The sequence below is a fragment of the Oncorhynchus mykiss genome, chromosome Y, assembly GCF_013265735.2.
Source record: "Oncorhynchus mykiss isolate Arlee chromosome Y, USDA_OmykA_1.1, whole genome shotgun sequence".
NCBI lineage: Eukaryota > Metazoa > Chordata > Actinopteri > Salmoniformes > Salmonidae > Oncorhynchus > Oncorhynchus mykiss.
In genome coordinates, this window is record NC_048593.1 from 11,241,453 (window position 1) to 11,313,541 (window position 72,089).

Sequence of the window (72,089 nt, forward strand, 5' to 3'; positions counted from 1 at the left end):
TGATTTAACCAGTTTTATAAACTTCAGAGTGTTTTCTATCCACACATACTAATCATATGCATATACTATATTCCTGGCATGAGTAGCAGGACGCTGAAAAGTTGCGCGATTTTTAACAGAATTTTCAAAAAAGGGGGGGGTAGACCTAGACAGGTTAACCTGCCTAGGCACTGAATAGCTATTATAGTACTGTGAAAACATGTTTCCAGGTTTAATGTAAACTAATCTTTAATTTTGAATGATTGTACAAGTACAAGTGGTAGTTGTAAGGTGCCAATTACCTCCATAGGTATTTACAGACATCCCTTGACTGCAATGTCTTATGTACATCCATTACTGTGACCAGCCCATCTATTTACAATGAAGTACCTCCAACTTCACAGATAACTTCAGAGGTTGAAATTAGTTATTGAATATAGTACTGAACTCACACCTCTAAAAGCATGAGGCATTTCATTAGGTTTAACATTGAAACATACCCCAAAATAGAACTTCCTTCAAGGATTTGTACTTCAAATATTTCACTTCAAAGACAATGATATCAGGAATGCTTGAACTTTATTGAAATTTAAAGGAATGAAGAGCTGGGATGTGAGGTTAGGGGAGAGGGGAAAGTCAGAGGGTGGGGTTAGAGGGAAGAAGCGGTCAATGGGTGGGATTGAGATTAAGATGGGGGTTAAGATGAGACATCGTTAAGAGCAGAGGAGAAGCTGCTTAGTTGCCACCACGGAGACGCAGGACCAGGTGAAGAGTGGACTCCTTCTGGATGTTGTAGTCAGAGAGCGTGCGACCATCTTCCAGCTGCTTACCAGCGAAGATCAAGCGCTGCTGGTCTGGGGGGATGCCCTCCTTGTCCTGGATCTTGGCCTTGACGTTCTCGATGGTGTCACTGGGCTCGACCTCCAGGGTGATGGTCTTGCCGGTAAGGGTCTTCACGAAGATCTGCATACCTCCCCTCAGACGGAGCACAAGATGGAGGGTGGACTCCTTCTGGATGTTGTAGTCGGAGAGAGTGCGACCATCTTCCAGCTGCTTGCCGGCAAAGATCAAGCGCTGCTGGTCTGGGGGGATGCCCTCCTTGTCCTGGATCTTGGCCTTCACATTCTCAATGGTGTCACTGGGCTCAACCTCCAGGGTGATGGTCTTGCCGGTAAGGGTCTTCACGAAGATCTGCATACCTCCCCTCAGACGGAGCACAAGATGGAGGGTGGACTCCTTCTGGATGTTGTAGTCGGAGAGAGTGCGACCATCTTCCAGCTGCTTGCCGGCAAAGATCAAGCGCTGCTGGTCTGGGGGGATGCCCTCCTTGTCCTGGATCTTGGCCTTCACATTCTCAATGGTGTCACTGGGCTCAACCTCCAGGGTGATGGTCTTGCCGGTAAGGGTCTTCACGAAGATCTGCATACCACCCCTCAGACGGAGCACAAGATGGAGGGTGGACTCCTTCTGGATGTTATAGTCGGAGAGAGTGCGACCATCTTCCAGCTGCTTACCGGCGAAGATCAAGCGCTGCTGGTCTGGGGGGATGCCCTCCTTGTCCTGGATCTTGGCCTTCACATTCTCGATGGTGTCACTGGGCTCGACCTCCAGGGTGATGGTCTTGCCGGTAAGTGTCTTCACAAAGATCTGCATCTTGACACTAAGATAGATAAAATAAATATATTAGAATAAACTGCTCCCAAGAAAAAAGCAATTTCTGATTAAAATTAAACAGGCTATACATGATTCAAACTGTAGGTGTCAATCTAGTGTTCATATCAATTTCGTGGGCGAATTTCTAAATAGGGCAGCGCAGAGCCTCCCATTGGGGGCAGTACTCGGCTGACGTTTACATCAGCAGGCTCCAGGTGCCACCATTTTAGAACCATCTTGGGTCGTCACTTGTTAACACGCCACATAGCCCTAAACCCCGCCTATTTCTAAAATGTATTTTATAATCTGATAGTCCTCAAGTACAGACAAGCTGGTTGAACATTTTGAAATTCTATGGAGCAGCCATTTCATTTTGTCGACACGTATTTAACGTTCTCCTGTTAATAACACATCAAGTTCAGAATCTTAACATTAGGCCTAACTGAAATTAAGTACATAATTTAATGCCCGTTCAGGCAAATATGAGATCTTAGCAAGTTGGGTTTAGTTCACGAGCTGTGTTTCACATTAAGTCAGTCACTATTTGAATTGCGGCTCAAATAAACGTTAGCTATTTAGCTAAGTCGAATAAAGGTGAAGGCTATCAATAGTAAATAATCATACTGTTGCACACCTTTTTTAACTAGTCAACTAAACACCATACAGTCAGCTATATTTCTCCTTAAACAAGCTAGTTGCAGTAGCTAACGTAACCTAGAAAATTAGCTGGTCTGACTGGCTAACGTCGACGTATGCTTGTACAAACACAATACGAATGGAAAAGCACTAAGTTCGAAATATACATCAAGCTGAATTAAATGTCTGAGAAATGTTTAGTCATTCGTGCTTATTTTGGATAATACCCTACTTACAGAATAAATGAGCCACCGGCGTTCTTGAATATTCTAGCTTCTGCTTCTGTCTTCAGGAAACGACTCTGTTCTCGCAAACAAAGGGCTGTGGTATTTATACCTTACAGTCACGTATCCTTCCGCCGTTACACCCATATCGAACTATAAACTGCGGATTCGATAAATATCCGTTATCATATGGATTATTTTGGATGAAGGGACAAAATCTACGACATACCAGAGTAAACACGTTTTATATCAAAGTTATTTTTTTAACTCGAAGTATCTGTGTAAGAATGGACGGTCGGATAAAAGAAGTCGATCGTTGGCGGAGATAGAAATTAGCAAAAATAGTGATTCGTCGTTCTCTAGCAACAAGCTGCTCAGTCAACACGAAACTAGTCGGCTTCGGACAGTATGAACCTTGCCAGCTAACTAGTCAAATCGGTATATGCGTTGGCTATGTCAGTAAAGTCTCAAACTTTACAATTTTGAGTAAACATAGTTTTGATACATTTACATGCATCAACATATTAGGAGCTCTCCCAGAGAACAGTTTTTTGGTGCATAGAATACTGTATTGCTTAATTTCATGCAACACAGATGTGGACTGTTTATTTCAGGGCATCAAAGTGATTTTATAGAAATTGCATTAACAGCATGGATCAACATTTTCATTCTACACAAACAGGAAAGGCCTTTTCCCTCCAAGCCAGACTCCTTCCTAAGCTCTACCAGCAGATCTGGCACTTATTCAGATCCATTAGGTCTAGAGAACAAACACGGGCCTCCCTTTTGACTTCAGCCTGACTGTGCTGAGTCAGCAGACTTTTGGTTGATGTTGTTGTCTTTCCTGAGAGAGGTCATACTGACCATTGTTCCAGGCGCTGACACTTTCTATCTGTCTTTCTATTCATGGACGTCTAAATAAGGAAGTGGACAGAACCAACGTTGATTCGTTCTGTAGTAGAAACAGTCAATCAACAGTAATCTAGACATTGAGGATTGGTGGCTCTTCTGCTAGACTAACCAGGGCTGTCCTTTCATATGTAGGCCTGTTACAGGAGTTTTAAAGTCTCCCCCTTGATCGAAACTCATCAGAGAGAGGACATTAGATTTACATCAGCAAAACCGTGTGTGTGTGTGTGACCTTACCCTCTGTGTGTTGTTGAGGACCTGTGGGTCAGGCTGTCCATAGCTACAGTGCCTTGCGAAAGTATTCGGCCCCCTTGAACTTTGCGACCTTTTGCCACATTTCAGGCTTCAAACATAAAGATAAAACTGTATTTTTTTGTGAAGAATCAACAACAAGTGGGACACAATCATGAAGTGGAACGACATTTATTGGATATTTCAAACTTTTTTAACAAATCAAAAAGTGAAAAATTGGGCGTGCAAAATTATTCAGCCCCTTTACTTTCAGTGCAGCAAACTCTCTCCAGAAGTTCAGTGAGGATCTCTGAATGATCCAATGTTGACCTAAATGACTAATGATGATAAATTACAATCCACCTGTGTGTAATCAAGTCTCCGTATAAATGCACCTGCACTGTGATAGTCTCAGAGGTCCGTTAAAAGCGCAGAGAGCATCATGAAGAACAAGGAACACACCAGGCAGGTCCGAGATACTGTTGTGAAGAAGTTTAAAGCCGGATTTGGATACAAAAAGATTTCCCAAGCTTTAAACATCCCAAGGAGCACTGTGCAAGCGATAATATTGAAATGGAAGGAGTATCAGACCACTGCAAATCTACCAAGACCTGGCCGTCCCTCTAAACTTTCAGCTCATACAAGGAGAAGACTGATCAGAGATGCAGCCAAGAGGCCCATGATCACTCTGGATGAACTGCAGAGATCTACAGCTGAGGTGGGAGACTCTGTACATAGGACAACAATCAGTCGTATATTGCACAAATCTGGCCTTTATGGAAGAGTGGCAAGAAGAAAGCCATTTCTTAAAGATATCCATAAAAAGTGTCGTTTAAAGTTTGCCACAAGCCACCTGGGAGACACACCAAACATGTGGAAGAAGGTGCTCTGGTCAGATGAAACCAAAATTGAACTTTTTGGCAACAATGCAAAACGTTATGTTTGGCGTAAAAGCAACACAGCTGAACACACCATCCCCACTGTCAAACATGGTGGTGGCAGCATCATGGTTTGGGCCTGCTTTTCTTCAGCAGGGACAGGGAAGATGGTTCAAATTGATGGGAAGATGGATGGAGCCAAATACAGGACCATTCTGGAAGAAAACCTGATGGAGTCTGCAAAAGACCTGAGACTGGGACGGAGATTTGTCTTCCAACAAGACAATGATCCAAAACATAAAGCAAAATCTACAATGGAATGGTTCAAAAATAAACATATCCAGGTGTTAGAATGGCCAAGTCAAAGTCCAGACCTGAATCCAATCGAGAATCTGTGGAAAGAACTGAAAACTGCTGTTCACAAATGCTCTCCATCCAACCTCACTGAGCTCGAGCTGTTTTGCAAGGAGGAATGGGAAAAAATGTCAGTCTCTCGATGTGCAAAACTGATAGACATACCCCAAGCGACTTACAGCTGTAATCGCAGCAAAAGGTGGCGCTACAAAGTATTAACTAAAGGGGGCTGAATAATTTTGCACGCCCAATTTTTCAGTTTTTGATTTGTTAAAAAAGTTTGAAATATCCAATAAATGTCGTTCCACTTCATGATTGTGTCCCACTTGTTGTTGATGCTTCACAAAAAAATCCAGTTTTATATCTTTATGTTTGAAGCCTGAAATATGGCAAAAGGTTGCAAAGTTCAAGGGGGCCGAATACTTTCGCAAGGCACTGTAGGTGGCTTGGCTCTGGGGTGGCAGCCTTGTGTCCCCAGTATGGGGACAATGGCATCCGTGTCTGCCACTAAGTCTGGGGGGATGTGACCTGCCCACCGAGTCATAGCCTTCACGCTCACTGGCCTCATCACCTGGTCTGTGGACCACTCCATGCTGACACACACACACACACACACACACATCATGCAGTTTACATGCATACTGACCCTAACAAAAAATTGTAACCCTAAACCTAACCCCTAAGCTTAAAATAGCCTTTGGAGAATTTTCCTTGTTTTACAATCCTTGTGATGAATTTGGGGGATTTTAGGTCCACACAAGGATTAAAGGACCGCCCCCACACACACACCTTAGTGCATTGTGCCACATGGCCTGTGTGGCTGGGCTCCACTTGGCCAGGCAGTCCTTGTAGCTAGAGAGGTCAAATCCACCGGTGTCTTGTGGTGTCTGTTACTCTTGTGGTGTCTTGTGGTGTCTTGTGGTTGTCTGTATGGCTGATATGGGGCAGCATGGGATCACAGCAGTGTTTGTAGTGACAGAGGCTTTTTGGTTCAGTAAGGTCAGCGTATATATGTGTCTTCTGGACGGAGGTATGTGTATCTGTGTAGCAAAGTACACCAGGCTTACTTGGGGAAGAGCTAAGCGAGATGAAGGAAGGATAGAGGTAGGAAAGGAGTATGGTATGGATTTGTACACATCAATATCATAGGGATGTTACTAGATGACATCACATGCATAGATGAATATTAACAATTTACCTTACTGAAAATTGAGCGTACTTAGCGTTCTTCAGAGTGAAAGGGTCTTTATTGCAGAGTACAGGAGCTGGCCCCCTGTGTCAAACTATGATATCAAGAAGGAAGGCAGTGACCACTCGGTCCAGGACCTCGGTGCTGTCCCCCTCCTCCTCATTAGCCCAACCTCAGACCCAGCAGTCTGGCCACTACCCTTGTCTCCTCTCCACACCACACAGCAGGGTGGGCACCCAGTACGGCTCTGCACACGGTGGGAAATAAGACATAGATCAAAATGACAGGGTACAGAGGTAAATACATATATAGGGGGTTATAATAATACAAGTACGTGGGTAAGTACAAGTAAATAAATACTCTCCCCCTCCTCTCTCTTGATGTACCTCATCACGGTGGCTTCCTGGTGTGAGGCACCCCTCCCACAAACACCAGAAGAGCATCAGCACTGACCCTCCACCTGCCCTGGACCGGCACGGTCACAGGTCTACCACCACCCTGGAATGGCCGCCGGCAGGGCAGACAGAAAATGCCGGAACTGGGTCAGGGTATAGAGTTCACCCAAGATCAGGACCCCTGTTAATCCCATCCGTGCTGTCACACTCATCACCGATGGAGATGGTGGTGCTTGGTCATGGTCTCTTGGTCACAAGTAGTAGGCCGCCTGTGTGTGCGCTGCTTTTTTTAAAACGAGGTCTTTCTTGTAAAAGAGACGTTTTAGTTTCAGTGAGACTAACCTTGGTGAAGTGTACAGAGAGAGGTACTTTCTGGATAGAGGGAGGGAAACAAGACCGAGGGAGATTTTACGTCTCATATTCATACAGAAACAAACTGTCTCTCTTCTGTCAACACTGCAGAACACGAGTGTTTATCTGCGATGAAACTATTATGGCAGGTCCCTCCGAGTGTCCACTTCCCTCTCCTCGTAGCACCGCAAAAACAAAAAAAAAGCCTGGAAATGTTTTTTTGTTTCACAACATAAATGTCACAACACACCTAGACCTATTCCTGCAGAGGGGAGAATCTTTTCATGGCATAGATGGAAAAGTTGTGTTTAAATGTCTGCAAATATTGTCTCTATTTTGGTTTGGTCGGGGTGTGAGTTGGGGTGGGCATTCTATGTTGTTTTTCTATGTTTTCTATGCGTTTGGCCTGGTATGGTTCCCAATCAGAGGCAGCTGTCTATCGTTGTCTCTGATTGAGAACCATACTTAGGTAGCCTTTTCCCACCTGGTGTTTGTGGGTAGTTGTTTCCTGTTTTGTGTTTTCAGGACTGTTTTGGAGTTTCATTTCGTCCATTCACTTTGTTATTTTCGTGGTCTGTGATAATAAATAATCATGGACACTTACCACGCTGCGTTTTGGTCCGATCCTTCCTACTCCTCATCCAATGAAGACGAAGATCGTTACAAATATAAAAGACAATGGTGATACAGCAAATTCAAACAAGCCTCTCGCCCTGACCCTTTCTGTGTTGCATTAGAGTTGATCCTATATTATTATTCATTGAGTCAGTGCCTGTCAGTAACTATGAAACACACACTTCACACCGTCTTATCAGGCATTCTAGAACCTTCGCTGTTACTCCAGTGACCAAGGTCAGAATCAGAACAGATATGCAGCTCGACAAACCAACTGAGTGATAAAGAGAGAGAGAGAGAGGGATTACAAGTGAAAGGGATACCAACGAGCAAGAAAAAAGTCATGGAGGAAAAGAAAGTCGACAACATGCTATAAAACATTGACATGAGAGACATGTTTGCTGCGCCTTAACGGACGGAAGAGGAAGTTGAACTGTGGTTGAACTAGTTTGACGGTGAAGACTGGCGCGGAACAGAGTGACTTAAAGGACATTAGATTGTGATTAGAGAAGAGAGGAGCGGTTGAAGCCTTTTTCAGGACTGATTTCTCTGACCCACATGGCCTTATCCTGTCTTATGTGTACACTATAGGACAGAAGTCACCGTGGCAACTTCCATATGGATTTAAATGTATTTGAAGAAAAATCTCCCCAGACCCAACATTAAAAACACATACAGTAGCTCATATACTTGCTCCACTGTTCTGAGGCTGTTTTTTTTTTTTTTTGACGCTCGACCATCATGTCGACTTTGTTGCACGACTCAGTCAAGCCTGCCTTTACATCCCGAGGGCTTTGTATGTATCTGACACCCGCTCTATTCAGCTGTTTTGTTGGGTAATTACACATATGCCCTCACAGACAGACAAATACACACACAATTTTCACAACTGTTTAGTGTTTAGTAGCTGCTTTCGCAAAAGTAACTTTTCATTTGTGAATAGCAGCAATCGGCATTGAAGCAGAAAGCAACTTTGTTCTTGAGGCTGTTGTGTACGGAGGGGGAACGAAGCTGATGGGTCTGAAAGTAAACCAGTTCCAACAGCTGTCACCTCTGGTGTGTGAGAGATTGTGGTATAGGATCTCCACACAGGAACGTGACAAATAACACAGCTCCTAGTCTCCTTCCTGTGCCATGAAGTGACTGGAAGTGCACACAGAAAAAGTCCAGTGTGTGGAATGGATTCATTTATTTTACCTACCAGACTGTGTCCTTGAAGGAAAGGAGACTAGGAGCTGTGAAGGAGTATTGAGACACAGCCTGTGTGTGCGTGCGTGGATATACTGTTACATTAGCAGGACAACACTGCACAGTGTCAGAGGAGAGAATGTTCACTTCTTCACATTCCCTGTTCTGCCCTGTGACAAAGGGAGGGACACTCAAATAAATAACTGACAACAAAGACAAGTGCGTGTGTTTTATTTTGATAGAAAGATTCTTTCATACTTTTTTTGGACCATTTATTTAGGGAAGTCAGTAGCATGGTACGTCTTTTCTTTTTGTATTCTCAAAATGAAAATGTACATTCATTAATCCGCATAAAACGTCACATATACATCAAAATAAATACATCTTATGGTGGCCTCTTCTGGTGTTATGGGTTGGTTGAGATTGTACAGGTCAGTTACTACGGTAAAACCAGTACTATAAAACAGGTCTAAAACCAGGCCTTAGAAATGACTGCAGGCAGGAAGATGGGGCACAACCAGGAAGAGATAATGACCTCACGTCCTGTGAGGTCACTTCCTTCTATCTTTCACTCCTCTTTCTCACTCCACTTCTCTCCCTCACCTCTCTCCCACTCTCTCTCTCCTTCACATATTCCCTCCCTGTCTCTGTATTTGTTCTCTAATGGTAGACACGAGTAAATGGACAACTTGTCACAAGTGCTTCAGTCTCTTTATCCCCCCAAAATCCTGCAGCCCCCTTTCACAGTATCTCCTGTCCTCCCCTTTCTCCTCTCCCCCATTGCCTCTCTGACTCATCTTCCCTCTCTCTCATTCCTCTCTTTGTGATTGGAGGACAGGGTCACGGGGGTCATGGGATCATGGGGGAAAGGGGCAAGACTATAGTCAGTCTGTATTTACATAACTTCCACCTGGGCCGGTCTAAGGAGGAGGAGGAAGGGTAGGGGGATGGGTTGGTGGGGTGGATGCTTCATTTTGGGATTCCAACAGTGGAGATGGTCCTCATATTGATACCTCATATTCACGGTTGTCCTGAGAGAGAGGGAAGAAAGAGAGAGAAATGTTAAAGACCAGTAGTAAGGACCCTCCTGTCTCATACAATGACTAGGTTCGTGTGTGTGTTTTCAGCACGTGTGTGTGTTTGTGCGTGTTCTTCCTCACCCCTCCTGTCTCGTAGAGTGGGTTGTCAAACTCGCTCTCCACGGTGATCTGACTGTAAGGGTGTGGGTAGATGAGCGGCAGCCGCAGGTTGGAGTGGTAGCGACACCTGGTGGCCAAGAGAGGAACAGCATGGTGTCAGGAATCTAAAAACACCCAGAACCTTCAGGACACCACCACTATTTCCATGAGCAGAGAGAGAGAGAGAGTATGACATCACATCTGATTCATTTGAGTCTATACATTGAGGTGAAACGTTAAGCACGTGGCAGATAGAATTGTGGCATGTAGAGCAGCTGACATTATAATATCATATGACAGAGAATAATATCTGTTCTACACAATACATTCCTATCTGAATGTTCTGTAACGTTGCAGCCTCCTGTTATTCAACCATGTCAAATAGGAAGGTAGCCAGGGCAGTTTGTGTTTATTCAATCGTCATAGAGTTTCCATATGACCGTGGACAATATACAGTGCCTTGCGAAAGTATTCGGCCCCCTTGAACTTTGCGACCTTTTGCCACATTTCAGGCTTCAAACATAAAGATATAAAACTTTATTTTTTTGTGAAGAATCAACAACAAGTGGGACACAATCATGAAGTGGAACGACATTTATTGGATATTTCAAACTTTTTTAACAAATCAAAAACTGAAAAATTGGGCGTGCAAAATTATTCAGCCCCTTTACTTTCAGTGCAGCAAACTCTCTCCAGAAGTTCAGTGAGGATCTCTGAATGATCCAATGTTGACCTAAATGACTAATGATGATAAATACAATCCACCTGTGTGTAATCAAGTCTCCGTATAAATGCACCTGCACTGTGATAGTCTCAGAGGTCCGTTAAAAGCGCAGAGAGCATCATGAAGAACAAGGAACACACCAGGCAGGTCTGAGATACTGTTGTGAAGAAGTTTAAAGCCGGATTTGGATACAAAAAGATTTCCCAAGCTTTAAACATCCCAAGGAGCACTGTGCAAGCGATAATATTGAAATGGAAGGAGTATCAGACCACTGCAAATCTACCAAGACCTGGCCGTCCCTCTAAACTTTCAGCTCGTACAAGGAGAAGACTGATCAGAGATGCAGCCAAGAGGCCCATGATCACTCTGGATGACCTGCAGAGATCTACAGCTGAGATGGGAGACTCTGTCCATAGGACAACAATCAGTCGTATATTGCACAAATCTGGCCTTTATGGAGGAGTGGCAAGAAGAAAGCCATTTCTTAAAGATATCCATAAAAAGTGTCGTTTAAAATTTGCCACAAGCTACCTGGGAGACACACCAAACATGTGGAAGAAGGTGCTCTGGTCAGATGAAACCAAAATTGAACTTTTTGGCAACAATGCAAAACGTTATGTTTGGCGTAAAAGCAACACAGCTGAACACACCATCCCCACTGTCAAACATGGTGGTGGCAGCATCATGGTTTGGGCCTGCTTTTCTTCAGCAGGGACAGGGAAGATGGTTAAAATTGATGGGAAGATGGATGGAGCCAAATACAGGACCATTCTGGAAGAAAACCTGATGGAGTCTGCAAAAGACCTGAGACTGGGACGGAGATTTGTCTTCCAACAAGACAATGATCCAAAACATAAAGCAAAATCTACAATGGAATGGTTCAAAAATAAACATATCCAGGTGTTAGAATGGCCAAGTCAAAGTCCAGACCTGAATCCAATCGAGAATCTGTGGAAAGAACTGAAAACTGCTGTTCACAAATGCTCTCCATGCAACCTCACTGAGCTCGAGCTGTTTTGCAAGGAGGAATGGGAAAAAATGTCAGTCTCTCGATGTGCAAAACTGATAGAGACATACCCCAAGCGACTTACAGCTGTAATCGCAGCAAAAGGTGGCGCTACAAAGTATTAACTTAAGGGGGCTGAATAATTTTGCACGCCCAATTTTTCAGTTTTTGATTTGTTAAAAAAGTTTGAAATATCCAATAAATGTCGTTCCACTTCATGATTGTGTCCCACTTGTTGTTGATTCTTCACAAAAAAATACAGTTTTATATCTTTATGTTTGAAGCCTGAAATGTGGCAAAAGGTCGCAAAGTTCAAGGGGGCCGAATACAAGGCACTGTAGCTTTTAAACCGAGTTGAATACAGAATATTCAGCTATATTCAAATGTGCAATGTTGAGGTGAGAGGGCGTGTGGTCTAACCGTGTGATGTAGACGTAGGCTCCTCCCAGCAGCACGGAGAGCAGAAGTACAAGGATGAAGATGGCCAATGCCATGTTGCCACCGTCCAGACCTGACCCGGCTGCTGCCTCAACAACTGGAGGAGATGGGGGAGATAGACGGATAGAAGAAAGGAGAGGGGAGGGAAGAGGAGAGCAGGGGGAGATAAAAAAAAAACCCTCAAATAAATGAGAAATAGACATGGTGTCTTCAATGAAAAGGTCAAAACAACAGATAAGCATCACAAAAGGAAAGAAATATGAAAGCGAGTCCAACACGCATCGGCAATTAATACAGCATACAGGTAGTTAGGGAAAAGAGTGCATCGCCATCATTGACATCTGAGTCATTTAGCAGATGCTCTCATCTACAGCGACTTACAGTTTGTGTTACTGTAGCTAGGTGGGACAACCACATATCACAGGCATAGTAAGTACACTTTTCCTCAATAAAATAGTTATCGGCGAAGTCAGAACTAGAAGGGGGGAGATCTGCTAAAAAACATTTAATTGACAGCCCTCTGGGCACAGATGTAATATTCAACGTCTGTTCCGCGTCGGTTCAACATCATCTCATTGAAATGACGTGGAAACAACGTTGATTCAACCAGTGTGTGCCCAGTGGGAGACATGCAGACAAGAACACGGACAGACAGGCAGGCTCACAGACAGAGAGAGAGAGAGACAGACAAAAACAGAGACAGACAGACTCACCTTCCAAAGCATGGTTGCCAAAGCAGTCATGGTTGGCTGCAAGACATCAGACATTCTCTCAGACATTGACAGGGTAGATAAAGTATATCATACTGGTGGCAGGTACACTATTTCTAGTGCTGTCTAGAGATCAAACATTTTTTTATATAGTTGCACTACTTCTGACCACAGCCCAGCAGTCTTAAACAACTACAGAGTGGAGGAACTACAAATATGGCTGCTGAGAGCTGCATCATGCACGGGGACATTATCATTACTTAAACAAGCACCATTCACATGTAGCATGTCTATGTGGAAAGTCATGGTGAGGAATGTTCCATTCCATGCAGGTCTGCGGGGGTGGCGTGTGGGTGCTTGGCGGCTGGGCCTCACCCCTGCACAGTGGCAGTGGTCCGCTCCAAAACGACGGGTTCCCCAGGATACACTTAATGGCGACCTCGCCGATGAGCTCGAAGCCTTGGTAACAGATGAAGGTGAGCGACTCGCTGGGCAGGTAGAGGCGCTTGGACAGGATCTGGTATCCGTTGTCAGGGAGACCAGGGTTCTCACAGGAAACAGATTCCTCCGCTGGAGCGAGGGACAGAGAAAGAGATAGAAAGTGTGCACGTGCGCGCGCGAGAGAGAAAGGGGTCAACAATAACCTGCTTAATATTTATCGAGCCCTTGACCAGTTGAATCAATGCTAGAAGTGAAATAGCTCAATTACGTGGAACAGCATGAGGTACTGGAGGTAGAGGGCTGGAGAACTGGTTCTAAGGAGGTGTGAGTCACACAGTCTGACAAATAAGGAGGGTAGGGTGTTTGATTGACAGCTTCTCTTCCTGGTCTGACAGCCTCAAGCCGAGCTGCTATGACTAATGGGTAACCTCCGCCCCTCTTCCAGGTGGCAAGGGCCTGATCTGCATACCGCATTAGCATATTAAACGCCTCACACACACTCACGCGCGCACGCACGTGTGCAGCTGCGCACCCCCACGCACATTCACATAGACACACATTAACAACCATGAGAACGCAGAGAGGAGGAGGAAGTTGTCATACACACACACACACACACTCATACACACTCTAATAACCATGAACATACACGCTGGGAGCGGTGTCAGCAGGACAAAGAGAGAGACAGCCCCCGTCGAGTCGTCTCCGCCAGAGATCAAGTGTTCATCCCAGATTACCTCTGCAACATCAAACGCTATTAAAATAAGCCTCTGGTCTACCGAGAGAGAGACAGAGAGAGAGAGAGAGAGAGAGACAGAGAGAGACAGAGAGAGATAGAGAGAGACAGAGAGAGAGATAGAGAGAGACAGAGAGAGAGAGAGAGAGACAGATAGAGAGAGGAGAGAGAGGGGAGAGAGGGAGAGAGAGGAGATAGAGGGAGAGAGAGAGGGAGAGAGAGAGAGAGAGAGACAGAGAGACAGAGAGAGAGAGACAGAGAGAGAGATAGAGAGAGAGATAGAGAGAGAGAGACAGAGAGAGATAGAGAGAGAGAGACAGAGATAGATAGAGAGAGAGAGACAGAGATAGATAGAGAGAGAGAGACAGAGATAGATAGAGAGAGAGAGACAGAGAGACAGAGAGAGAGAGACAGAGAGACAGAGAGAGAGAGAGAGAGAGAGAGAGAGAGAGAGAGAGAGAGAGAGAGAGAGAACTGCACTGTTCAGGTTTAATATACAGTGACTGACGGTCGACATGCAGCCACACGTCCCGGAAAAACACACCAGGGGAGAGTGGGGTAAGCAGAGCCCCCACTAGGGGAGAGTGGGGTAAGCAGAGCCCCCCCTTTTTTAAAATACATTCAGCATCACTCCGTCAAGGGAAATATAGTATTCTGTCTAACAAAGATATCTACTTATATTTCAGGATGTTGTATATCCCTGGAATTCATATAAACATGACAGCTTTGAAGACATAGCTTGTCCAGAAATAAAGTGGTCTCTTGGCACAACCTACCCTGGGTATGGGGTAAGTTGAGCCACCCAGAAGTTTCTGTACTGAATGAAATACTACCTCGATCCTTGTTTCTCAAAAAGGGGATTTAGCACAATAGCAATCGCTTTTTTTCTATTTTAATCATCTTTTAACACACTTAACATAAGCCAAGCCCTGTTGTTACCTCATATCCCAGCGATAATGCCTTGCGATAATGCCTTACTCAACTTGCCGTTGGCTCAACTTACCTCATGGCCGTTGGCTCAACTTCGCCCAAGGCAAACATTTCAACTATATTAGCCTACACTGCTACAATGATCCACTTTCACGCTAGGTTTAGGACTTCATGTTGAAGCTTACAGAGACCCCAACTGATGTAGAAAACAATCTTACAATGATCTACTTTGGTTTAGATACAACCATCATTAAACCTCTTACACAATAAATCCTTTTTTGGACCAAACTTGCTTTCCACATTGTCCATGTGGTTCCTTCCTTTGGTCAAATGATACATTTTGTGTAGGGTTTCCTAGAATCTAAGGTGGCTCAACTTACCCCACTCCAACTGTAGCACAAACTCATCCATTCACTTACGCACGCATGCATACACACAGGTACTCACAGACACAGTGGGGTAGTTTGGACGTCCAGACAGGGGTGCCAGGCTCTCGTCCGTAGCAGGTGAGTGTGGCACCGCCCTGCAGGATGAAGCCGGGGTAGCAGCTGTACTGGATGGTGGTCCCCACCAGGAGTTTCGGGTCGGACAGTGACCTGGTAGAGTGTTCCACGTGACCCGGATCTGAACAATACATTACTGAAGAGAGGGGAGGGGGGAAGGAGAGAGAGAGAGAGAAGAGAATGGGTGTCAGAGTGGGGTTTGCACTAGGCAAGAACTCTCAATCACACACACACACACACACACACCCTCCCCCAACCACCCTAGTTAACTCACTCTTCTCGCAGAAGGGGGGCTGTGTGCTCCAGGTGAGGTCTAGCTGACAGGTAAGAGTCTCTCGTCCAACCAGGTCGTAGCCTGGGTCACACTGGTAGGTGATGCGAGCGCCCCGCACCAGGGCAGTATGGGACGTGGTCTTCCAGCCATTCTGGATCTCCGGCAGGTCCGGACACGAGTCGTTACGGGAGACCTCTGTGGAGACACACAAACAAACATTTAGAAATGCTTATTGTGATTTACATAAATGTATTCTCACATACAAAATAAGGGTTGCAGATGTATTTCTGCAGGCATGTCGTTCTAAATTTCTGGTGAAAGAAGTGTATACAAGTGCGGGTGTGTACAGTGTACATATAGAATGATCGAGTGTGCATATTCTAATGCGATTGCATGTTTGTGTTTCCTCGTGTGAACGTGTAGAGCATTCCAAATAATTGCGTGTGTGTGTGTGTTTGTGTATGTGTGTGTTTATCCGCACGCATACAGGCCAAGTGGGACGGTGAGACAAATAGGATGTGATTGAATAAGGGCAGAGAGAGAGAGAGAGAGAGAGAGAGAGAGAGAGAGAGAGAGAGAGCGAAAGAGAGAGAGAGGAGGGTAAAGCGGAGGAAGAGAAAAGGGAGAGGAGACAGAAAGACAGAGTCTGGGACATTACACTGTCTCTCTCATTTCCTCAGCCTCCTCTTTATCTCTCTATCTCTGTCTATCTTTCACTGACTCTCCGTTTCAACTCGGCTGCCGACTAGGCATATATCCGAGTCGTCTATTCCTCCAATGTTGGCTACCGTCTCTTATCAACTCATTTTGTTACTTCTCCTTCCCTCCCTCTCTGCTTCTCTTCTCTCTCTCCCCCACCCCTCTTACCCATGTAGTTGATGATGAAGCCCTCTCCCTTGCCGAAGACGAGGCCGGCAGGGTCGGAGTGGAAGGTCACGGTGAGGTCAGGGGTCGTGGACTGTATCTTGAAGGGCCCGGCTCCGCCCACGTACTGGCCCAGGATATGGGTGGTGACTTCATCACCGTCCAGGATGGTCAACATGTCACTGTCACTCAGGTTCAGACTGAAGTGAGGGGGAGAGAGAGAGAGAGAGAGAGAGACAGGGAGATAGGGCAAAATTACCATTAGAAAAATGTGTGATTCAACAACTAGAGATTGAATCAACTATGCACTGTGGAATTGCCCGTTGCTTTGGCAATAAGTAGCCTACTTTTGTCATGCCCATAAACATTGTGAATTTAAATTGGACTCATTCAACACGTCCCAAATCACATGATATGAGTGTATATGGTATCAGCACCATATGGCAAACTCCGTGCAATGGCGACTCGTCATTCATGTTTTTAATCCCACCTGTTTAAACAACAACAAAAGAGTTGCCCTGTTTTGCATGTCATTCTGGCATTCATTCGTGTCACATGTCATTTCAGCAAACAACGTAAAAAACAACAACCTTGAGTTAATCAAAAGCAGCAGACAAACTTGGCCTCTTTCTTTGAGTAAGGCAGCGCCAAGATGCAGCAGTTTCAGCCTAGCTCAGTGCCGTCTGTAGTGGAGGGGCAGCCAGCGAGATCACAGTGCATTGGCATTGTCTATCTCTAGTTGAGCCGTGATTGGCTCAGGGTTCTGTTGGTTCCGTTTTTCTGTGCTCCGTTTTTTTTTTTACTTAACAAATAAGGAACACTCAAAAGGTGCCCTTATAAACCACAACCATTTTCATCAAAACACAGCCGTAGACAGAAGATCAAACATCACAGTTCCGCCCTGTAGGAAAAGTCCAAGTTGCTTTTATCCTGCTCGTAGTCAACCCCCTGTGATGTCACTGCATACGTCGTCACCTGCTACTCCTCAGACCAAGCCCATGCATACACAGCTATACAAACTTGCAAGAGATACAATAGTTCCAGTGTTTTCTAAGGCCTTCTAAGGCAGTAAATGTCCACTCCTCCAAGTTGATTTATAGAGGTATGTCTGACTATCCTCTTATCTCTTCTACTCCCCTGCAGGGCTCTTTGTTTATCTTTGAAATGCTTTCTCACAGACCCCCATTTCTTTATAAGAGGCAGAGACTTAGAAAAAACTGTGGAACAATTCTAAAACCTCGCAATGAATATATACCCGTATATTGTTAATCTGTAGTCTAGGACCCTATAAATGTAGAGGAGGAGGGGTCCCACAGTCCCTCCCCTTCTATTAATACAACCTATTATAATCAATTATTATAATACATCAAACATTTGGTGCAGCCCCTATCATGACCCCATCAGTTCTGTCACTCACGGGGACATCACATCACCGCAGAATCTGCGGGAGAGCTAGGACGATCAAGCCCCCCTGCAGCCCTACCATAGATTTACAGTAGAATTGCCTGTCCAAGAAGGCTCAAGGTCATTGGCCACAGACAAAAATGATGTCAAATCACGCTATAAACTCAGCAAAAAAAGAAACAGCCTCTCACTGTCAACTGTGTTTATTTACAGCAAACTTAACGTGTAAATATTTGTATGAACATAACAAGATTCAACAACAGAGACATAAGTTCCACAGTGTGACTAACATAAATAGAATAATGTGTCCCTGAACAAAGGGACACATTAAAAATCAAAAGTAACAGTCAGGATCTGGTGTGGCCACCAGCTGCATTAAGTACTGCAGTGCAGATTTGCCAGTTCTTGCTGTGAGATGTTACCCCACTCTTCCACCAAGGCACCTGCAAGTTCCCGGACATTTATGGGGGGAATGGCCCTAGCCCTCACCATTCGATCCAACAAGTCCCAGACATGCTCAATGGGATTGAGATCCGGGCTATTTGCTGGCCATGGCAGAACACTGACATTCCTGTCTTGCAGGAAATCACGCACAGAACGAGCAGTATGGCTGGTGGCATTGTCATGCTGGAGGGTCATGTCAGGATGAGCCTGCAGGAAGGGCAACACATGAGGGAGGAGGATGTCTTCCCTTTAATGCACAGCGTTGAGATTGCCTGCAATGACAACAAGCTCAGTCTGATGATGCTGTGACACACCACGCCAGACCATGATGGACCATCCACCTCCAAATCAATCCCGCTCCAGAGTACAGGCCTCGGTGTAACGCTCTCTCCTTCGACGATAAACACGAATCCGACCATCACCCCTGGTGAGACAAAACCGCGACTTGTCAAAGAAGAGCACTTTTTTCCAGTCCTGTCTGGTCCAGCAACGGTGGATTTGTGCCCATGGTTGACGTTGTTGCCGGTGATGTCTGGTGACTTACAAAGGCCTACAAGCTCAGTCCAGCCTCTCTCAGCTTATTGCAGACAGTCTGAGCACTGATGGAGGGATTGTGCATTCCTGGTGTAACTCGGGCAGTTGTTGTTGCCATCCTGTACCTGTCCCGCAGGTGTGATGTTCGGATGTACCGATCCTGTGCAGGTGTTGTTACACGTGGTCTGCCACAGCGAGGACGATCAGCTGTCTGTCCTGTCTCCCTGTAGTGCTGTCTCAGGCGTCTCACAGTACGGACATTGCAATTTATTGCCCTGGCCACATCTGCAGTCCTCATGCCTCCTCCCTGGGTATCTTTCTTTTGGTGTTTGTCAGAGTCAGTAGAAAGGTCTCTTTAGTGTCCTAAGTTTTCATGACTGTGACCTTAATTCCCTAAAATCTGTAAGCTGCTAGTGTCTTAACGATCGTTCCACAGGTGCATGTTCATTAATTGTTTATGGTTCATTGAACAAGCATGGGAAACAGTGTTTAAACCCTTTACAATGAAGATCTGTGAAGTCATTTCGATTTGTACGAATTATCTTTGAAAGACAGGATCCTGAACAAGGGACGTTTCTTTTTTTTGCAGAGTTTCTCTCTCGTAGCTTTGATTGGACATCATACTTTCAAAATCTTGGCTGGCTTGCAAGATAAGCAGTCATCATGAATCACATCGACAATCTACTGGCAATGCTTTTCAGGCCTTGTCATATGAAGATGGCTCATCGGCCATTGGACATAAGCATTTAATACAAATCAAGTCGGAAATCATAAATTCAACAATGTATCAGGTATGAAGGTAAGACCCAGATGCAGACCACGTCGAGTAACAATAGTTTAATGTTCCAACAGGGGCAGGCGATAGACAGGTCAAGGCAGGCAGGGGTCAGTAAACCTGAGGTGGGGCAAAGATGGAGACAAAGACAGGTGAAACAGATCGGGGTGTGACACAATGAGTGGTTTGGAATGAAGCAGTGGCTAACTGTGAGTGTCGCAAGGTAATCACTATTTTGCTTTCCCTGCCTGCTATTCGGTGGAGTGGGTGTGTGGTCCAAGTCTGGGTTTAACTTTTTACTGCAGTGCACCAAATCAGGGTCATACAGTGTTTCTTGGTAGTCTTAAACAAATCTGCTTTGAAACAAAAGTATACACCTCACACAAATGGTTATGGGCTTCAAAAAAGATGTTGAGTTTATATACAGTACCAGTCAGTAGCGGTGCAAAGCTGTCATCAAGGGAAAGGGTGGCTACTTTGAAGAATCTCATATAAAATATACTTTGATTTGTTTAACACTTTTTTGGTTACTACATGATTCCATATATGTTATTTCATAGTTTTGATGTCTACACTATTATTCTACACTGTAGGGAAAGAAAATCCCTGGAATGAGTAGGTGTGTCCAAACGTTTGACTGGTACTAAACATAAAGAAAATATAAGATGTATTTATAACATCCCACCCATGAGGCCACCGGGTCATTTGACTGCGGATTTAAAACATCTGCCTGAAAGGGTCTCAAAACACGAGAATTGTGCATCACATATAGACCAACGCTGTTAAACGTAGAGTACTGGGGAAATCAAACGTTGTGACTCAGCCAGACAAAGCATATAGGACAGCCATGACCTTCACAACCGACAAACGGAAGAGAATAGGTACGTGCTCGCCCGAATTATAGCACCCATGAAATTGGGTGGCTAAACGAATAGGCATACAGGCTACGTCCATCTCAGCCCGCTCATGACGAAATTGCGGTTTGCCTCTTTTCCACTAAACTCTCCCTTATGCCATAGTTTGTACATCTCAATTGTTATATTGCTTACAGTATATAGGTCTATCTCATTAGTATCTTATTAATCATTTTAGGCAATGTTAGAATTATGTTTTTAATTGTTTTGCTTACTTTGCGTATTATAAAGAGCTCATATACTTTTCTCCAAAAGGAGGGGATACTATATAATGTTGTTGGGTCTGTAACAGTGGCGGTTCTAGACCATTTCAACTGGGGGGGCCAAGCTGGGGCCAGTTGTACTGTTAGAGGGACCAGTTACATTAGACGTTATTGTTGTCATATCGTTTTCTTCACTGCATTGCAGGCATTAGCAGGCAAAAGACCATGTTCATAATCATCATCGTTGCCACTGTCTAATAACGGATGTAAAAAAGAATGATAGCAAAAATGTGTTATGTAAAAATTATTTCATACTCCACAAGGGGGTCCAAAACTCCCCCCCCCCCCCCCAGAACCGTTAGTGATCTGTAACCATGTTGACCGTCTCTTCACATTTAAATATTTGTATTACACAAAAATATCAGTAATGAACCCATGTAATTCCAGTTCACATTGCGCCGTCTGTGCGTCAGTATAATGTCCATAAGTGGATCTTTGGGATTGTGTTTCCCTTCCTTTTCAGACCACATAACCGCTGAATACCCCCCCCCCCCCCCCCCTCTTTCTTTCTCTGGGGTGACTTCATTAAGAGTAAAGTTAAGTTACTCAACATCTTGCTGAATTGATCTGTACTGATGTCTACCTGGATTTCTGTCGCTGTCCATTTGGAATGTGCTGAACGAAGGCCTACCCCGGCGCAGCTGCTTTGCATGTGTCGCAGTGTGATGTTGTTCCCCTAGATTATGCACCAAGTTGCACACGAGGTCCAATTCAAATAGGCCAAGTCAAGAGGGGATGTTAATAATTTGATAATAATAATAATAATTCAGTGTGTTTAAAAAAAATATAATTACAGCTGCATAGCTAATGTTAGTTTTTGGTGTACAAACACTTTTTCATATCTATATTGTACATACACGTGATTGTAAAAGTTTTGTATATTTTGGTTTGGCCCATCGCGGGTTATCTGTATTTCCGTACCCCCTTATTGTTCTCTTTTGCCTGACCTTCCGCTAGCGAGGTGCCTGAGAGCTGTGACTTCGCCAAGGGTTAACATCATGTGTGTTGTCTCTTCGTGTGCAGGGCAAAGAAGAAGAATCCAACCAGCAGACCTCCAATCGTGGCAGCGTCCTAATTAAAAGTACACAAGGCAGAAACAAACCACGTGCACTTGATCATACTTCGAGCGAAGTGTTAACGATACGAGAACCAACATGATGAATTTACTGAACATAAATGTAATAATGTTTGCGTGTGGTTCAAAAGTCATGTTGGCATTCGTTGTTATTGAAGGAGGGGCCGGTTCTTATCGAGTTACACAAATCCACGAGGAGTCAGTAGAAACCGTATTTATTGAAGAAAGTCAGCTGGTTCAGCTGTTTTGTTTTTCTTCAAAAGGCAGTAAATGAGGCTGAATGAACAGTTTTTCTGCCAGACGAGTCTCCTCTGATAGCCAGGTGTAGCAGGTGGATTCACGGTGCTGAAAAGAAAGCTCAGCCGCCGGGACAGCTTTATGTCGGCCCTAACATTTAATGTACTGTTGAGTAATAGGTCGCTGCTTCACCGGTTTCACAGTTTGCCCCACCAAGATTGTCATGCAAAAAAAAAAATGGCCACTGACTCAGTGTGAGGTAAAGGGGTGACGTGTCAGAGACTAAACGTTGGATGAGTCAGATGGAATGCTGGGAGCTTGATGACCTCAGTAACATCTGGCTACTTTGACAACCTATTACCATCAGAAATCTGACAGGTGTGTGTATGTGGCAGATTGTATGTGGCAGGCAGGTAGCCTAGTGGTTGTAGAGGCGAACCAGTGGCCGGAGGGTTGCCAGTTCAAATCCCAGGTCCCGACCAGAGAAATCTGGCGGGACATATCAAATCCTAGATGCCATTGCCTGCCGAAATGCACTTAACCCCCCCCCCCCCACAACAACAGCGCCCAGTGTGGCAGCCCCCCAAACTTCGCCAAAACGTGTGTTTATTAGAGGCCGTTTAGACATGGACATGGAGATTTCCCATCCGACCTGATATGCATAAATATATATTTAGAGAGAGAGAGAGACCCGTTCTGAATGGATCCGAGGACAACTAGACCCATTCCTCATAGACCTGGTTGGATCCGGACCCGGTCCGAGTGAGGGAAGCAGCAGAAAAGTCCATTTTGAAGAGACTTTATTAACCGGAGCAGATAAAGTGTGAGGTAGAGAGAAGTGATGGACGCTCTAGCAGGGGCCAGGCTGTGTGTTTAGGCTACTGTGAGTGTGAGCGAGTGACACGGGAACAGGGAGGAGGGAGGAAGAGATGACAGTTAGCCTACAAACAACAACAACTCCATTCAGAATATGAAGTAGCAGCCTACCTTTTGGCTCCCGGTCGTTGTAGCTTCTCCTTTAACTTTTCATACCATCATTTTAATTCCATCCTCCCATTGATTAGATATTTCCTCACTTTTGCCCAACCCGGAGGCTCTATCACTGTAGCCCATTGCCGCTTTGATGACTTCTGATTGGCTGACAACAACAAGCTATTACGTGCCACTCTCACGAAAAGCAAGAGCAGCAGTATAAAATGATCCAATTTATCTCTCTTCTGCAGCAGTCGCATTCGGATCTGTTTGGATCCTTCCGGACGAGTCATTTAAAATGACACATAGGCCTTCCTATCAGATCCAACCCAGACTCGTGACATTATTTAGAATTCTGGGTCTCGGTATTCGGGTACAGCTGGATCCGTGAAGATCTCTAGTGTGTATGTTTTTTGGAGGGGTTAAAAGTCACATTTTGGTTGGAACTAATCTTAATGTGTGTGGGTATATATATATATATATATCTCACAGCTGTACGTCGAGCAGCACGCATTTGTCCTCCCCTACATGTATCCTCCAGCTGCAGTCCTCTCCCTCTCCGTACCACTCTGGCCAGTTGGGAGACAGGATCACACCCCCAGGACCTGCTAGGTCTCCCCCACACAGGGCTGGAGACGGAGGGAGAGGAGAGAGTGAGAGGGGGGAGATATCCCAATTTAAAAATACAAAATAAAAAAGGAACTGTATATTTTCACATCAAACTCTGTTGTCAAATTGTATCATTAAAGATACGCCTCACAGCTTGACATCAGAACTCTCTCAATGTGAAAGAAAATGGCACCATAGGATTTTACAGACACACACACAAATATACAACCCTCCCAACACACACACAAATATACAACCCTCCCAACACACACAAATATACAACCCTCCCAACACACACACACATATACAACCCTCCCAACACACACAAATATACAACCCTCCCAACACGCACATATATACAACCCTCCCAACACGCACAAATATACAACCCTCCCAACACACACACACATATACAACCCTCCCAACACACACACATATACAACCCTCCCAACACACACATATATACAACCCTCCCAACACACACAAATATACAACCCTCCCAACACACACACACATATACAACCCTCCCAACACACACACATATATACAACCCTCCCAACACACACACAAATATACAACCCTCCCAACACACACACACATATACAACCCTCCCAACACACACACATATATACAACCCTCCCAACACACACACAAATATACAACCCTCCCAACACACACACAAATATACAACCCTCCCAACACACACACAAATATACAACCCTCCCAACACACACACATATACAACCCTCCCAACACACACACAAATATACAACCCTCCCAACACACACACAAATATACAACCCTCCCAACACACACACAAATATACAACCCTCCCAACACACACACATATACAACCCTCCCAACACACACACAAATATACAACCCTCCCAACACACACACATATACAACCCTCCCAACACACACACAAATATACAACCCTCCCAACACACACACAAATATACAACCCTCCCAACACACACACAAATATACAACCCTCCCAACACACACACAAATATACAACCCTCCCAACACACACACAAATATACAACCCTCCCAACACACACAAATATACAACCCTCCCAACACACACACATATATACAACCCTCCCAACACACACACATATATACAACCCTCCCAACACACACACAAATATACAACCCTCCCAACACACACACATATATACAACCCTCCCAACACACACACATATATACAACCCTCCCAACACACACACAAATATACAACCCTCCCAACACACACACACAAATATACAACCCTCCCAACACACACACATATATACAACCCTCCCAACACACACACAAATATACAACCCTCCCAACACTCACACATATACAACCCTCCCAACACGCACACATATATACAACCCTCCCAACACGCACACATATATACAACCCTCCCAACACACACAAATATACAACCCTCCCAACACACACATATATACAACCCTCCCAACACACACACATATATACAACCCTCCCAACACACACACATATATACAACCCTCCCAACACACACACATATATACAACCCTCCCAACACACACACATATATACAACCCTCCCAACACACACACATATATACAACCCTCCCAACACACACACATATATACAACCCTCCCAACACACACACATATATACAACCCTCCCAACACACACAAATATACAACCCTCCCAACACACACAAATATACAACCCTCCCAACACACACACAAATATACAACCCTCCCAACACACACACATATATACAACCCTCCCAACACACACACATATACAACCCTCCCAACACACACACACATATACAACCCTCCCAACACACACATATACAACCCTCCCAACACACACACATATATACAACCCTCCCAACACACACACACATATACAACCCTCCCAACACACACATATACAACCCTCCCAACACACACACATATATACAACCCTCCCAACACACACAAATATACAACCCTCCCAACACACACATATATACAACCCTCCCAACACACACACATATATACAACCCTCCCAACACACACACATATATACAACCCTCCCAACACACACACATATATACAACCCTCCCAACACACACACATTTATACAACCCTCCCAACACACACACATATATACAACCCTCCCAACACACACACATATATACAATCCTCCCAACACACACACATATACAACCCTCCCAACACACACATATATACAACCCTCCCAACACACACAAATATACAACCCTCCCAACACACACAAATATACAACCCTCCCAACACACACAAATATACAACCCTCCCAACACACACACCTTTGCAGAGTGGTTCCGTGTCGTTCCAGTAGGGGTCTCTGGCATTGATACACTCTATGACTGGCGGCCCCTGCTCCAGAGAGTGACCAGTATCACAGCTGAACTGCACCACAGCGCCAACACCGTAGGCCTGGTCAGTGGTGCTGAAGTTACCATTCTGCAGGTAGGGCTCATAACAATGGCCACGCTTAAACGCTGCAGAGAGAGAGAGAGAGAGAGAGAGATGGGAGAGGAGAAATGAGAGAGCAGAGAGGCGGAGAGGAGAAATGAGAGAGCAGAGAGGCGGAGAGGAGAAATGAGAGAGCAGAGAGGCAGAGAGGCAGAGAGGCAGAGAGAGAGAGAGAGAGAGAGAGAGAGAGAGAGAGAGATGGGAGAGGAGAAATGAGAGAGAGAGAGAGAGGAGGTTAGACAGAAAGGTTGGGGAATATGATGAAATGTTTCATCTGGTTTGTGTGCTCTTACCCTCATAGCGGATGTTGAAGCCTGTATTGTGGTTAGGTTGGTCAGTGATGAACTGTACCCTGACTGCTGGACCCTCACTGATCACCCCTTCAAACGGTATTGGACCACCCCGGCCCGAGTCAAACAGCACCACAGACCCAGCGTCCAGACCGCTCCATAACACAAGTCTGGAGGGAGAAATTTCATTGGAACACTTTATGGGTCCCAGATTGTTGGGATATGCAGACCTATTAACAACTTGAAGATTTGATCCATTTCCAAAGTTGATTACAGCACAATTATAGTTTACACATTCAAAGATCAAACACATTCCCTCTCTCTCTGACCTTTCGGTGGGTCCAAGGGCCAGTCTCTCCAGGTGCAGGTGTAGTCTCTGTGCTGTGGGGGCCTCCATGGACCAGGAGCAGGAACGGTCCTGGGTGGCGTCGGGCCCCAGGCGGGGAGAGGGAGATAGGACCCTCCCTACTGTAGCGTTCTTCACTGATCCCCCACATAGTGCTATGGAGGGAGAGAGGTGATGATTATATGTGTGTGTGTGTGTGTGCTTGTGTCTCCCCAGCTCTGCAGCTGGGCATGTTGTTGCTCCAGACAGCAGCAGGGCATTGAGATGTGTGTGTGTGTGTGAATATGTATGTGTGTGTCCCTGCATCTGCATGTGTCTCTCCCTCTCCTCCCTACCTCTACAGCTGGGCTCCTTGCTGCTCCAGACAGGCAGAGATGCATTGAGGCAGGTGAGCGCCACTGCCCCCTGCAGGTGATAGCCCATATGGCAGTGGAAGCGGGCAGTGCCCCCTGGCAGCAGGTCCAGCACTGACACCTCCCCAAAATGAGGCCTCCTCGGCAGGGCACAGCTCAGACGGAATACTGTCAGGGGGAGAGGGGCAGGGAAGAGGGGAGAATGAGAGAGGGAGAGACAGAGATTTCCATTCTGTCATTCTCTCCCATCATATTTTATGCTATTCTGTTCCACAGTTGGCTTCCTGTTCTAATTTGATCTGAGATGACTGGACAGGCCAGAATAAAGATAAAGGCCAGAATAATAGATAGAGGACAGGACAGGATAATAGATCATGGAGAAGACAGGCCAGAATAATAGATAGAGGACAGGACAGGATAATAGATCATGGAGAAGACAGGCCAGAATAATAGATATGGTTTTCATGCCATGTTGACTTCATCTATCCAGAGACGCAGAAGGAAGCGAGGCACCTCACTCCCTAATTTCTTCTGGTTACATTACAGTCAACGAAATAAGCTATTGCATTGGCATCTATGGGAGAACTACCCCGCTAAGCAGACCGGAACTGACCAATTTTTTTTCAATGGTAAACGAGTGAACTATCTTAATTTATCCACCATCTTTGTCCAGCCCTGTCACATCTGAACTGACACAGAGGTTGCGGTTCATACTCATAAAAGACACACCCTCGTCCACTTACCCGCCTTATGCCCTTGGGGGAATCCTGGAGGAAGGTCCAAATGATTAGCCATGCAAAGGAAGTTTGCAACGCAAGACCCTCAGCCCTCGTTTTTAGTCGAGTTGGCGAGTGAACAATTATGTTCACGTCGGATGTAGGAAGTGTGCTACTAATGCACGTGACGGCACCAACACGTCTCATAAAATGTAAATGTGTGTTGTTTGGTTATCTTTTGGAAATTGTAGAAATAAAACATGTTCCAGCTAGGCAGGCTAACGTTAGTTAGCTAATGAATTTGCTAGCGATCATACAGTAGGCGTAAATGAATAATTATATATTTAATGTAAGTAGACATGCACTCATAATTGACTGTAGCGCATATAAAGCACCCACAAGCTACTGGTGGCTGAAAACACAATCATCGCGGGATGAAGGAGTGACGAATTTCCAGCCAAGGGTGGTCCATTTAAAATGCATTCCTTCCTCCCTCGCTCTGCAAGTGTATACTCGTCAGACGTCATGATACGTCATCAGATGTGTCCACTTAATTTGAGGGCTGAGGGGATAGGGTGTGTCTTTTAAGTGTACTCTCTGACTGCAGCCGGAGAGATCACAGGGGTGAGATGAGAAAGGGAGACATTACAGGTGAAACATACAAACAACCACACAATCATGTGCACACACATCTACACTATCAAAGGGCTGAGATGAGATGAACCAATGAATCAGAGTTCCAATCAGCTAATTGATATGACACATCCAGTCACAGCGCTAATTGATTACAAAACGAGATTAAGTGGGGAGGCAATTAACAGATCAGGTAGACAGAGAATCAACAGAACCTGAGGACTTAATGAAGGCTTTGATTTCAAAACATGAAAGAGTGTGTGTGTGTGTGTGTGTGTGTGTGTTTGTGTGTGTGTTTGTGTGTGTGTTTGTGTGTGTGTGCATGCATGTACTCACTCTGGTAGTGCAGCTGGAACATGCCCATGCCCCCCTCAGGCAAGGAGCGGTAGTATACTGAGATGGTATTGGTCGGACTGCGGATCACCTGACCCTCCACCAGAAGCGTGTGATTGGCCAGAACTAGCAAGGCCCCACCCTCATCCACCCCTCTGATTGACAGCTGCTCTCCCTCTGACAGATTCACACTCTTCACCTGAGAGATAGAGAGAGACAGAGGGAGAGAGGCAGGGAGAGAGGGAGAGAGAGAAAGAGAAAGTGAAAGAGAGAGGGGGGGGGGGTGGAGAAAGACGGTGTGAGAGAGTTTAACAGCTCATGAACCAAGATTGCTACGATACAGAAATATTCTAATATGTGCAGCATGACTGCAAAAAAGAGGACCTGGAACAGCCCCAGTGTTGTGTGGAGGACAGGGTGCTGTTCCAGCAGACACCACTAGGGGTCAGAGTGAGCTCACCACAGAGTCAACTATTTCAACACAGATCGGTGTGTGTGCCACAGGAGGTTGGTGGTACTTTAATTGGGGAGGACTTGCTCGTGGTAAAGGATGGAGCGGAATTGGTGGAATGGAAACACTTTAGTGGGAACACTAAAATAACATCCTAGATCTGAATGAATGAAATATTCTTATTAAATAATTTTTTCTTTACATAGTTGAATGTGCTGACAACAAAATCACACAAAAATAAATCAATGGAAATCAAATTTAGCAACCCATGGAGGTCTGGATTTGGAGTCACACTCAAAATTAAAGTGGAAAACCACACTACAGGCTGATCCAACTTTGATGTAACGTCCTTAAAACAAGTCCAAATGAGGCTCAGTAGTGTGTGTGGCCTCCACGTATGTATGACCTCCCTACAACGCCTGGGCATGCTCCTGATGAGATGGCGGATGGTCTCCTGAGGGATCTCCTCCCAGACCTGGACTAAAGCATCCGCCAACTCCTGGACAGTCTGTGGTGCAACGTGGCGTTGGTGAATGGAGCGAGACATGATGTGCTCAATTGGATTCAGGTCTGGGGAACGGGCGGGCCAGTCCATAGCATCAATGCCTTCCTCTTGCAGGAACTGCTGACACACTCCAGCCACCTGAGGTCTAGCATTGTCTTGCATTAGGAGGAACCCAGGGCCAACCACACCAGCATATGGTCTCACAAGGGGTCTGAGGATCTCATCTCGGTACCTAATGGCAGTCAGGCTACCTCTGGCGAGCACATGGAGGGCTGTGCGGCCCCCCAAAGAAATGCCACCCCACACCATGACTGACCCACCGTCAAACCGGTCATGCTGGAGGATGTTACAGGCAGCAGAACGTTTTCCAAGGCGTCTCCAGACTCTGTCACGTCTGTCACATGTGCTCAGTGTGAACCTGCTTTCATCTGTGAAGAGCACAGGGCACCAGTGGCGAATTTGCCAATCTTGGTGTACTCTGGCAAATGCCAAACGTCCTGCACAGTGTTGGGCTGTAAGCACAACCCCCACCTGTGGACGTCGGGCCCTCATACCACCCTCATGGAGTCTGTTTCTGACCGTTTGAGCAGACACATGCACATTTGTGGCCTGCTGGAGTTCATTTTGCAGGGCTCTGGCAGTGCTCCTCCTGCTCCTCCGTGCACAAAGGCAGAGGTAGTGGTCCTGCTGCTGGGTTGTTGCCCTCCTACGGCCTCCTCCACGTCTCCTGATGTACTGGCCTGTCTCCTGGTAGAGCCTCCATGCTCTGGACACTACACTGACAGACACAGCAAACCTTCTTGCCACATCTCGCATTGATGTGCCATCCTGGATGAGCTGCACTACCTGAGACACTTGTGTGGGTTGTAGACTCCGTCTCATGCTACCACTAGAGTGAAAGCACCGCCAGCATTCAAAAGTGACCAAAACATCAGCCAGGAAGCATAGAGAAGTGGTCTGTGGTCCCCACCTGCAGAACCACTCCTTTATTGGGGGTGTCTTGCTAAATGCCTATAATTTCCACCAAATTTCCACAACAGCATGTGCAATTTATTGTCAATCAGTGTTGCTTCCTAAGTGGACAGTTTGATTTCACAGAAGTGTGATTGACTTGGAGTTACATTGTGTTGTTTAAGTGTTCCCTTTATTTTTTTGAGCAGTGTACATCAAACACATGGTTTCTATATGTTTGATGTCATTCCACTTACTCTGTTCTGGCCATTATTATGAGCCGCCCTCCCCTCAGCAGCCTCCACTGGTGTGTGTGTGTGTGTGTGTGCATGTGTGTGGATGCGTTCGTGAATTATTGTTGCACGGGTTGACTCCTAACCCGCAGTCCCCGCAGTTATATCCGCGGGGCGGGTGGGTTTAGGGTCATGAAATACTGGGTGGATGAAGGGTGGGTGGAAGGGTGAAGGCCGGGGGGGTTGAATAAAGAGAAAACAATATCTTAAATACCTTACAGAAAAAGTTAACGTTGATCGACTCGGGCAAAAAGGACAATGTTGGAGTTGAATTTAATAAGAGAAAAGTTGCGGAGAGTTGAAAATAAAGATAAAATTGAAAATTCATGTTTAGGAAAGAATTGGTTAAAGAGGATGATAGCGGTGCTGCTGTGTAATGTGTGACGATTGTGAGGCGCTTTACAAATTCAACAGTCACAAGACAGGGACTTCAAATAGGCAAATGGCACGTCAAGGGAACTGTAGCATACTGTTAGGATTTGTTAAATGGAAACTGAAATCTGAACACTGAAAGTAGGTCTGTAACCTCTCACCTCAGCCTCACGCCTCGATCAGACCGACAGTGTATTGCATTTTGGTACACCAGAAGTACATTCATTTCCAATGGAACGCTGCGTTTGCCTCGCAGCATTGCGTTGCAGAGTCAGTTGCAGTGCGTTCTGTGTGGTGCATACGTTGGACGTATCGAAGGTATGCATCAAGTTGTATTGCGGAGAATTGACAGAAATACCCGCAATTTTTTGGGTTGCACACATATCCACTAAAATGTTGGATTACATAATGAAAAAAGTTTACCTGCAGAATTTACAATTACGAATTTACCACTTTGCAAATACACTGTCGGTCTGATTGAGGTATTACTATAAATTCCAGCAGAATTATATATTTCTTGCAGTGAAATTATACTCCAAATGTAGGCAACATTTTTACTCGGGAACAGGAGCGGAGAAATAGGATTTCTTTCATCATCTTGAGAAAATGTGAATGTGCAGTTAGAGACCGTCTGTAGAAGTGCTGTCTTTATCAGCGTCATGAAATCTGACAGCATTTCAAACACATCAAATATGGATCCAAGCCCAACTGAAATCTGATCAGAAACATGTTGGGTCGTTGACAACTTTCTATTGCTGTATAACTGGTCAAACTGATATCATTTGGAAATTTTGCACAGAAAATCTTTTCCGTCTTTTTTTGTTATTGTATTTTATCCCCGGTCCCTAAACGTAATTTCCTCCTCGAAAAACAAGTAGAGATGACAGAGAAAAATGTACCCATGTCAACTATATTGAAGCATTCATTCTATCGATTTATGACATTATTCTGGTGAGCAACTATTTATTTAGTCTTTTAGGGCAACATACAATGACAGCAGAGAAGCTTAATGTATCTAATTCTAGACAAGTTGACGAACAAATAGCCTAAAAAAATTAAATTGGGTAAATTATGTGCAGAAACATAGCCTATCTAAATCAGGCTAAAAAAATGATCCTGCACCCTCTGTCAAAGCTGTCTCGGGACTGTAGACTACAGCCTCAGATTTTCACTTTATCACATATAATTGGGTGGCGCGTATTTGTGAGTGTGAATGTATACAGGATTCATACACATTGTGACGGATGGAATTTCATGACTTCTCCATGACTTTTAACCACATTTCCATGATCAACAACTGCCGGTGTCTCTATGTATGTATCAAAAAGTAAGCGTGATGTGGTATCGACACTGGGAGACTGCTCTTTGATCCCATGTACCGTCTCTTGCCATTGTGTAAAGCAAAGTAGAGTACCTGTATAAAGTAGACACACAAAGTAGAGTACCTGTATAAAACACATGTGTGGTCAACGCTCAGTCTGAAGAGTGTGTAAAGGCTTTTGATCAAGCCCTGCTAAAACACACCAGAGCCAGTTTATCAAAGGTCTGGTTGAGCAGCTAATAAAAAATAAAAAAAAGTGGTTTGTTAAGAGGGAGACTGGAATAAAAGCCTACACACCCATTAGCTCTCCTGGATGATGGCTGACCACCCTTGATGTATCACATTGCAACAATACAACCAAGTCATTTGTATGCCTTTTGAAAAATGCTCTCATTCATTATATCAAAAAGCAAACGGCTATGGTACGCTACAAATATTTGTATTCAGCTGATGCAAGCCCACAAATGTTATTCTGGAAATGTACCTTTTCTAGTTTAGTCATAATGTGTTTATCTTAGCTACCTTAGAAGTGTTTACATTGCAGGCTATTGAGATGCAATGTCCCCATACAATAGATTAGACAAATCAATTGGAAGTATGCACAAAACGAGTTTTGAAGGCACAGAATCCAAAAGGCTACATCTAACATTTTATGGGGCGGCAGGGTAGCCTAGTGGTTAGAGCGTTGACCCGAGTAACCGAAAGGTTGCAAGTTCAATTCCCCGAGCTGACAAGGTACAAAACTGTCGTTCTTCCCCTAAACAAGGCAGTTAACCCACTGTTCCTCGGCCGTCATTGAAAATAAGAATTTGTTCTTAACTGACTTGCCTAGTAAAAAAAAAAAATCCTAAATTGACTTATTCACAAATTATTCATATGGGTCGATTCACCACGATATAACCGAATCCCAACTAATACAACGGAGAGGTGAATCGTTATTTCGTCAAAAAGTATCATTTAAATGAATCATTCCAAAAAGCTAATCAACTTTGTTCGCGAGCGTCGGTAGAACGTTGTTTTTTTTGTACATGCTAATTATAGCTGAACAGTTAATTCGAGGATACAGTGTACGTACAGTGTACGTTTTTACAGTGTACGTTTTGAATTGTCTGTTCTCTATCATATTTTATAGGCTTACCTGCTGCTACAATGTCCCAACTATCTCATCTCTCCTTGAGCAGCGGCCCACTCGTCTCGTACACATGCTGGTGATGCGCGCAAACATAGAATGCGCTCGTCTCATTCCGATCCTGGCTGACATGTTGATTTTTTATTTGATTGATAAAATATTTAAAAACTGTGCCTAAATAAATGACATTAACAGACATTATGACATTAATTTCCATGATTTTTCCACACCTGGACCAGTTTTTTTATTCATGACTATACGAACCCCCTGTGTGTCAATGTGGGTGTTTGTTTACCTGTAGCTCGACTCCATAGCCTGTGTACACAGTGACGGTGTATGTACAGTGTAGGAATGTTCCATCTGGTAGAGGGGGGTCGTCAGAAGAGTCTATGTATCCCTCTGGGTCGGAGAAATTCACCATACAGCCGGACACAGCTGGAGAGATAGTTTAGGAGAGGGGAGGAGAGGGGAGGGGAGGAGAGGAGGGGGACAGAAGAGGAGGTGAGGAGCGGAGATGACAAACAATACTGGAAAAATATTGGAAAAGCAATTTATTTTCACAGCGTAATCCAGGATGCTGGTGAGATAAGCACATCTATGTCTTCAGTCAGAGAAAGGTAAACAACTGCTTTCTGTAAAAAGGACAAGGCGTTCTCTAACGTTGAGAACATTCTCTAACATAAACCTGGTGAAGGTGTGTCTGCAGCCATGGTCGCCATGATGATAGCGGTGACCTCATCTCGCTGTCCCAGCGGTGTGTGTGTGGATGTGTGTGTCCCGGGCTGGGAGGAGGAGGGGATGGGGTTGTTGTCAGATTGGGAGGGCTGTGACGGGAGGAGGGGTCCACTGTCGTGGGGCTGTGAGACTAGGGATCCTATCCTCTTCAACAGACCCTGCTGATCCATAGAGAGACCACCAGACAGGCCCCTCACGCTCAGTCCTCTGCCCAGGAGAGGCAGCAGGTCTTGGGGCTGAGCAGAGGGCAGGACCACCCCCCCTGTCTGGTAGAGGAGACGATCCTTCTGGGCCAGGAATGACTCGAGCAGATCACCAGTGGCACCCATCCCCGCCCTGGGCACTAACCCAACCACGGAACTTCTCCCTCGGGATGAGTCTATGTCTGTGTCCCCTACGGCTTGAGAGGGGGAGTGAGAGCGTTGTATGGAGTCAACTTCACCTAGAGAAACGGAGAGAGAAAAATAAAGTGTAAAAGAGACTGAGACTACAGGTGATATGTAGTCTTTACACTAGTGCTGCTTTTAGCACTGAGAATAATTGTATTTTTTTGACTCATTCTATGTTAGGGCTCTCCTGCAGCCGGTCCGGTGTCTGGGGAGAAATGCAAACCAGTGGGACTGAGGAACTGGAGGGCCTGCTGTGCACGCTTAAGCTGGAGCAAAGAGAGAGACAGCTCCGACCTCCCAGGTAGCCTTTCTTCTCTGTGTGTCTAGTGAATGTGGTGTGGCTGTGTTAGGACCTGTGTTAGGACCTGCTTTCTGTTCCGCTGTCTGTTCCGCTATCTGTTCCGCTGTCTGTTCCGCTGTCTGTTCCGCTGTCTGTTCCGCTGTCTGTTCCGCTGTCTGTTCCACTGTCTGTTCCACTGTCTGTTCCACTGTCTGTTCCACTCTCTGTTCCACTGTCTGTTCTACTGTCTGTTCCATTCTCTGTTCCACTCTCTGTTCCACTCTCTGTTCCACTGTTTGTTCCACTGTCTGTTCCACTCTCCGTTCTACTGTCTGTTCCACTGTCTGTTCCACTGTTTGTTCTACTGTCTGTTCTGCTGTATGTTCTACTGTTTGTTCTACTGTCTGTTATATTGCCTGTTCCACTGTTATCAGGACTACTGGGGCGATCTGGCATCAGGACGAGCAGCCCAGCCCAATAGCCTGCTCTTTATTGCACACACAAACAGGTAGAATGCACACACGCACACACAAGCACACACCACATGCATACACACCACCTGCATGCACCCACATGCACACACACACTCACACAGGCAGACCACAGACTCTTTGGGCGAGGTAGAGACAGGGTAGGCAGTCAGGCATGGCGGAGAGAGAGAGAGAGAGAGAGAGAGAGAGAGAGAGAGAGAGAGAGAGATAGAGAGGGCGGGAGAGAGAGAAGGGGGAGGGAGAGAGAGAAAAGGGAGAGAGAGAGAGCGAAGGGAGAGAGAGAGAGCGAAGGGAGAGGGAGAGAGAGAGGGGAGAGAGGGAGAGGGAGGGAGAGAAAGGGGAGATAGAGGGAGAGAAAGGGGAGATAGAGAGAGAGAAGGGGAAGGGAGGGAGAGAGAGAGAGAAGGGAGATGGAGAAGGGAGAGAGAGAGAAAGAGAGAAAACGGTAGAGGGAGAGAGAGAGAGAGAGAGAGAGAAGGGGAGGTGAGAGAGAGAGAGAGAGAGAAGGGAGATGGAGAAGGGAGAGAGAGAGAAAGAGAAGGGAGAGAAAGAGAGAGAGAAAACGGTACAGGGAGAGAGAGAGAGAGAGAGAGAAGGGGAGGGGAGGGAGAGAGAGAGAAGGGAGATGGAGAAGGGAGAGAGAGAGAAAGAGAAGGGAGAGAGAGAGAAAGAGAGAAAACGGTAGAGGGAGAGAGAGAGAGAGAGAAGGGGAGGGGAGGGAGAGAGAGAAGGGAGATGGAGAAGGGAGAGAGAGAGAAAGAGAGAAAACGGTAGAGGGAGAGTGAGAGAGAGAAGGGGAGGGGAGGGAGAGAGAGAGAGAGAGAGAAGGGGGAGAATGAAAAAGGGCGAGTGAGAAGAACATTTAAAAAAGCAGAGACAGGCACACTGCTCCCACGCATGCTAAAATAACATCTCCAAGTGCCCAGCACTAAAAAAGAACAGAACAGTGGACACAAGCCCGCAGGCACACACGCACACCAACGCATACACTCGCACACACTCGCGCACACACACACACACACACTCAAACACACACACACACACACACACACACACACACACACACACACACACACACACACACACACACACACACACACACACACACACACACACACACACACACACACACACACACACACACACACACACACACACACGCCCTTCATGGCCAGTGTATCACTTGCGTTGCTGCCTAAACAGCAGCAACCCCTCCACTCCACACTGCAAAAACACTGGACCACTCAGAACAGGCTGCTTTCTATAATCCCATATCCTCACAGTGACATAAGGAAAACAGCGTTGGACTTTTATAGTGTCGGTTGTGTCTGCAGCCAGCTAGCATCCTACTCACAAGGAGATGTGGATGATACACGACAACAGGTGTGCCTGATCTGATACAAATATACTTTTTTCTTCCTTCTTCCACTTTTTTTCCCCTCAATCCTTTTAGTGTTTAACCCAATGAGGAAGAAAAAAGTGTGTTTGTATCAGATCAGGCACACCTGTTGTCATGTATCATCCACAAATCCTCGTGAGTAGGATGCTAGCTGGCAGTTAAGAACAAATTCTTATTTTCAATGACAGCCTTTCAATGACAGCCTTTCAATGACAGTGGGTTGACTGCCTGTTCAGGGGCAGAACCACAGATTTGTACCTTGTGAGCTCAGGGATTCGAACTGGCAACCTTTCGGTTACTAGTCCAACGCTCTAACCACTAGACTACCCTGCCAACCCTCCTCACAGGAACACGATTTCACGGTTTCTGTCGAAAAAGTAGTGCTGTATTCATAGAATGACCAGGGACAATAAGGAGGATTTTACAGACCCAACAACAAAAGAATGATAAAAATGCTGTACAAACACCATTAAACCAATGTCTTTGTGATGGTGATGACTCACTCCCTCACAGTAGGGATGTTTTGGTATTACCAAGGCGTTATATTCTGCATGCTCTGAAAAGCCCCCCAAAAAACACAACAATGAATGTTCTGATCAGAGATGAATGAAAACACCTCACTCTCTTACATCCTGATGTCAGTATTCGGTGCCTCAGAGATTTGGTTTGTAGAGAATTAAATACAACAACATCTAATGCTGTTGGCCTATCCTGAAACTTTCTAGCAGTATGCCTTTAAAACGCTTAAAAAAAACACAACCTAGAAACACACAGACTCACTACCACTCATTCACTAACTCTCTCTCTCTCTCTCACACGCACACACACATACATACACCCACCCACGCACACTCACAAGATATCAGGTTCACACCCTTGTGGAGCTGAGTAACACATTATCATGTTCCTGACACAGTGTTCAACACATCGCTGTGTGTGTGTGTGTGTGTGTGTGTGACTATGCACATTAACGGTGCCAAACATCTCAATGAAGAAGAGATGAAGTGAGGAAGGACAATTGTGTGTGTGTGTGTGAGAGAGAGAGAGAGAGAGAGAGAGAGAGAGAGAGAGAGAGAGAGAGAGAGAGAGAGAGAGAGAGAGAGAGAGAGAGAGAGAGAGAGAGAGAGAGAGAGAGAGAGAGAGAGAGAGAGAGAGAGAGAGAGAGAGAGAGAGAGAGAGAGAGAGAGAGAGAGAGAGAGAGAGAGAGAGAGAGAGAGAGAGAGAGAGAGAGAGAGAGAGAGAAAGAGATGGAAAGAAAGAGCGAGAGACCTGTCTATATGCAAGAGACCACTTTCCAAAATACAATTTATTATTACTCCCATACCATTATTACAGAGAATTAGGCAGATGATGCTACCCTCTGCCTATTGGCTACTTAGCTTATTCAAGCCTGTCTCAAAATACAACACTTCCCCTTTAAGACATAAAAAAAGCTCTTGACCTGACTTGCTTTTCAAAGATGTCTAGAAACAGTGTGGTAAAGTACAAGTAAAAATAGTTGAAAGTACTACTTAAGTCATTTTTGGAGGTATCTGTACTTTATTTTACTATTTATATTTTGGATAACTTTTACTCCATACATTTTCCCTGACACCCAAAAGTACTAGTTACATTTTGAATACAGGACAGGAAAATGGTCTAATTCACACACTTATCAAGAGAATATCCCTGGTCATCCCTACTGCCTCTGATCTGGAGGACTCACTAAACACTAATGTTTTGTAAAGCATGACTGAGTTTTCGCGTGTGCCCCTGGCTATCTGTACATTGAAAGAACATGAAAATTGTGCCATCTGATTTGCTTAATATAAGAAATATGAAATGATTTATACTTTTACTTTTGATACTTAAGTATATTTAAAACCAAATACCTTTTTACTCCAGTAGTATTTTACTGGGTGACTTACTTTTACTCAAGTCATTTTCTATGAAAGTATCTTTACTTTTACTCAAGTATGTCTATTGGGTACTTTTTCTACTACTGGCTAGAAATGTACACATTTGGTGATCTTGTAAGCAATCCCTCCCACATCGCTGACTACAAATTATCTATAACTGGGATAATGATCTATAACTGGGATAACTCATTAACTAGCAAAGAATGTAAACAAATGTGGCTACAGGTCTCACTTTGATCTCAAAACAAGCACATAATAATCATGACCGCTCATGTTGTAAAACGGTCCAGTTCAAAGAGAACGGCACAAATCCATATATGGCAATGGTCTATTTGCATATAGGCCTACTGAAGCTCTGATTGGTTATGGGGCACTGGTCTGTGTCGTGCCTGTCAATGCAATAGAATCCTACTATGATGCGCCCTGCCTACAAGAAAATCTCTTGCATAGTTAGTTTTGCATTTTATTTATTTAAATTGTTTATTTAACTAGGCAAGTCAGTGAAGAAAAAAATTCTTATTTACAATGACGGCCTACCCCATCCCATACACGGAAGACGCTGGGCCAATTGTGCACCGGCCTATGGGCCTATGGGATTCAGCCTGGATTTGAACCAGGGACTGAAATGACACCTCTTGCAATGAGATGCAGTGACTTAGACTGGTGCGCCTCTCGGGAGCCCAAAAGTCTTGCATAGTTTGCATACTAAGTCTTGCATAGTTCGTTTTGTTTTAGTATGTTGCATTGAAAGTGGCTAATATTGCATTGATCGGATAACAATTCCCACAGTTTAGGGAAACATTGATAGTGTTAATTAACAGGGAAAACTCTAGAAAGTTCAGGGAAGTTCAACCTCATGCGTCTCTGCGTGGGCTGATATTTCTCCTGTGCAGCAGTCCCGAGGAGTTGCAGCTTAGAGGGAACATTGCACTCAACTACTAAACAAACACACACTAAGTTCGAAAGCCTTGGGTTCTAAAGATTTAGGTTCTAAAGCCTTTGGTTCTTGACTCACACCGTCCTCATGCCATTGTTCAGGGTCCCAGGCACAGAGTCCCATCTGGGTCGTATGTGGTGTCAGAAGCAGGTGCTATTCCACCCAGGCATGACCAACTCTTATGAACAGATGGCATCATCTGTGGGCTCTATCTCTCTCTCTCTCACACACACACCCTCCTCTATCACTCTATTTATATACCTCTGTACTCTGTCCATACCTCTCCTCTCCTTTCATCCCATCCTCCCTCTCCCTCTGCCCCCAGATATTCTTTATACAGAGAATGTTGTGTAACTATGTATCTCAAGGGCAACACATAAATTATTAATAATCACTATTAGCAATGATTAATAAGCCCTTTCAACATAATGTGTGTCGGCCTACTGTTTCAAACGGCCTCCCAACTCAATCATGTCTAACAAAGACGATTCGGTAAAGCGCGCTCACAAGACGAGTCACCTTGCCCGAGACCTGAAGACGTGTGTTAGCTCCCCAAGCTGATGGCAAGGCTCTTGAACATTCTCCATGTTGAAGTCCAATCCCCATGGAAACCCCTCAGGCTGGAAGAAGTCCATGTACCTGTGCTACATGTTCTATCGCATGCGCGCGCATGTTTTTTTTTTTGCTCACTGTGCAGATGTGTGTGCGTTAAGAGCAGTGAAAACAGAACAGGGCTTTCTGTCCCTAGAGAGAAGCTGTCTGTTACTTCTGCAAATGCCCCTCATCCCCCTCTATCGTCTCCCCACACTTCCCCCATCCTCCTTGCGCCCTCCTTCTCCCACCATTCATCTCTCAATATCCTCCTTTCTTTTATTCTCTCTGCCTCAATCTCATTCCTTGATGCTACTGGTAACTGGAGGGAGACAGGTGTGCGAGTAGAGTTTCAATGACCTCTGAAGATCTCTCGCGCACGCACATTTAAACACACGCATATAGGACCCTAACTAGGCTATAGTGGAGCCAAAGAGCAGGCTTCGGGGGAATCCTAACTGATTTCTTTCAATAGCAACATGGGCCATGTATAGCTCGTTATTCACTCCTCCGCTCTCTCACTTGTTATCTTCTCTCTATCTACGGTTGTACTGTAGGTTTCGTGATGACCGCCTCCTCCACTTCTCTGCTTCCCTCCTCCTCTTCTTTCTATCCTACTATCCCACCGCAGCCATACACGCCTCACCAGTTCATCGTTTTCTCCTCCACTCCCCCACTCCTCTTCTCCCACGTTCCAACTACCTAGCCATATCTCATTCTGCTACCAAGAACGATGACACCATCCGAATCATCTCTGGTGGTATCACAGGAATCTCAGTTATCCTCCTGGGTTATGTCGTCAGTATGGGGTCTGGGCCAACCTAATGGGTGATGTCATCAACGTCAGTCAGTCATCGTCCCATCAGTTCTACCCATCGGGGAGCTCAGGTTGCAGAGAAGAGTCTTTGTGTGTTTGTGTGCGTGCGTGTGTGTGATGAATCCTCCAGCAGGACTGTACCAGAGATTTTTCTTCCATTAAAATGCTCCTGCGGACCACCTAAGCATTTTATTCCTTTAATTTGTCACATACATTTTTTGGGATGGAAAAATGCTTTCAGTGTCACGTTAAAAGACTAAAACCAGATGTAAATGATGTAGAGAAGATATTGGACCTAGACTGAGTGTACAAAACAATAGGAACACCTGCTCGTTCCATGACGTAGACCAGCCGAATCCAGGTGAAAGCTATGATCCCTTATTATGTCACCGGCCCTTGTGTTGTTTTAAGGGTCAAAAATGACCCCTATGTTTAACAGCGGAGAAAACCCCCTAAATTATATATTTTTTCAACTTGAAATTCGATGACTTTTCCTAGAGTGACCCCGACATTAAAAAAAGTGAAACATCGCCTTTGTTCATATTTCCATCAAATCTGTACACCACCAGGGTACAAAGATTGTCTTAGGGTCATTTCTGACCCGGCAGTTATAAATTAATTTACAAGCCAGAAACACCACAAGGACACACACACACACACACACACACACACACACACACACACACACACACACACACACAGAGAGAAATTGAGATTATGTGTGCTACTGATTAAACTCAGACAAAACGAAAAACCTTCTTGGGCATGTGCAGCATCTCCCCTCCACGACCCCACACATGACTCAAGTTCACAGACAAAATAAAAACAATTTCAGACAAAATAAACAAGATTTCAGACAAAATAAACATTTCTTGAAAGCGTTATTTACTAATGGGGAATGCAGTCAGAGGCTATAAAGGTGCTGCAGATGACAGTCCCCCCAGTTCTCTCTTTGCTGAAGCCATGAGCGCACGTTTCAGTGCCCAACAGGTCGTAGACCTGATTTATTAAGATGTCCAGGAGGAATAAGGAAACAAATTATTTAGAAGAGGAGGAGGTATCTGAAGAAGATGGGGAAGAATACAACCCAGAGCACAATGCATCATCTTCAGATGAAGAAATCCCCCAAGCTGAAAGAGAGACATTTCTGTCAAAGAACAGCAAAATAACATGGTCCTTGTCACCATATGACAACCAGGGCAGGATGGCAACACAAAATGTCACAAGGATGACCCCAGAGCCCACAAGACATGCAGTTGCCCATGTCCAGGACAGTGTCTCAACATTCTACATGTCATCACACCAGCCATTAAATTTAGAGGGTTTCCGAAAATATGGAGACAACTGGAAAAAGATGGATGAGATTGACCTGCGTGCCTACATAGGGCTGCTAATCTTAGCGGGTGTGTATAGGTCCCGAGGCGAGGCTACATGTGGTCTCTGGGATGCTGAGAGTGGAAGGGTGATTTCACACTTTCTCAAGAATGCTACGGTTTGATAACCATGAGTCAAGACCTGCAAGACGTGTGAGAGACAAACGAACGACCATAAGAGAGGTCTGGGAGAAGTGGGAGGAGCCATAAGAGACATCTGGGAGGAGTGGGAGGAGCCATAAGAGAGGTCTGGGAGGAGTGGGAGGAGCCATAGGAGAGGTCTGGGAGAAGTGGGTGGAGCGTCTGCCATACCTCTACAACCCTGGGCCTGAAGTAACAGTGGAGGAGCAACTGGTTCCATTCAGAGGTACATTTTTACTTTCATATCTGTAATGTAAGTGATTTTCACTATTCATTTTATTATGTATTAATGTAATATCATTGATTTATGTGATTGTTTTCTGTGACACTGATACTAATTACTGATAGTAATCTCTTTTGTCAATAGGTTGCCATCCTTTCCGGCAGTATATGCCCAGCAAAGTATGGCATCAAGATATGGGTGGCCTGTGACGCACAATCCAGCTACGCTTGGAAGATGCAAGTCTACACAGGGAAGCCGACCAGTGGAGGCCCGGAGAAGAACCAGGGGATGCGGGTTGTGCTTGATGTGACAGATGGACTGAGGGGGCACAATGTCACATCTGACAATTTCTTCACCTCTTATGAGCTCAGCCAGCAGCTCCTGAAGAGGAAGATCACCATGGTTGGCACAGTTCAAAAGAACAAGCCTGAGCTCCCCCCTGCACTCCTCGCAACAATGGGGAGAGCGGCCTTCTTATCAAAGTTTTCCTTCACCCCCACCACTACTCTAGTTTCTTTACCTCCCAAAGACGAACAAGAATGTGGTCCTCCTGAGGAAACAAATACATACACACACGTGCATGCAGTCCTACGTGTGCTAATTAGAGTTGGTTGATTTATGTTCTTCACGTTTTTGTTTTGTATCTATTACCTTATTTTATTCTTATTTATTGTTGTTGTTTATACACCTTGTGGGTGGGGGCAATGGTTAAAAAAATGGGAGAAGACCAGTATTTTGTAGTTAAATTCCTCATTGTACAGTATATAAGAATGTATCACTATGTTGCCCAAAAAAGTTCAAGACCCTTATTGTTTCCCTTCAATAAAATGCCTTCAAAACTACTTCCTGCACATTTCTTCTCCTTTCTTAGGCCATACAAGTGCTATCTCTTGCTTTAAAAAAATCATGTTTACACTTATGCAGTACCTTTAGCAATAATAATAATTATAATGATAAACCTCTACTTTAGTAAATAAAACAATGATGACAGGTGTGTCGTAATAAAAACGAGTGGTGTCCACTGATTCAATTCAGTCTTTCTGCATTGTGAAAATGGAAAACCCAGATATTCACAAAGTTTGTGGTGAACGACAGGTTGTTTCAAATTCAATGAAGCTGCTTTATTTTAGGGGTTTAGTGAAGGCAGGTCATTTTGTTTTAACCCTTAGGACAAAGGGAGTATACAGACTGTTAAAACTACACAAGGGTTAAATCCACTTCAATCAGTGTCGATAACTGGGGAAATGTGAGACATAGATTGTGTATGTGTGCCATTCAGAGGGTGAATGGGCAAGACACAAGGCTTAAGTGCCTTGGAACGGGGTACGATAGTAGCACTGGTTTGAGTGTGTCAACAACTGCAACGCTGTTGGGTTGTTCCACGCTCAACAGATTCCCATGTGTATCAAGAATGGTCCAGCCAACTTCACACAACTGTCAGAAGCACTGGAGTCAACATGGGCCAGCATCCCTGGGGAACGCTTTTTCGACACCTTGTCTAGTCCATGCCCCCACAAGTTTGATTTTACTAAGAGAGTCACCATGCCAGAATGTTCTGTATTTAACTGTACTAATCACCACTCAAAAGAGTCTCATATTAAATCAATCGTAATTCTGATGACCATAGTTAATATTAGCCGTTCGTTTTGCTTTCCAATGTCGACCTAGGTTCTAGGAAACGCGAAGCTTCCAAATGAACCTTCTGCTGTAAATGTTTAACAGTAGGTTAGCAATAGGTTCATCGACATTAAACCTGGTTGACTCGCTCAGGCAGGATGAAAACAACTACATGGACCATGATCCTTTGCTAGTTATGGCCACATTAACCATTAATGTTAGCGTTTTTTTTTTGGTGGCATTCAGCCCCATTGGGAAATATAGCTCGCTTCAAATGCACATTTTTTTCAGCTTCATGCGCCATAGGGAGTTTTCCATAGGAATATGTCACCGCTATCGCTATCTACTGGTTTTAATGTCAATGGTATTATATGATATCCCTCTCTCTCACGCTTCCCCTCTCCACTCCCGCCTACTCTCCACTCTCCCCTACTCTCCCCTCTCCCCTACTCTCCACTCTCGCCTACTCTCCACTCTCGCCTACTCTCCACTCTCGCCTACTCTCCACTCTCGCCTACTCTCCACTCTCGCCTACTCTCCACTACTCTCCACTCTCCCCTACTCTCCACAGGCACAGATCAATCCCGTGTCCTAATTTCTAAAAGTCCCAACTAGGTAAATGTTTTAAAAAACGGTAATGTTTAAACTGCCGTGGTAGCCATGACTGCGGTAGATGGAACTGCATTGCCCCCTAGCTGTCATAAGCGCGATCATTTTGGCCTTGTGTACATGGTTTAAGAAAAAAAGCATGCGATTATATGTGAATTCACAAGGCAGAAATGGTACTGCATATGATAGCTATGGGTGCCCGACAAAATGAAATCAATCAAAATCAAATCCAATTGTATTAGTCACACGCGCCGAATACAACAGGTTTAGGTAGACCTTACCAAGACATGCTGACTTACGAGCCCCTAACCAACAATGCAGTTGTAAAAAATACGGATAAGAATAAGAAATAAAAGTAAAAAGTAATTAAAGAGCAGCAGTAAAATAACAATAGAGACACTATATACAGGGGGTCATCGGTACAGAGTCAATGTGCGGGTCCACCGGTTAGTTGAGGTAATATCTACATGTAGGTAAAGTGACTGTGCATCGATGATAACAACAGAGAGTAGCAGCAGTGTAAAAGAGGGGCGGGCAATGCAAATAGTCTGGGTAGCCATTTGATTCGATGTTCAGGAGTCTTATGGCTTGGAGGTAGAAGGATCTGAGGACCCATGCAAAATCTTGTCAGTTTCCTGAGAGGGAATAGGTTTTTGTCGTGCCCTCTTGTCTTGGTGTGCTTGGACCATGTTAGTTTGTTGGTGATGTGGACACCAAGGAACTTGAAGCTCTCAACTTGCTCCATTGCAGCCCCGTCGATGAGAATGGGGGCGTGCTCAGACCTCCTTTTCCTGTACTCCACAATCATCTCCTTTGTCTTAATCAGGTTGAGGGAGAGGTTGTTGTCCTGTCACCACACGACCAGGTCTCTGACCTCCTCCCTATAGGCTGTCTCGTCGTTGATCAGGCTATCAGACTGTTGTGTCATCAGCAAACTTAATGATGGTGTTGGAGTCATGCCTGGCCATGCAGTCATGAGTGAACAGGGAGTACAGGAGGGGACTGAGCACGCACCCCTGAGGGGCCCCCTTAACACCTGGGGGCGGCCCGTCTGGAAGTCCAGGATCCAGTTGCAGAAGGAGGTGTTTAGTCCCAGAGTCCTTAGCTTATTGATGAGCTTTGAGGGCACTATGGTGTTGAACACTGAGCCATAGTCAATGAATAGCATTCTCACATAGGTGTTCCTTTTGTCCAAGTGGAAAAGGGTAGTGTGGAGTGCAATAGAGACTGCATCATCTGTGGATCTGTCGGGGCGGTATGCAAATTGGAGTGGGTCTAGGGATTCTGGGATAATGGTGCTTATGTGAGCAATGACCAGCCCTTCAAAGCACTTCATGGCTACAGATACGGGTCAGTAGTCATTTAGGCAAGTTACCTTAGTGTTCTTGGGCACAGGGACTATGGTGGTCTGCTTAAAACATGTTGGTATTACAGACTCGGTCAGGGAGAGGTTGAAAATGTCAGTGAAGACACTTGCCAGTTGGTCAGCGCATGCTCGCAGTACACGTCCTGGTAATCTGTCTGGCCCTGCGGCCTTGTGAATGTCGACCTGTTGAATGGTCTTACTCACATCGGCTGCGGAGAGCGTGATCACAGTCTTACGGAACAGCTGGTTGCTCTCATGCATGTTTCAGTGTTATTTGCCTCGAAGCGAGCATAGAAGTAGTTTAGCTCGTCTGGTAGGCTCGAGGCACTGGGCAGCTCTCGGCTGTGCTTCCCTTTGTAGTCTGTAATGGTTTGCGAGCCCTGCCACATCCGACGAGTGCCAGAGTCGGTGTAGTACGACGGTGTAGAATGATTCAAACCTTATTTGTCACATGCGCCAAATACAACGGATGTAGACTTTCCTGTGAAATGTTTGCTTAAGAGCCCTTTCCAATGATGCAGGAAAATAATACAAAGGAAAATAGTAACACAAGAGGAGAATAAAATACACAACAATGGAGCTATATACAGGGAGTACCCGTACCAGATCAAAGTGGAGTTATATACAGGGAGTACCCGTACCAGATCAAAGTGGAGTTATATACAGGGAGTACCCGTACCAGATCAAAGTGCAGGGGCATGAGGTATTTGACATAGATATGTACATGAAGGCAGGGTAAAGTGACTAGGCATCCGGATAGATAATAATAAGGTATTTGAGGTAGATATGTACATGAAGGCAGGGTAAAGTGACTAGGCATCCAGATAGATAATAATAAGGTATTTGACATAGATATGTACATGAAGGCAGGGTAAAGTGACTAGGCATCCGGATAGATAATAACAAGAGTAAAATAAAAAACAGAGTAGCAGCAGCATATGATCAGTGTTTAAGTGTCTGTGTGTGTATATGTGTGTTTGTGTTGTGCCGGTATGTGTGTGTGTATGTAGTGTATGTGAATGTGTGTGGGTTGTGTGAGAGTGTCAGTGTAGTGTGTGCAAGTGAGTGTGTATGTACTGTATAGTCCAGTGGTGGTCGGTGCCGTTTAAGATGAGGGAGGACAACTCTTTATTTTTTATGAGCATGGCCTTATCTCTATTACAGCATATTGGATGACTGTCATTCATATTCCATTCACCCAGCTTAATGTACAATCGATAGTTTTAGGCTACTACATGATCCTCAACTTTTCCTTGTACCTATCATGAGGTTGCTACAACTTTACAACGTAGGTGCACAGGTCAAGAGAAAAATTAAGAGTAATCAAGGTGACAGGCAGTCTTGCCTGATCTTGCTGATCTAGGGTGTAATCATTTGTCCAACAGTTGCAAATGACAGTTTCTATTGGACAAATTCAAGTATGTTTAAAAAGCTTAATTCCGTTTGCTTCCGTTTAAGATTTTTTTTTCCAACAGAATGAATACACCCCATGATCACATGCAAACACAGTTCCCTTTCATAGCAGCCACATACAAACAGCATGATCATTTTGCTTCCCACATCTACACACTCTCCTCCTCTCACCTTTTCCCTTCGCTTGTGGACTTCAGAGCACAACACATCAGCTGTCTGTGACTAGGCGAAAAATCCTTTCCAAGTCAAACCTTCATATCATAAAGAGCTCTGATAGGTTGTAGGATGTCCTCCTGAAGTTGTCATAATTGCTGTGTATGTCTATGGAATGGGGTGAGAACCACAAGCCTCCTAGGTTTTGTATTGACATTTCTGAAGCTTCTATTTTGCAATAGTCTCTAGTACACACCGTAGATTTTCACAGCATACTACTATTCCCAGAGTGCATTTCAACCCCCAGGGTGTAATGCTCTGCCCAGGGCTACTGGCTGGCTGCAGACAAATGTGAAATAGTCTAAATATATGAGTGAATTTCACCGAACTTTTGGTTTGTAATCATGTCATAATGCTCACATGAATGTCATGCTGAATGTATGTTCATATCATTGACACTCGAAAACAATTCAAATATAGTAGCTAGCAGAATGACGTTACAATGCAAATGTAATGTGTAATATCATTTTTATGTAATTTTGAAACTAAACCTCCCTTGAACTGCACTGCTTCGTAACACCTTTAGTTGTTTCAGTGGGCTGGCCCTCATCATCTGCTCTGTAAGCAAAGTATTGTCATAGTTTGATTCTGGAGCCCGTTTTGTCAACAAGCTGCCGGTTTTGGAGGTATGATATTTTTTTGTTTGAAGAAGCAATGCTGTCTCTATTCTCACATAGACATTTCCCCTCTCGGACTGCGCTCAGCTGACTGCTGTCCCCCACGCCCACTCAGCAACGATGGTAGTTAATGCCATTCTTAGTTCTCTGCTGTGTGCCTCTCCTCTATGATCTCAGTGTTCAATACATGGGACTTCACATCTTACTTCTCATCAATGTGATGGCTCGCTGCAGTGATGAATGACAGCGTGTTCATAAATGTCCAACAATCTGTTGTTAACGCCACATATGGGGTGTTTGAGAGCTTGCGTTTGTACCTGCAGCGCAATCACTGTACAATTACTCCATCCTGGCCGTCACAGTTTTTCAACATGGAATCTTGTAGTCTGGTTCCTGGATATGCCATCGTGGGGGACTGAAGACGAAATTCTCTTTGAAAAAAAGGTGCCATCCAGAATCTAAAAGGGTTTCTTCGGCTGTCCCCTTTCCACAGAGGGTTCGACATGGAACCAAAAAGGGTGCTCCTATGGGGACAGTCAAAGAACCCTTTTGGAACCTTTTTTTCTAAGAGTGTACCACTGACAATGGCTGCATATCAACTGCACAAATTTCCGTAATTAGCAGCTGTGATTTTCTCACTCTGTCACTCATCGCACTTCCGTCTGTGTGAAGAGCCTGTCCAATGTCTGTTTTTGGGGGCCTGCGCTGCTGCCAGCAACAGTTTGGGTCTCACGGTGCCTCCCTTTCAGATGGTTAAGCGCTGCACTTGTACTGCCACTGTAGCTCAATTCCAACTCGCAAAGTTTGCTATTCGCCACCTTCTCATTTCATTTAATTGCCATACAGGACTGTCGCTTCCCTGTCTTACTCTCGGCCATTTTTACAACTGTTGACCACGATGATGTGCGGAGCGCTTTATATCTGTGGCAAATAGTTTGAAAGATGCATATCTCCTCCTACTCACATTACAGCATTGTGGCGTTAGGTATTTGTTGAATTAAACATGTTCCCTTTATGATGACGATCAGGACCTGTTAGTGGTAGTATTGTGATAACTGCACTGTGATTTAGATTTTGTTGGTGGGGGGGGGGGGGGGGGGACATTTTTGGTTAGGGATAAAAATAAATGTTAAAGATCATAGATTAGCTGAAAACGGGAGCGCGACAACAAAGAGCCAGAGGGATAGTTCCAGGGGGATGGGTTGTTTTTACTGTCTTACAGCTTGAATAGGCTTTTCCCACCAAAACTATCACTGACATGCTGCCCACACTGCAAGTGAGGGAGCGTTGCAAAATTAATTTACGCAAACATGTTAGTCAATCATTGGAACCCACGCTGCTCGCGCGCGTCAACGAACATCTGCGTAGCCAGGCGCTAAAATAGAACTTGGTTCTATTTGTGACGCTTGACGTGAAATAAATACTGCCTCTCCCATCTCCTCATTGGTTTTTAAGAGCATATACCCACCTGGGTGATTGAAAGATGAACTGAGTTCCACACTCCAGTCCAGTTGGTGGTGGTAATGCACCTTAAAGTTGGTTGCCAACCGCCATATAAAGTCCAAACAAGAAGTCTGAAGGAGGAGAGATTGCTAGAAACAAACTGTTTACTCTTTTATCTGTGGATGAATTGTCAGAGTAGAGGTCCTTGTGCATTTCAGGTAAAATAACAACCCAATGTTTATATCCCAGGACAAATTATTTAGCAACAGCAAGCTAGCTAGATATATTGCCTTAAATGTTTAATGCTTTTCAACCTGTCCCCAAATGAATATAGTTGGTTCAGAGTTCGTTTTGATATTTCAACCTGCGCGTCCTGATCGCGTCTGGTGTGGGTGGACAAAATCAACGCACACTGATGCACGCGCGTGTGCGGTCTGGTCAGCAGGTGAGACGATGGAAGGAGAGAAGTAGAAAGCTAGGATGTTAGGATGAAATCTGAATTCGATAGAAACGTTTAAGTTTAGAAGCTTACAGAGTGTTAGTGTAGCTGCCACGTTGGAGTTGCGTAACACTGCTACATTCAAACTCTGCAAGCTTCCCCCCCCCCTCCTCTTCCGTAGTAGATCAGAGAAGAGAAGCATCTGAGAAGTGAACAAGACAAATATGTTTATTTAACATCACGCCAGACAGCCGTAGCTATCGGTGTCGATCTGAGTAGCGCCTTCCTTTATCACACAGACACACGCGTGTTGCGCACGTGCACACACACACACACACACACAGAGTTTCGGGAACAGGACCAGACAGGCTCTTCAATGGGACTCTGTAATGAAGGGAGACGGAAGAGTAGGCCATTCAGATGATGGCTATGAGGGATGAGGCTTTGAAGCAAAGGGAAGATGGAACATGAACTAAATTAACAGTATAAAACGCTCGGCTGGAAACGCTCCTAATCGTGCCAATCAACTGAAGCCACAAACTCAGCTCACAACCATCAGCCTTATAATGATAGTTAGTATTGAACAGGGCCCAGACAGAATGGCTTACCACACTTTATACTGTGCACAAATGTGATGCTAACCAATGACCCTCAACCTTTAACTCTGAAATAGCTCAGGGCATTGCACATTGTCATCCTTTTCAACATCTAGACGTGCCATAGCGTCATCCTGGGATTAGTGGTTTCAAAGCCATGCTATGGAGAGGAGAGTGTGGTTGTGAGTGTGAAACATATGAGGTGTAATCAAATCAAATTCAAATCAAATGTATTTATAAAGCCCTTCTTACATCAGCTGATATCTCAAAGTGCTGTACAGAAACCCAGCCTAAAACCCCAAACAGCAAGCAATGCAGGTGTAGAAGCACGGCGGCTAGGAAAAACTCCCTAGAATCCAATCAGTCGGGTATAGAGGAGTGGGACTAGGGCCGGGATTCTATCTGATCAGTGGTAGAGCCGCCTTAAAGTGTGCTTGACATTTAAAGGTAATTTTGGAATGAGCCGACACAATCTGCATTTGCCGTGAATGCGGTCTCTCCGCGAGAGCGGAAACGCTGGCTTTAAAAATGTGCATAGCTGAATCCCGGCCTAGTACTCTCACTGGGTTATTATCCTGATACAAACTTCTGTTCTGTTCTCATCCCACCCCTAGTAGAGGCTGGGCTAAAGCCACGGAAACGTCAAAGCACAAACACCTAGTCAGGCCAACAACAGCAGCAACAGGAAAAGAGCAGAGGAAGAGACAGCCCAACACAAAAGCCCTGACAGTTCAATCACACACGCACATGCACGCACACACACGCACGCACACGCATGCACACACACACTGCGGATGGGTTCAGAGCAGCTTAGCCACACAGTTAAGCTGCAGTTAATTGCTTTTATTGTGGAATAGTGTCAGCAGCATCCCTATAACCCCACAGTCAGCCAGAACTGATAATCCTGGACACACACACACACACACACACACACCGTTTTGATGTTAAATGGAAATAGATATTCTGTCCATACATATGGCAAAAAATGTGTTCTAGAATTCTTAGGCCTTAGTTGGTTTTCCAATAAGAAGACTGGGCTGATTGCGCTGAAGGACATATTTCCCTGTGTTGTTCACAGTTACAGCTTCCCTCTACTCAGCCTTTAGAAAAACAAGAAGAAGCAAGGGTGGGCCGAACGAGAGAACACGATGGATGGTGGGGAAAGAATGTGAGGTGATGTGATGAGAGGAGAAAGACAAATTACGGCTGAGTGAGTTTTACAGAGGAGAGAACAGACAACCTGCCACGGCGAGGAGAGAGAGGAGGGGGAGAAAGATATTGGAAAGGAAGGGAGAGGAGAGTATGAAGAGAGAAGAAAGGAAAGGGGGAAGAGGAGAGTAAGAGTGAGAGAGAATAGAAGAGAAAAGGATGACAGGAAAGGGGAAGGAGGACAGAAACAGTGGAAGTGAATGTAACACCAGGGGAAGGGTAGGGAAGAGGAGGAGGCGAGAAAAGGGGGGAGGTGAAGGGGGGAGGAGAAAAGAGTAGAGGAGAAGAGAGGAGAGAAGTCGAGATAAGAAGAGAGAAGAGGAGAGAGGAGAGGAGAGACTGGCTAGACTCCAGAGCAGGGGTCTTCAGCCTTTTCTGGCATGAGTGCTACTTAAAAAATATGAAACATGTCGCAGGCTACTCATTTTTTTCTAGCTTTCAAATAGGCACATTCTTCTCTTCCCCGGGTCCTTAGTGTTCAAGAGAAAGTAGTGCATTATGTTTTCTGTCAATATACCTGGTAAAATAATGATTAATAAACAACTCTAAGGGGGGCCCTATAAAATCATGTTTTGTCAGTTTTATTTCTCCTGAGTTTAGATTTTTGCTGGTTTCCACTCTCAAAATTACAATTGTTCATAGAGAAAAAACGAAATAGAATGTTCTGGGTCCATGTCAATGCTTAATTCACATCAGAAGATCTTGTTATTTATATCTGGAAGAAAACTAACCAATTTAGATTTTTTTGTGTAATTCCCCTTTAATTGCGCATCTGGCCCTTTAATTGCGCATCTAGCAAGTGAGTCATGTGTCAGTCTAGCAATGGTTCTGTACTGCTGTTGCGCATTTCATTGCAAAGTTTGCAAATAACAAATAATAGATACAAATTATATACTTACTCATGATATACTTCTGACAAGTAAGGCCAGTTAACATTTAATTGAGAAGGTTTTGGGGAAAGTATTTCTGGCAACCCACAAGATGGTCACATCAACTTACTACATGGAGTGATAGACAAACAGCGCGCACCACACAGACAGACAGGGGCAATATTGTTGTTAATTAAATGGCAGATATTGTGTTATGTTTGGCCAATAGAACCTAACCAGCGGTGGGATAATGTCAATGTTACGTTGATTAGATAGTACCCGGGAGATTTCGGTGTCTGATACATGTGAGATTTGTTTGAGAGTTTGCGGTGGAAAACACGAAACATTTCATGTAGGCCTACTTTCAGAATTGTTTGGCGAGTTACTCATATGTGGGCTGCGAGCTACTGAGAGCTCGCGATCGACCTGTTGGAGACCCCTGCTTTAGACCAGTTAGAGCCCTGCGTTCATGGAGAGACCAGACCTGTGTGCCCTAGCCGATACAGTCACCATCAACTGGCGTCCGGGTGGGAGACCGCGATGATACAATTGTCATAACCTCGCGCATGTTGAAACGAGGTCAATCTAATAACAACACACATTCTCCTACCGATGAAATATCTGTGCATAGCAGCAAATTTCTCAGACGCGTCACACGCACGCACACACAAACAAACACACAGCAGAAGCTGATACAATGAATGTATTAGAGACAGTTGCATGGCAGCCCACTGTCTGTGATATGACTAGAAAACAGATCGGCTATATGGCTACCGAGTTCTAATAGGATAATATTATATCGCCGTTTTTATCAAGACGTGACGAGGAGGAATAACTAACAGACTCTCCGGAAGGCTAAACACACAATCATTTGTTATTGTACAGCCCATGAACTGGGTAGAGGAGCGAGAGAGACAGAGACCATGTTGATTAAATAGAGAACATCAACAACAGAGAAACGGTGCTGTCTGACATTCAGTTAGCCGACGGGATAGTGGAGGTTAATAGGTAGCCTGTCTGACTGACACACACACACACACACTAGAGGGGGGACCCTGCAAAGTCTTCATCACCTTTGTCGAGCGCGGCTCCAGATCATGCTGCAGCAACCAGACAAACCCACACGTTTTCTAAACTCTGCACACACCACACACACGCGCGCGTGCACACATGTATTTTTATTCCCGACAACCAGAGATATTCATAAATTCGCTGGCAGAATCCCGAACAACGATTGGCTATGCTAATTGCTGTGTGTTTTGTGTTATTTCTTTGTTTGACTCCCACACGTCATGCTGTAGGCTATGCCAAGTGCCTGTTTAACAAGCTCTCTCATCAAGGCAAGAAAATAATAGGTCGAATGTAGCTTTAGCCGAATGGCCTAAGCACCTTCAGAGATTTTGTTTTGTTGTTGAGGGGCTGGCATGGCCTTGTTTCTATTACAGTATTTTGGATGACTGTCATTCATATTCCATTCACCCAGCTAGCTCAATGTTACATCGATAGGTTTAGGCTACTGCATTATATATTTGGCCTATATCCATCCTGAGGTTGCTACAACTTAGCCTACAAATGAAAGTTTATAACGTAGGTGCACAGGTCGAGAGACAAATTTGAATAATTGGAATAATCAAGGTGGCAGACAGACCGCCATGCACACTCTTCCCTGCATCTAGCTGATCTGGGGTGAAATTAGTCCAAACAGTTGTAAAACAGAACTAAACCGAGAGTTTCCATTTGACAAATTCAGGTAAGCCCATTTTGTTCCATTCGCTTCCATTTAAGAAACGTTTTGCGACAGAATTGGTGGAATAAATTCGCCCCCTGATCACCTGCACACATAGGTTCACTTTCATAGCAGCCACATACAGCATCACCACTTTGCTCGTTGTATAATTCTCTCACATTTTTGCTTTGCTTTTGGACAAGAGTGCAAAACACAACACCAGGCGGAAAAAATCTGCACAAGCTAAATCTTCAATCTTCATACCATAACCGCTAAACGCAATACAGCCTACATCGATGCCACCAAAATAATATTACGGTCAACAAACTAGAACTAATACATTAGTAAACCCACAATCCATTCCAGCATTGAACGACTCATCTCATTTCCATATGTACAGTCTTGCAGTACAGTGTACAGCAAGAAGTTTAGAAGTGACACCGGCGGTCGCCGGGGGCAATAAATTAATCAAACAAAAGCTTACCCTGTCTTGAAGAAGTTGAAGTGTAGGATATCCTTAGCCAGCGAGCTAACATAAATAGTATTCCTCTCTGTTTGAGTCCGGTTGTTTGAGTAGGCTAAATTAGCCTACTCAACAACAAACAAATACACAAACGGAATATAGCTAGCGCTCTCTCTGTCTGCTGCGTCTTAATTTTTTGAAGAAATTAATTTGTTCAAAACTGTTAAACTAATGTCTTTCTCTCTCCTTGAGTCAACTATTCACGACATTTTATGCACTGCAGCGCTAGCTAGCTGTAGCTTATGCTTTCAGTACTAGATTCATTCTCTGATCCTTTGATTGGATAGACATGTCAGTTCATACTGCAAGAGCGCTGATATAGTGGAGGACGCCATAAGTACTGTTTAATAATGGGGCGGCAGGTAGCCTAGTGGTTAGAGCGTTGGTGCCAGCAACCGAAAGGTTGCGGGATCAAATCCCCAAGTTGACGAGGTAAAAATATTTTGTCCTGAACAAGGCGGTTAACCCACTGTTCCTAGGCTGTCATTGTAAATAAGAATTTGTTCTTAACTGACTTGCCTAGTTAAATATAACAACAATACCTTTTGGGAAATGTGTCATGCCTCTCAACAAACAACAACAACAATAGGTGCAGAAATCCATAAATCACAGGCAATAAATACAGCAGACAACATGTGGATAAAGTTTATAATTCAGTTCATACAATTCTGTTCTTTATTCAATTGATTTATACTGGTGGGAATAAATGATTTCTGGGCTCTGGCGGTTTTGTAAAGATGGACTATACCATCTACTGCATCTTGCCTATGCCGTTCGGCCATCGCTCATCCATATATTTATATGTACATATTCTTAATCATTCCTTTACACGTGTGTGTATAAGGTAGTTGTTGTTCAATTGTTAGATTACTTGTTAGATATTACTGCACGGTCGGAACTAGAAGCACAAGCATTTTGCTTCACTCGCATTAACATCTGCTAACCGTGTGTATGTGACCAATGACATTTGATTTGATTTGGACTGTATCTGCGGCATGATGGTAGGAGCTGGTACTCCTGGTTGAGTGGGTGTGTCTGGTCAGCGCTTCCATGTTCTTGACATTAACTCCACAGATTTTGCTTCACAGCTTTGCTATTTTGTGCAGCTGGTTTTCATTTGCGATGGATAGCTGATTGTACCAGGCTTGGAAACAGAAAGTGAGAACACTCTGAACAAAGGGTTTATAGAATTTAGTTGTTATTCTTTTATTGACCTGATATATATTTAATCTCCTCAGGAAATACAGTCTTTGTTGTCCCTTTTTGTACATCTGTTTTGTGTTTGCAGTCCAGGAGAGTTTTGAGTCAATTATAGTGTCACGCCCTGGACCTTAGAGATCCTTATTATTCTCTATGTTTGGTTAGGTCAGTGTGTGACTCGGGGGGGAATGTCTGTTTTCTATTTCTTTGTTTTGGCCGAGTGTGGTTCCCAATCAGAGGCAGCTGTCTATCGGTGTCTCTGATTGGGGATCATATATAAGTTGTCATTTTCTGTTTGGGTTTTGTGGGATCTTGTTTTCTGTTTAGTTTCTTAGCCTTACAGAACTGAGCGTTTTTTTTTTTTTTGTCTTTGGTGTCATCAATAAAAAGACGATGTACGCCTACCACGCTGCACCTTGGTCCACTCTTCATTGTACTAACGATAGCCGTAACAGAAGATCCCACCAAAAACGGACCAAGCAGCGTGGCCAGGAGGACTGGACATGGGAGGACATCTTAGAGGGTAAAGGATCCTGGACGTGGGAGGAGATCCAGGCCGGAATGGATATCCTTCCATGGGAGCAGACGGAGGCAGCGAGGGACGAACAACGTCGACACCGGGGTTTGCGACCTCGAAACAAGCACGAGAGGCAGCACATTTTTGGGGGGGCACATGGGGAGATTGGTGGAGTCAGGGTTTAGACCTGAGCCAACTCCCCGTGCTTACCGTGGGGAGCGTGTGACCGGTCAGGCACCGTGTTATGCGGTGCGCATTCACAGCCCGGTGCGCTCTGTTCCAGCTCACCGCAGTTGCCGTGCTAGAGTGGGCATTCAGCCAGGACTGATTGTGCCGGCTCAGCGCTCCTGTTCTCCGGTGTGTCTCTTCGGCCCAGGATATCCTGCGCCAGCTCTATGCACGGTATCCCCAGTTCGCCAGCACAACTCAGTGCGGCCTGTTCCAGCTCCCCGCACTTGCCGGGCTACAGGCAGATGTGACGCTTGGCATTCAAATGAAATCACATTTTATTTGTCAAACGCGCTCCCCGTGGCCTGGTTTATATGCGAACTGGAACGGTCAAGTAGGCTCTCCGTCCCAGGACAACACAATCCAAATATTTGATTATCACCGAGCTCAAGGAGATGGGACGATAGTCATTCAGGGATTTGGGATTATTCATTTTGGGAAGGGGCCCAATAGTTGCAGTTTTCCAGATTTCGGGGATTCTGCAGCTGTCCAGTAACACTTGAAAAGGTCTTCTGTATATGTCACACAGTTGCCATTTACACGCCCTGATAATCTGCCAGCTTAGATCACCACAGCTTGTTGGTTCCAAGGATAGAGTTTAAAGAAGACCTGAAGGACATCCCTTTCAGAGATAATTATGGGACTGTCATTTGGGAGGGATAAGTCATTTACAGGAGGCCTGCCCGCTGTTTCAAATCTATCAAAAAAGGTGTTAAAGTTGTTTGTCTCGGCTGTTGTCAGTTAGCGGCACTGCTGACAGGGTTTTCTTCTCCATACATTTGTATAAGTCTATGGAAGGGGGTGAGAACCATGAGCCTCCTAGGTTTTGTATTGAAGTCAATGTACCCAGAGGAGGACGGAAAATAGCTGTCCTCCGGCTACACCATGGTGCTACTGCAAAGAGTGCTGTTGAGGCTACTGTAGACCTTCATTGCAAAACAGTGTGTTTTAATCAGATTTTTTGTGACATGTTTTGTCTAAAAAGGATACCGTTTATCAAGTTTTATAATTTTTTAAAATGAAATTCGCTGAGTAGAATGTTCCTCTCCTTCTTTCTCTGAGGAGCCTCCACTGTATATAATGTAATTGAAAGTGCTCAAACAAATCAATTAGAATAGCCTATTAGGATCAAAATTAAGATTTGTATCATGATTCTAACTGTAATAGGCTAGAATTCTAGTAGCCTACGCTATTTTTCAACACAGACAAAGCAAAGTTGTGATAGTCATTCATGCTGGATAGGAGCCAAGGGGAACCTCAAACAAATCAATCAAATGGCTTAGCACAGAGATAACACACACACACACACCGGCCAGAAAGTTAAACCCAGCATCATTACCTTGTGTTTCCGCTGCTAACCCGGTCCAAATCACACAGACACAGAGTAGCGCTGATAGGGCACCGATTCGGTAATGGCCCGGTGGCATGGCTTCACACAACCAGACAGAGCCGTTCTGTCCAGATAGACCTGCTAACGGAATGCACGCGGAGAATAGGTTGGTGTTCGACAGCCGGTCTGCACAGCGATCTCCTAGATGTTGTTTTTCTACACCTCTGTCAGCGCACAGTGTGGTGGTGGTGATTTCTCTGCCGTCCGCATGTCTTGCCTCCCTTCGCCTGAACCTCGCAATGTGCCACGTCTCTTCTGCCTCTTCTGCTCTTTCTGTCCTGATCTCTCTCTCTTTCTCTCTCCTCCCGCTCTGCTGTGCCAAACTGCATGCCTCTCGATCTCTCACACTGCGCGCACACACACGTGCACATACGTTTTACACACACACACACACACACACACACACACACACAGAGAGCTTGTAATGACAGATCAATACATTAAAATATACAGTATGTCCTGGCTCCAAATACCAAACAGAAGTCGTGCTGAAGCTGCTCTAAAATTAAAAAGAAAGCTTAAAATATTCAGCCTAAATGTTAATTTACTGTCTTTTCATACTTGAAGGGATTTAGTCTACCACAGACAATGTACCTGCCTTTGTCAATAATTAGGAATTAAAACTGCTGATTGTCGTGTGAGTGTGAGTGTGTGTGTGTGTGTGTGTGTGTGTGTGCCAACAGAGCTCTACCCCTTGGTATTCACCTAGCAAATGCCAGTATCCATGGCGATGCCCTGTTGTACATCTGAAAGGACAGAGGGCAAAAGGGGAGCAGAGAAACACAGAAAAGAGAGTGCAGAAAGAAATTCTCACTGTGGTACACTTAAAATGGATAGAGAATGAATAGAGAGAGAGAATGAATAGAGAGCATGACTAGATAGATAGAAGTGTCAGGGTTTAGAGAGAGATGGAAAGTATTGGGGATAAGATAGACAGAAAGTATTGGGTTTAGAGAGAGATAGAAAGTGTCAGGGATAAGATAGACAGAAAGTATTGGGTTTAGAGAGATAGACAGAAAGTATTGGGTTTAGAGAGAGATAGAAAGTGTTAGGGATAAGATAGACAGAAAGTATTGGGTTTAGAGAGATAGACAGAAAGTATTGGGTTTAGAGAGAGATAGAAAGTGTTAGGGATAAGATAGACAGAAAGTATTGGGTTTAGAGAGAGATAGAAAGTGTCAGCGTTATAAGATAGACAAAGTATTGGGTTTAGAGAGAGATAGAAAGTATTGGGTTTAGAGAGAGACAGAAGCTATTGGGTTTAGAGAGAGACAGAAAGTATTGGGTTTAGAGAGAGAGAAAGTATTGGGGATAAGATAGATAGAAAGTATTGGGGATAAGATAGACAGAAAGTTTTGGGTTTAGAGAGAGATAGACAGAAAGAGAGAGATAGACAGAAAGTATTGGGTTTAGAGAGAGATAGAAAGTGTTAGGGATAAGATAGACAGAAAGTATTGGGTTTAGAGAGATAGATTGAATGTATTAGGTTTAGATAGAGAGATAGATATTTTCGGGGTTTAGAGCAAGAGATAGATACATTTTAGTCATTTAGCAGACACTCTTATCAGAGCAACTTACAGGAGCAATTAGGGTTATGTGCCTTGCTTAAGGGCACATGGACAGATCTGTCATCTAGGTGGTTCTGGGATTCAAACCATTAACCTTTCGGGATGAATTGAAACGCTGACTGCGAGCCAGGCCTAATCGCTCATCATCAGTGCCCGACCTCACTAATGCTCGTGACCGAATGGAAGCAAGTCCCTGCAGCAATGTTCCAACATCTAGTGGAAAGCCTTCCCAGAAGAGTGGAGGCTGTTATATCAGCAAAGGGGGGAACAACTCCATATCAATACCCATGATTTTGGAATGAGATGTCTGACGAGCAGGTGTCCACATACTTTTGGTCATGTCGTGTAAATAGAAAGTGTTGGGGTTTTAGGATTGAGTTATGCAACTAGATGCCTCATTAAGGACCACAGCAGCTGGCCCTCTCCATCTGTCCCTTTCATAGTCCCCAATCTCCTCAACTATCACATGCAGTGCTTGTGTGTGTGTGTGTGACAGAGAGAGAGAGAGCGAGTCTGTGGTGGTCTGAGGAGCTGTCTAGGCTTGAAAGTATTGTGCTCTGTAGTGCGCATCACTGCATGTGCACACACACACACACACACACACACACACACACTAAGGACGCAACAGAGTGGGACGGTGAGTGTACCGTAATACGCAGGTCCAGGACTCGGACTCGACCAGTCGTGACTTTGTTGTCAGAAAGTCTCTCTCCCTTGTTATTATTCAACATGATATATAGAAAAGCACATGTCAGATAGCGGCTAGCCTTACCAATGTGCAAGACAGTAAGTTATTCAGCTTTCTACGTTGCAAAATGTAGCTTTGAGCACTAACAAGGGACTCGTGACTCGAGCACAAAGGACTCAGACTTGAATGCTAGGGACTTGGCACTCGATTCGGACTGGAGGTTTAGTGACTTGACTACATTATTGTCCCCTCCCCTCCCCTCACCAATCTCTCTCTCACTCTCACACACACACACACACACACACACCACAGAGACCCAGCACTGAGCCTGTCATGTCCTACACAGTAACAGGGCTGGTAGGATTTACATACTAATCACCACAGCAGCAGCACTAAGACATCCACCTCTCCACCTTTTACCCAGACCCAATTAACATTCTCTTCCTTCTCCCTGAAGTGTACACCCGTTGTCACCTTCTCAGGGAGTTAAAAGCATAGGATTGGCGTGTAAAACGCATGATAGTCCCTCTGTCGACACAAACACAATGCTTATCAATCCTTGGGGGGAGTGTACGAGTGCAACACTTCAGGGAGAGACGTGCGTGCCAGAAATGGATCCCGTTTTGCCGTACAGATGGATCAAAACGAAGCGAGAGAGAGTCAAACATCATATAGGCTGCTGTCCATGGTGCTGAAACACTCAACACTATCAGGCCACAGGAACCAGTGGTGTTCAGATCCCAGAGATGTGCACGATAGAAACACAGTAAAGCTTCCGTGCCTCTGTTCGTTCTCTAATGGTAAAACATCTAAGATGCTAAGCAATATCACAGTGTTCTCCCCATCCCCGATAACAAAGGAAGAGACAACACATTGAGGTATGGAGAGAAGTATTACTGGGAGATCTCTCAGTACTCGCCTCCTGGCTTTCCCCCACAACCACACCCTCGCTCTCTCCACTTTCCCTATCCCTCCCTGCCTCCCTTTCTCTCTCTCTCTCTACCCTCTCACTCTCTCCTCAGATAGTGAGGGGGAAGGCATCAGAGGGGAGAGATGTGCTTATGCGGCACGTGTGTGTGTGTGTGTACGCAGAAGAGAGGGGGGATAAGCCTCTGCAGTGAGACGAGCTCAATGATTATCACAGACCCGCAGTCTTACCATCTCACACTCACACTGTAGTATTCTAGCATTTATGTGGTGTGTGTGTCAGAAAGGTCACTGTCAACAGTTAAGCTCGCATAAGCTAACTCACACCACACACACACACACACACAAATATGCAGTGGGTGATACTGTAGGTCATGCACTAGTAGTTGTATTGATTCATTGAACTCCTGGCTCCTTGTCCTCTGAACACTGAGACACACACAACATGGAAAACAGTGTTAGCCATTGAACAGCACAAGATCAATATGCACCTCTCCTTCTCCATTTCCTTCCTCGCTCTCATTGTCATGGCTGTCCCTGAAACCAGTAAGGAATCTCCTTTCCATCCCACACACACTCAGCCGTGCACTGTCGAATGAGGGGGCTAAGTGTGTGTGTGCAATACGTGTGGCACTGTGTGTGTGTGTAGTACCGCGTGTGTGTGTGCCGTGCATATGGAGTAGCCCTGTGGTCATGGCAGCTTGCTGTAGATCTCTTCAACTCCTCTCAGAAGGTTTCTATCGCTACGGAGACCATGTTTAGTTTTCATGTGTTACAACACCATCAACAGGAACTAGCGCTGGTACTCACTACGTGCCTGTTGACTTACCTGTCTCCCATGGTCCACTTTTTCTCCAAAGGCTTGATTGACTGGGTAGAAGACTCATTCTAATGCACACAAATCTGTGGATGGGGGACTTGTGCTTCTGTTATTACGTATCTCAGATCAACATTAAATCAAATCACATTTATTTATATAGCCCTTCTTACATCAGCTGATATCTCAAAGTGCTGTACAGAAACCCAGCCTAAAACCCCAAACAGCAAGCAATGCAGGTGTAGAAGCACAGTGGATAGGAAAAACTCCATAGAAAGGCCAAAACCTAGGAAGAAACCTAGAGAGGAACCAGGCTATGAGGGGTGGCCAGTCCTCTTCTGGCTGTGCCGGGTGGAGATTATAACAGAACATGGGCAAGATGTTCAAATGTTCATAAATGACCAGCATGGTCAAATAATAATAATCACAGTAGTTGTCGAGGGTGCAGCAAGTCAGCACCTCAGGAGTAAATGTCAGTTGGCTTTTCATAGCTGATCATTAAGAGCATCTCTACCGCTCCTGCTGTCTCTAGAGAGTTAAAAACAGCAGGTCTGGGACAGGTAGCACGTCCAGTGAACAGGTCAGGGTTCCATTGCCGCAGGCAGAACAGTTAAAACTGGAGCAGCAGCACGGCCAGGTGGACTGGGAACAGCAAGGAGTCATCGTGTCAGGTAGTCCTGAGGCATGGTCCTAGGGCTCAGGTCCTCCGAGAGAGAGAAAGAAAGAATTAGAGAGAGCATACTTAAATTCACACAGGACACCGGATAAGACAGGAGAAGTACTCCAGATGTAACAAACTGACCCTAGCCCCCCGACACAAACTACTGCAGCATAAATACTGGAGGCTGAGACAGGAGGGGTCAGGAGACACTGTGGCCCCATCCGATGATAGCCCCGGACAGGGCCAAACAGGAAGGATATATCCCCACCCACTTTGCCAAAGCACAGCCCCCACACCACTAGAGGGATATCTTCAACCACCAACTTACCATCCTGAGACAAGGCCGAGTATAACCCACAAAGATCTCCACCATGGCACAACCCAAGGGGGGGCACCAACCCAGACAGGAAGATCACATCAGTGACTCAACCCACTCAAGTGATGCACCCCTCCTAGGGACGGCATGAAAGAGCACCAGTAAGCCAGTGACTCAGCCCCTGTAATAGGGTAAGAGGCAGAGAATCCCAGTGGAGAGGGGAACCGGCCAGGCAGAGATAGCAAGGGCGGTTCGTTGCTCCAGAACCTTCACACTCCCGGGCCAGACTACACTATCAAAAGCAGCACTAAGGTCTAGGAGCACGAGGACAGATGTATCAAAAGCAGCACTAAGGTCTAGGAGCACGAGGACAGATGCAGAGCCTCGGTCTGAAGCCATTAAAAGTTAATTTACCACCTTCAGTCTCAGTGCTATGATGGGGTCTAAAACCAGACTGAAGCATTTCGTATACATTGTTTGTCTTCAGGAAGGCAGTGAGTTGCTGCGCAACAGCCTTTTCTAAAAATGTTGTGAGGAATGGAAAATTCGATATAGGCCTATAGCTTTTTATATTTTCTGGGTCAAGGTTTGGCTTTTTCAAGAGAGGCTTTATTACTGGCACTTTAGTGAGTTTGGTACACATCCAGTGGATAGAGAGCCATTTATTATGTTCAACATAGGAGGGCCAAGCACAGGAAGCAGCTCTTTCAGTAGTTTAGTTGGAATAGGGTCCAGTATGCAGCTTGAAGATTTAGAGGCCATGATTATTTTCATCATTGTATCAAGAGATGTAGTACTAAAACTCTTGAGTGTCTCTCTTGATCCTAGGTCCTGGCAGAGTAGTACAGACTCAGGACAACTGAGCTTTGGAGGAATACGCAGATTTAAAGAGGAGTCCATAATTTGCTTTCTAATGATCATGATCTTTTCCTCAATGAAGTTAATGAATTTATTACTGTTGAAGTGAAAGCCATCCTCACTTGGGGAATGCTGCTTTTTAGTTAGCTTTGCGACAGTATCAAAAATACATTTTGGATTGTTCTTATTTTCCTCAATTAAGTTGGAAAAATAGGATGATCGAGCAGCAGTGAGGGCTCTTTAATACTGCACGGTACTGTCTTTCCAAGCTAGTCGGAAGACTTTCAGTTTGGTGTGGCGCCATTTCCGTTCCAATTTTCTGGAAGCTTGCTTCAGAGCTCGGGTATTTTCTGTATACCAGGGAGCTAGTTTCTTATGACAAATGTTTTTAGTTTTTAGGGGTGCAACTGCATCTAGGGTATTGCGCAAGGTTAAATTGAGTTCCTCAGTTAGGTGGTTAACTGATTTTTGTCCTCTGACGTCCTTGAGTAGGCAGAGGGAGTCTGGAAGGGCATCAAGGAATCTTTGTGTTGTCTGAGAATTTATAGCACGACTTTTGATGCTCCTTGGTTGGGGTCTGAGCAGATTATTTGTTGCGATTGCAAACGTAATAAAATGGTGGTCCGATAGTCCTGGATTATGAGGAAAAACATTAAGATCCACAACATTTATTCCATGAGACAAAACTAGGTCCAGAGTATGACTGTGACAGTGAGTAGGTCCAGAGACATGTTGGACAAAACCCACTGAGTCGATGATGGCTCCGAAAGTCTTTTGGAGTGTGTCTGTGGACTTTTCCATGTGAATATTAAAATCACCAAAAATGTGAATATTATCTGCTATGACTACAAGGTCTGATAGGAATTCTGGGAACTCAGTGAGGAACGCTGTATATGGCCCAGGAGGCCTGTAAACAGTAGCTATAAGGGATTAGGGATTTCGCGCTAGTTTTTATTTCCTCATCCAGTCGATCCCTCAAACCACTCTCTTTCTCACAAACACCCACACTCTCTCGTCAGTTTCATTAGTATTCAGTCGATATGTCGCTGTCGTTAAAGTGGTCAATTCCATCGGTCAAGCTAGAAGCCATCAGGGACGCAATCAGCTCCGTAATCATCTGAATTATTCCACATTATCCTGCTATTTATATTTCATATGAAACCCGACTGGATGGCTCATTACTGAAGGCCTGTATTTATGTCTGAATGTTATGGGAGAAATATGAGCCAGCATTGCAATCAGAGGACGAGGTCTTGTATTCGTCTGGCATAGAGAATGTGCAGCTGTTACGCAGGCTTTTGAGTAGGCCTAGTTAAAGAGAAATGGGTGTTGTGTTACAATGTTGAAGTTTGTGTCAAATACACTTATGGCCAACACTTTCAATGGTCTACTCTTTCTCTCTTTCATTAAATGGATGCATCTCTCTCTCTCTCTCTCATCCGTTCATCTTTCTCTCTGCTCTCTTCCCAAAGCGGTACTCTTTGATGGCCTGTCTAGGAGCAAGTGTGTGTGTCTGCTTATATGAGAATTTGTGTGTGTGTGTGTGTTAGTGAGTCTGTGTGGGTTCCCCTTAGGGGTGTGGTGGTCGCACACTCAGCTCATGTTTTCTCCACTCTGTTCTCCACTGACTGCAGAGATCCGAGCCCACAGAGTTGCATTAAATACACATACCACGGCTGTCTGCAGAACACAAACACACACACACACATATACTGTAGAGAATGAGAATTGAAGAACTGAGGCTCTCACACAACAACAAATGGCTTGCTTTATGTGTTTTCAGCAACATCACCGTTAAAAGACATCCCTCATTACGCCACACACACTAACGTTACACAGTCACACACTACAACGCTGTATACGCTTACACAGTAGGCTAAACATAGTCACTCACTACTACTGTTACTAGTCTTGGAAATCCCAGACCTAGGGTAGCAACTACATTGGAGCATTGTGGGAGGCAATCTGTCTGTCTCGACTAGAGAGACTGCTACTGTGCTAGCCAACTCACCACACAATGGATAGGATTTTCCAACGGGATTTTCCCTAAAAAGAAACTGGAACACAAGCGGCATGAATCCATAGAGAATGATAGAGGCCTCTAGTGGTCAAAAGGCTGTATTTGCATGGGCAGTGCCACTGAGGGCTTCCACCATTGTAATGTAATCAACTGGGTGGGACGTCCAACTTCATTGGCTGATCCCTCCTGGTGACCCAGTTGGAGACATGTCCAACCAGGTCATCAGGAAGGATCAACCAATTGTGAAGGAGTAATGTACCTCTTCAAAATTGAGATTGCCTCGATTCCAACGCTGTCACTGACACTTTAATGAAACAGATACAAAGATGAGTCCTCTATCTATCTCTATGCATGAATCCAACAACAAATGTGTCTGAACTCCAAATCATCGTCCCTCGGCCCTCCATTTGCGCGTTCACGCATGCCTCCGCCAAGTGTCTCAAAGCTGATGGAGTGAAAATGATCGAAGGTGTTAGCCCCTCTGGTAGGCACTTCAACTGAGCCTGCAACGCTGCTGGCTTCATAACGAAGTGGAATCCCATAAGGCACGGTCTTCTTCTTCTTCAGCTGTGTTTAACGGCAGTTGGCATCCAATATTAACGTTGCATTACCGTCATCAACTGGACTGGAGTATAAATCCATTATGCTTTGTGATACAAAAATGGATAAAGAGAAGAAAAAAATGACCCTGCCAACTAACTTATTAACCCCCCCCTCATTTCATTTGTAGGCCCATCAGAGGTCAAAAAGCGGGTGCTTATATTTGTCCTGTTTCACACGTACAAGTGTGTGAGACACCCTCAGAGAGTGGGGTCACGACCAGGGATCAGCCAATATTGACGGCGTGCTGGCAAAAGTCTACTACTCACCGGGAGCCTCTTAGGATCCCTCACCCGTGACCCATTTCCTCTACCTTCTTCACCGCCTTAGCACGCTACACCTTCTGTACAACTCTGACCCTGGCAACCTCCTCCTGCTTCTCTCACACCGGACACTTCTGATCCCCAGCAACATGGGCACCCCCACAGTTAACACATACCACTTGTTTCACTGATACTACACATTTCCTTGTCCCATGCCCTCCTGCACACTTCTCACATATTGGATTCTCCCTCCTACACACTGCTGCAACATGACTATAAACTTGGCACCTGAAACACCGTAGTGGATTCGGCACTCAAGCTCTGATGGGATAACTGATATATCCTAACATGACTTTGTTGGGCAACGACTTAACATCAAAACTCAACAGGACAGACACTGAATTTTCTGTTTCGCCACGTTCGCCACCAGGTCTGCGTCGCACCAAACGGTGACCGTCAAAGACACTGGGAATCTTCAACTTCAGTTGATCCACCTCCACCCTTACCACTACCCCAGTAATCATTCCTTTCAACGGCACCCTGTTCTTGAGAGCAAAGAAAGTAACAGGTCTTGTCCCCATTCACATGGCGCGGGGCGCCGCTCCCTCTCGGTGGAAGAAACACAAAGAAATCCACTTCGGGTTACCTTCGCCCTTCCCCCCCTCAACCTGAAACCAGATATGGGTCAGCCAAAAGGAAGGGTCACTCCTACCGGACCAGATGAATGACCGTTGGTGCAAGGCTCGGGCTCCAAGCTCAACACCACACCTGCCACCTCAGGTAATTCATCTTCATTGTCTTCCATATCACCTCCAGCACTCGGTCTGGAGTACAGCTCATTCTGTTTGCACTTGACACTGATCTTCATCGACATTACCGGTCTCCCTCACCGTTGCTAACTTCATCGGATTCAAACTCATCATCTGTTTTCTTCACTCTCCTTATCCCCTTCTTTTTTTCGGCGGGGTTACTCTCATCATCATCCTCAAGCTATTTACAGGTCCACGAGATGAAGGATCGCGCTGATCAGCAGGCTCACTAGAATTATTCTTCCTAACTTCAACTCTAGTTTATCAACAGCAGTCCATCCAGTACTCCCCTCACTCTTCCTCCCTCCATTGCTGGCATCATCTTCATCATACTCGTTCAGACTTCACAACGCTATCACTCGGATGCCTTGTTTTTTAAATATGTTTTTTTACTTTCCATTTCCGTTTTCGAGAACATGCTCTCCACTCCATGCAGTCTTAGCCCGAGACCGCTCCGCTGGGCACCCGATGAGCAATTTCACACAAAAGAATGGAGAGAGTGCCTTCAAGCAAGAGTGTTCCTTAGTTTATGTGCTCTCTGGAAGTCACGGTAGAGGCTAGACAGGTGGATTGGGATTCGAACAGTGCCTCTGTTCTAGGGTGCGTCGCCCCGGTTAACGGGCCAATTAGCTTTGGCGCTTAATGCTTTATTAGCGTCACCTGTCTTCTCGTCATCTTTATAATCTACAGTTTCCGAAGATGCATTTCTCTCGTTCTCTATCTGTCCAGGACCAGTCTGACGTGCAGCATCTTCGGTAAGCATGTTCATGCGACGTTATGATTGAGGCTTTGATTGCGAAATTATTAGATGGCTGAACTCTGCTCAACGGTAAAGGACGTTTCTGATAACCACCAGAGACGTCGTTAGGTCCGCTAAATAAATATAGGCTTTGACAAACTTCTGCACATTTAATGTGTTAGGTCTCCGTGTGCGTGACTCACGAGTGTTTTGTTTTTCCCAGGTAAAGTTTGTAAAAATGCACAAACAGGAAAAACCACTGTCGATGTTATGGGGTAGGTATTTAGCTAGAAATTGTGTTCCTAGTGTGCCCATTAAATGTAGCTGTTGGACGGAATCGGTTAGGCTTTTTCTAAATTATGTTTTTGTAGGTTGTGAACTCAGTGAGTCAAAGATGGAGGAAACGTTCAAAACGGATGACACAAACTACCAACATCAACTCGCCCTGAGAACCGTAAGTCATTACTCATCTTGGAGCATTACATTTTACAATCCAAGTGCTGTACAAACACATGAACTGCCTTTAGGTTTCAGGTCGTGTGTAGCAGCCCAGCTGAGCGTGTCTGAAATGCACGTGATACGTTACTACGGGTAGCACGACTGCGATCAATGCAACCTGGAACGTACTTTAAAATCAATACAGTGGCACATTTGCAAATTACTGACTTGTCCCTGGCAGATGTGTCTGGGCGCAGGCGCCAAAGGAGAGTTCAACATTGTGGAGTTGATTACTGGAGAACCGGATAACGGTAAAGGTATAACTGTGGCGACCCTGCATGCCAGCGGCATGCCCATGGTAAGATGTAGTCCCAATTTTTCATTTGTAGGCTTAAATCTATTGCATTGCAGTTAATTTTAAATGGATCAACCTGGATTTCTATTGTGAAATTGAACTACTTAATGACCTAGACTACAAGGTGAACTTATATCTGATAATGGGAGTAATCACCAGATTACTGCTAGGCTCTGAGTTTGAATGAGAACACTTGTCATCTGTATTCATATCTCCAGGTCAATCTCTCTGGGCTTGAACTCCACCCTCCTGTCACCTTCAGGCTGACGAGTGGTGCTGGCCCTGTGTACATCTGTGGGGAACACATTGCCCGTGAGTAGGGGGACCAGGGATGCCCTAGATGAGGGGTTTGATGGGTGTGAAAATGAAGGGCTTAATGACTTCGGGGTTCAGCTTGTCAAGGTCTTGCGGAGTAGCTGGTTTATTACTGTGGAATCGGGTGACTAAATGGTTTAGCCAAGGGGGTGACTCTAGAGGCGGCTTGGACATCCATCAACTACAGGGCTTTCAGACTGGCAGCTGTCATCTCTGTAACTTGTTTCTTTCCAGTGGAGGATGACTTCTCAGGCATCGAGAGTGGTGATGAGGAGATGGAGGATGAGGAGGAAGACATTGAGGAGTCTCCTGTGAAGCCGAAGAAAGCACTAGCCAAGAGCGGAAACACTGCAGAAAAGGTATCTGTTTGATATCAAATTCTAGCTTTTTATTTTTTGGAATGATTAGGTTACCATTTTCACTTGGCACAACAAGACACGTACTTATAGCATGTGTTCTTACTCAAACTTGGCTTGACAACGAGCTGGTATGCACAAACTGATCTGGGATCAGGCTAATGTTGTTCCCCCGTCTCCAGAAAAAAAAGCCAGAGGCGGCAGATGAGTAAGTCGTGTTAATCAATGCTTCTCTGACGCATTTATGAAATTTCCTGGAAGTGCTTTGCAGAATCTGGTTGCCAAAGCCATAATTGATGCTCTCTCCTTCCAGACCTGTGTCAGATGATGAGAACCCTCCCCAAAAGGTACTTTAATATTTACTCTGCCTTTAATATTTACCTTCCTGTTCAATCTGAGACTCCAGCTTTGTCCCAAATGGTACCCTGTTCCCTATATAGTGCACGTAGTCTTTCCTGTTAGAATCACAACTGGCCTGGATATAAAATTGTGGTTCCTATGCTTTTCAGGGAAAGGGGAGAGGAAAAGGCAGGGGAAAGTAATCCCAGGTAAGTGGCTACCTGGTGACTGCCTCAGGGTGTAATGGTAATCTTTGAGTGGGCCTCTGTATCTGTTTGTAGGGCTGGTGTTGCAAGTACCATAGACTGGATTCCATTCCTAGGACCACCCGTATGTCAAATGTTTGCACGTGTGACTGTCACTTTGGCTAAAGTGTCTGCTAAATGGCATATATAAAATCCACTCCACTATACTGGACAAAATATAAACACAACAGTGTTGGTCTCAGGTTGTGAGCGGAAATAAAAGATCCCAGATATTTTCCATAGGTACAAAGCTGCCCTTTTATTTTTACGGCCCTTTTAGTGAGCGTTTATCCTTTGCCAAGATAATCCATCCACCTGACAGGTGTGGTACATCAAGAAGCTGATTGAACAGCATGCTCATTACACAGGTGCACCTTGTGTTGGGGACAATGACAAGGTAACTAAAATGTGCAGGTCTGTCACAACACAATGCCATAGATGCCTCAAGTTGAGGGAATGTGCAATTGGTATGCTGACTACAAGAATGTCAACAGATGTTGCCAGAATTTAATTTCTCTACCTGAAGTCACTTAATCCCATTTTGGAGAATTTCAGTATACCAAAATGGCCTCAACTGCAGACCATGTTTAACCACGCCAGCCTAGGACATCCACATCCAGGACTGTCTGAGACCAGACAGCTGATGAAACTGTCTAACAAGGCCTTTTGTGCAGGGACATATACTAATTGGCTGGGACTCTGCCTTAGACC

General features: G+C 44.9%; 3 protein-coding genes across 7 annotated transcripts in view; 1 reads left to right on the forward strand and 2 right to left on the reverse strand.

The window, feature by feature from the left end:
- Positions 1 to 541: 541 nt before the first annotated feature.
- Positions 542 to 2,553, reverse strand: LOC100135966 (polyubiquitin). The gene is given in 2 exon segments (NM_001124306.1): positions 542 to 1,639; positions 2,505 to 2,553. A coding segment is annotated over 1 exon segment (918 nt). The 5' UTR covers positions 1,633 to 1,639; positions 2,505 to 2,553; the 3' UTR covers positions 542 to 714.
- A 6,263-nt stretch (positions 2,554 to 8,816) lies between these two features.
- LOC110509318 (seizure 6-like protein) lies at positions 8,817 to 59,372 on the reverse strand. Of its 2 annotated transcripts, none has more exons than XM_036967954.1 (17): positions 59,014 to 59,372; positions 34,501 to 34,992; positions 34,111 to 34,250; positions 28,797 to 28,992; positions 27,094 to 27,279; positions 26,742 to 26,913; positions 26,416 to 26,582; positions 25,954 to 26,148; positions 23,515 to 23,653; positions 16,410 to 16,606; positions 15,543 to 15,737; positions 15,213 to 15,404; positions 13,034 to 13,228; positions 12,662 to 12,697; positions 11,931 to 12,045; positions 9,763 to 9,868; positions 8,817 to 9,633 (listed from the first exon to the last, which is right to left on the reverse strand). In XM_036967954.1, exons 1-17 carry the CDS (start codon positions 59,099 to 59,101, stop codon positions 9,604 to 9,606), a joined length of 2,841 nt encoding a protein of 946 aa, XP_036823849.1. In that variant the 5' UTR covers positions 59,102 to 59,372; the 3' UTR covers positions 8,817 to 9,603. The 2 variants fall into 2 exon arrangements, with proteins under 2 accessions (XP_036823849.1, XP_036823848.1); XM_036967953.1 differs by having other exon boundaries at positions 34,495 to 34,992.
- A 9,632-nt stretch (positions 59,373 to 69,004) lies between these two features.
- Positions 69,005 to 72,089, forward strand: part of LOC110509616 (nucleoplasmin) — a 3,518-nt gene continuing 433 nt past the window's right edge. Inside the window, exons 1-9 of one of the 4 annotated variants that reach the window (XR_005040511.1) lie at positions 69,005 to 69,346; positions 69,554 to 69,605; positions 69,702 to 69,784; positions 70,010 to 70,126; positions 70,342 to 70,435; positions 70,673 to 70,797; positions 70,952 to 71,002; positions 71,108 to 71,141; positions 71,304 to 71,342. Coding sequence is in view for 1 of the 4 variants with exons in the window: in XM_021590613.2 (XP_021446288.1) it covers positions 69,569 to 69,605; positions 69,702 to 69,784; positions 70,010 to 70,126; positions 70,342 to 70,435; positions 70,673 to 70,797; positions 70,977 to 71,002; positions 71,108 to 71,141; positions 71,304 to 71,336 (549 nt within the window). In the remaining 3 variants the exon portion in view is untranslated. Of the gene's footprint in view, positions 69,347 to 69,553; positions 69,606 to 69,701; positions 69,785 to 70,009; positions 70,127 to 70,341; positions 70,436 to 70,672; positions 70,798 to 70,951; positions 71,003 to 71,055; positions 71,142 to 71,303; positions 71,343 to 72,089 lie in introns of all 4 variants that reach the window. The other 3 variants (XM_021590613.2, XR_005040512.1, XR_002471456.2) reach the window with 3 other exon arrangements.

Coding starts and splice junctions, on each gene's coding strand:
- LOC110509318 (XM_036967953.1), bottom strand. CDS start 59,101: ATGCCACCGGGCCATTACCGAATCGGTGCCCTATCAGCGCTACTCTGT. Junction 28,993..34,110: donor GCTATGGAGTCGAGCTACAG/GTAAACAAACAC, acceptor TCTATCTCTCAG/GTGAAGAGTGTGAATCTGTC. Junction 13,229..15,212: donor CAAACTACCCCACTGTGTCT/GTGAGTACCTGT, acceptor CCCTCGCTCCAG/CGGAGGAATCTGTTTCCTGT.